Source organism: Triturus cristatus, chromosome 1_2, assembly GCF_964204655.1.
Source record: "Triturus cristatus chromosome 1_2, aTriCri1.1, whole genome shotgun sequence".
Lineage (NCBI taxonomy): Eukaryota > Metazoa > Chordata > Amphibia > Caudata > Salamandridae > Triturus > Triturus cristatus.
Genome location: NC_140580.1, coordinates 796,799,173 through 796,871,261, shown reverse-complemented (window position 1 = coordinate 796,871,261; position 72,089 = coordinate 796,799,173).

Below are 72,089 nucleotides of genomic sequence, written 5' to 3'. Positions count from 1 at the left end.
CTGCAATTGAGGCGGCCAAATAGTTCAAAGTCTGAGCATGCCAGTCCACCATCATACACTGACCAACAGAGCTTGGGTAATGCCAACCTGTGTACCCCAAATTAGATCGAATAATATCCAATCCAAAACAATCTTTCGAGAACCTGAATAGGTAAGGTGATAAAAAATGCAACAGTCAAGTGTGGAGGACCATCTTAGACAAACTATTTTCATATCATTCATACAAGCAACGTATGCCAGAGTTTTATAGCTTGTCTTACAGACAGTAAAGACGCTATAATATTCCCATCGATTAGTCTGCGTTCTATTCGCCCAGATATTTTATAGTGGAATGATCCTAGTGTATATCATCTCTTAATTCTGGAGTTCGCTTGCCTCTCACGGCTGACTGGACCGAGTAGGCTGAGGACTTATTCCAATTCACTCTAGGCCCGATAGGGTGCCACAGACCTCGAGGGTTTCCACTGCCCTGTATGATTTGCAGACATTTCACCACGTGGCAAACACTGAATCACATTGGTTTTTTCCCACAATGACTGTCCTTTTATTTTTAGTTTTTAACGAGGGGTATACCACGAAGTACCCCAGCTCCCCTTCCTAACCTGACTGGTATTTCTCCATCTACAACTGCAGCCTATTTAATTGGGCACTGCAGTGCAGGTGGCAAAGGATAATTGCAGTAACATATCATCTGGGTACAGTGAGATATGTAGAGGTCTAGTGAGTCAAATAGTGCAAATGCAAAAGGTTCGACTGCTATGGCAAGCAAGACAGGGGAAAAGTGCACGCAAGTGGTAAATTTGTAAAAATATAAGTGTTGGGGCTCTCGTTAGGAGGCACCAGCCCATTTTTCCTGTAACGCCGCATAAAACAAAGCCAACTACAAACCAGGAAGTAGAGAGAGGATGTGGCGTAATGGCCAGAGCTGCCGACTTTGGAGCTGGGGAACCAGGTTCATGTCTCGGCATTGGCTCAACAGCCTGTGATTCAGGGAAAATCACTTATTCTCCCAGTGCTTCCTAAAAATGAGTGTGTTCTTAACTGGTGCTTAAGAAACTAAAGGGCCCGGTGTTGATCATTAAGTGCCAGAGCTGAGCACTGGAAACCACCGGCTCAAATTAAGCACTGGTGTACCTCTGTCTTTTCCTGATGCCGATAATACATGGTTTAGATATCAAACCAGTAATCATAATTTGAGCCGTTGGAGTAGAGAAGAATATTTTGCTCTTGCTCGAAAAAACGGGAACCCAACCCATTTTTGTCACATTGGCATACAAAAAGTCCCATTTAAGGGAATCAAAAGCTTTTTCTATGTCACTTGATAACACCAGGGCCTTGGAATAATTCTGAAGGGATTGATCTAAAACATGTATTAACCTCCTAATACTTGGTATCATGATATATTTGGGGATAAACCCATTTTGAGCTCCCTATTTTAGAGAAATACCTGTTTGTCGGTATTTTACTTAGTATTTTGCAATCAACGTTGAGAGTTGATAGCGGTCTATAGGAGGGGAGACAAATCTTTATCCTTCTTGGCAATGAATTTGATAAGAGACTCTCTCACTGTGCCCGTAATGAGCTGAGGGCCCCACTTATGTGTTTTTTTCTGTAGGGCAGCACAGCAGGCCTTGCTGCTGTGCTGCCCTACGACAAAATTAGAGGGCAGGAATGCTACATATCTATAAGATACAGCGCATGCCTGTCCTTTTCCCCGGAACACAATGAGCTGCCATGCTCCAATGCATGCACCTATGTACCATGGTGCAAGGGTGCCTGCCTTGCGGGGATGATTATTTTTGTGCGGGAAGGGAAACTTCCTGCACAAAAACAATCACAAGAGGCATTTTCCTCTTTTTATGTGTGCTGCAGAAAGAGGAACAACAAGGAGAAATTAAGATATTTCTCCTTGTTGTGCCTCCCTTACGCCACCCCTGTGGAGGGATACGTTTTTGGCGCTGTCTCAGACTTATAATTTCTCGTAACTCTGGGGCAATGAATGTTGCTGGGAACGCCCCCAGCAAAACCAATGGAACGCCCCTTTCATACAGTTTTCTGTGTTAAAGGGGCACATATTTATAAGGCCATGAAAAGCCACGTAACAGTGTCACATTGCCCCAGCGTAACGTCCAAAAAGTGACATACCGGCGTGCATAATTGCCAGCAAGGCCTCATATAGGAGGCTCTGAGTTTTTTTATTTCAAATGTAAGTTTATTGTAGAATTCAAGATAAATGTACATAATATAGTAAGACAGTGAACAATCACATGAATTAAATTAAGACGTAAAAACAAAATAGTTGGGTGTACATATCAGATTAACATGGTTTGAAGAGGGGAAGAAAAAAAACGGAAAATTTAATTGGTGAATACAAAGCGATAATATATTTCATACAGAGAATACATTAATGATATTAATATGAACAAATTGATATATATCTAACATGAGGAAAGTCATGAAGGTTGAGAAACGTCTTGTTGAATACGGGTTAAGGAAAAGAAGCGTCTGGCACTAGTATCTATGAACGATGTGACAGGTGACCATAAATTTAAGCGTTTTGAAGCCATATGAATAGGGTGTACAAAGGATGTATCCAGTCTGTGCTTATGGCAAATGGCGTACCACTAAGCCTGGTAAGATAATTTGGTGAAATCCTTCCAATTTCTGGTTATTTGCTGGAAAGCAACTGCTAATAGTAGATCTATAATCTTTGTATTAGAATTACAATTAATCCAAACTGGAGAGGAACTCCCTAAAAATAAATGTATGCTGGAGAAGGGGATTATGGAATCAAAGATTAAGTTAATCTGAGACCAAACCCTCTTCTAGAATTTATGAACATTTGGGCACGTAAAAAGTAAGTGATTTAAATCAGCAAGTTGGGAGGAGCACGTCCAGCAAATATCAGGAAGGCCAATGTGTCTTTTATGTGGGCACGTAAAAAGTAAGTGATTTAAATCAGCAAGTTGGGAGGAGCACGTCCAGCAAGTATCAGGAAGGCCAATGTGACTTTTGCTTAAAGTTGCCGGGCATAACCGGAGTCTATTATAAATAAAAAAAAGTGTGGTTGTGTGGTGTTTGCTGCTCTAGAAGATTTTCTCATTTTAGTCCATATCTTGTTCCATAGGGAGGTTGACCAGCGCACTTCTAAATTCTGTTCCCAGGAAAGCTCCACTTTAGTTATTTCCCTAGCGTTGAATGAGGTGCGTAGATAGTTGTAAATAATAGAAGACTTGGGATATGTGCAGAGAAGAGTATGTAACCTGTTCACAGAGGAAGAGGTATGGGCGTTAGGGGTTAGAAATTGAGCATAAGCAGTTTAAAGAGTTTCCTTCAAAAGGTTATATTTAGGGTGAAAGCAAGTAGGAAGGTCGAGGAGTTGTAGAAAAGGCATGACCTCATCTTGTATAAAAAGATTATATACCCAAATTAAACCTTTCTGTCTCCAGGATTTCCAATACAAAGGTTTACCACATATCAGTATCAGATTGTTGTGCCATATTGTGGATCCAAGAAAAGAGTCTAAATCTGTCGGGAGTGTTGATGAGTTAGGTTCTAAACTTTTGCATGTGTATTTAAGTATAGGAGTAGATATAGATTGAGGTTTGCTGGTGAAGGATAAATATCCTTGAAATGAGTGGGGGGTAAGAAAAGAACGCTCAAGTTTAACCCACAAAGGACAATCCAAGAAAGACTCAGCAAGCCATCTCGAAGATTGTCGGAGTAAAAACAATTTTTGGTAGGACAGGAAATCTTGAAAGTTGACACCACCCTCTGATTTTCGCCTTGTCAATTTTAGGAATGACATGCAAGATCTCTTGTTATTCCACAGAAATGACGATAACACAGAGTTTATCTCCTTAAAATAATTTGAGAGAATGGGCACAGGAATATTTGAAATTAAGTAAAGTATTATGGGGGTTATCATCATCTTTATAGTATCTAAATCGCCCCACCAAGATAAATATAAGGGGCGCCATTTAGCAGTCAATGTGGAGATTCTTTGTAAACATTCATCCATACATAAAGAAAGTGTCGCTGGGACAGAAGGGGAAAAATATAAACCTAAGTATTTTATGTGGTGTGGGTTCCATGTAAAGTTTGAGGCAGCAAAATCATCTATGAAAATATAGTTAAAGGCAATATTACGCATTTGTCTCTGTTCAGTTTACACCTGGATACAGAGGCAAAGGATTCAACTTCCTATAAGAAAGCAGGGATAGAGCATTGGGGTTGTGAGATAAAAAATAATACATCATCAGCGTATGCTTTCAATTTAATTTGTTGTCCTTTAAAATCAAACCCATGTATATCTTGGTTTTGACGTATTTAAGCCAAGAAAGGCTCTAAGGCTAGATTTAAGTGAAACAGGGATAATGGGCAACCATGGCGAAAACCTCTGCTTAGATCAAAGTACGAAGATGTGTTGCCATTTGCACACACTGCCTCCCATGGATGCGGATAAAGGATCAAAATTAAAGAATAATTGTTGGACCAAAACTAAACCATTTTAGTGTTTGAAAAAGATAAGACCATTCAACTCGATCAAACACTTTATCCGCGTCTAAGGCTCCAGCTGCCAAGGATTGGGGTAGGTGGGAAGACTTTGATAATATGTTTAAAAAAAGCGAGTGTTGTCTGTGATAAGAGGGCCTTTCACAAATCCAGATTGTTCCGTGCCTAGTAACTGGGGGGGGGGGGGTAAGTGGGATTTTAAACGTGTGGACAGAGCCTTAGCATAAGTTTTATAATAAATAATGACTGATGAATCGGGTCTATAATTCTGGCATTATCGTTAGTCCTTTCCTTTCTTAGGAAGAAGGCAAATTAAAGCATCTGAAAAACAACCAGAGGATCCACCTGAATTAAAAGAAGTCTAGGAGATTGTGTAGTTTGGGAAGGAGCAGGTGTGAGAAGTGCAGGGAAAACTCGACAGTGAAGCCATCTAGACCTGGAGCTTTATCTTTTTTGAGTTTCTGTAAATCAGCTAGGAGTTCCTTTTGTGACATATCGGATTCTAAGGAGGTGAGATCAAGCCTAGTATCAGTATCAGTGCTGAATGTCAGAAAAAAAACGGAGAGATGTGAAGTTCTGAGGGAGAGTTCTCTGACGTATATAGTGTCTTGTAAAAAATAAGAAATTCAGTCAAAATTTCAGAATCTTTAAACTTCAATGTTTGTTGTTCATCCATAGTTGACTCTATATTAAGCTTATTGTGTTTAACTTTCAAATAAGTAGCTAATATTTTCCCAGCCTTGTTCTGGCCACCATAAAACTTTGCACTAGATTTTATTAAGTATGTTGAGGCATTGTCTGTCGATTGCTTGTTAAATTGAAACTTGTCAATCATAAGCTCAGATAAACAATCCTTTGATTTGGAGGAGTAGTAGGAACGCTCGAATCTCTTTATCTTAGTTAAGAGGTCTTTGGTTAGTTTACACGAAGTTTTGCGATTTTTAGAGACAAAACTTATAATAAAATCTCAAGCAGGTGCTTTAAAAGCATCCCAAACAACAGAAAAACGACAGGTATCAGTTTGATTAAACAAAAAGTATTCATTGAAAAAGGAAACAAAAGCGGAGGTAAATTTTGGATCTAAGAGAAGAGGATTATTAAAACGCCATTTCCTGGGTACATTAGGTTTTTGTAAAATATCCAATTGAATAGAGGTTTTGGCATGATCGGATATTAGAATAGAGCCAATATCCGCAGCTTGTAGGGATTGAGAAATATTGTGGGCTATAAATAAATAATCTGTTTGTGATTGGGTTCGATGGGCCGGACAATAGTAATTGTATTCTCTTGTGGCGGGGTTACAAAGTCTCCAGGCATCAATAAGCTTGCAGTGTTGAATAGTTTGGACAAAATGTTTATGTGCCCTATGTGGGACAAAGGAGACCATTGAGTTACAATCAATGAAGGGATCAACAACTTGGTTATAATCATCAGCAAGGATAAAATGATCCTCAATGCAATTTGAGATATGTTGAGCAAGGAATGTCCACAAAAAGGAATCCCCAGCTGCAGGGGCATAAATGTTGAGTAAAGAAACTGGAGCAATCTCGACCAACAACTTTGTATACAACCATCTGCCATCATTATCAGAACTCTGGAAGAGCAATTTAAGAGAAAGCGTTTTATGACAGTGAGTTAAAAACCCCCTTCCGTTTACCATCCCCCGGTGTGAAAAAGGCCTCCCCCACCCAACCCTGCCTCAACTTTAAGGATTAATTTGCTGTGAGATGAGATTTCTGTATAAGAGCTATATCAGCCTCTAATTTAGCCACATGTGTTAAAACCTGTTGTCTTTTAATGGGAGAGTTCAAACCCCTGACATTCCAAGAGACAATTTTCAAAGACATGGAGGTGACACAAGAAAAAGTTGAAGACAACAATCTAGACAAACCATCAAGCAACTAAAGACAAACCATGTATATTAATCCAACTGTACAATCAATTACCCAAACAATGCAAGAAAAAATAAAGGAATTAATAAAAATACAAATGTGAAACAATGGGTAGCTGAAGGAAAAGAAGATTGCGTATAAAAAAGGAAGAGAAGTAGGACAAAGATGAAAGAAGAAAGAGAGAAAGGACAAGAGAAAAAGAGAGGGAGAAAAGGTACAAGGGTAAGAGAGGTGAAACGTACCTTGAAACATCATACAAGGGTGGGGGGGTGAAACCACATGGACCAGATGACACACCCAAATTCAACCAAATGAAGGGCGAGGAAGGACCGCATCACATATGACAAAATGACAAGGCGTACACAGACATCAACAATCCTGCAGAGAAGGAAGAAAGGCAAATATTATAACAAGGAATCGCAATAAAATGCGATTCCAATCGATTTTAAACAAGTCACTCGTATAATATATTAGCATAGTAATAAAGGAAAAGGAAAAAAAGTGACAGTAAGAGCTAATTAACATTAAATGGTTTGAGATGTCGAGGCACCAGAGAAGTCCATAGATTCTGTTTTACAGGAGGTAGTAAAGCTCTGCAACATGACTGGATCCTCATATGTTGTGGTTTTGTTCTTATAGGTGACCTTGAAGAGGCATGGATGAAAAAGTCCATATCGGGCTCCCAAAGAATGTAAATCAGCTCTCATGTTGAGGAATTCCTTGCATGAATTTGCAGTAGCTTTAGGGTAGTCCTGAGAGAAAAATCAAGTTGAACCTGACTACACTATGTGTTGAATTAATTTGACAGCTGTAAGAACTTTTATCAGATCTATGTATGTGTATTCGGTCTCTGTGAACTGGACACACCAGTAAAATAACGGCCTAACCTATGAGCTTGTTGGGTATTAAGGACCGTTCCCTCTGGTAGATGCAGTAGCTTAGGGAGAAAGGATTTGAAGAAAACAAGGGGTTCAGAGCCCTCCGTACCTTCCGGCAAACCATAAATGTGAAGATTATTTCTTCTATTACGATTTTCAAGGTCTTTGACCTGTCTTTGAAAGTAAGGAAACTTGTGATTGAAGTACGGTAACTTTAGCATCAGTGAATCCAAGAGAAGATACATTCTGCTCTACTGCTCTAAGTCGTCCATCCATCTCAAACCATTTCTCTCTGAGAAATTGCAGCTTGGCACTTGTGTCCTCCATGAAAGGTTGGAGAGCGCATATCTCTTCCAACAGCAATTCCAAAGAGACAGGATAGGAGGATTTTGGTGGAGAAGGAGGATCCTTTTTTAAGCATTTTGTATCTACTTTCCCTGTTGCTATAGGAATGGGGCTCAAAGAAAATGACCCTTTAAATATAGACACCAAAGGATCCTCCATTTTAGAGAATTCTGTAAAATTCTTAGAGTTTTTAATGAAGGATTGCGTAGAGCGTTATGCAGGTGGACCCAATTTTTTCAATCTTCCCATAGGAGACATTGGAATAAAGAAGGTTAGCGGTCAGTTGCATGAAGAAATGCGGATATGGACTGGCAAAAAAGGAGACCACAAAGGAGGTGAAGAAGAAATCCGCATTTCCTGTGGAACTCTACTCTTTTCCCCTCAAACAGAAAGGAGTACATACAAAAGAAATTAAGAAAGGACAAAAAACCTCATTGGCATATCTATGAAATCACCCTGCTAGCAAGATGCGGTGTTAGAATGTGTCGCACCATAAAAATATCAGTACAACGAAGTGGCTGCCTTCATTTTTCCTGCAAATATGCAAAGCACCAATTAATTGTCTTTAATCAAAATGGTGGCCGCTAATAGCATCATCTGAGGGACGAATTATTACCCTATAAAAGCAGGGTGCAGTATCTGGATGATAACCACACTTGTAGCTTTTATAGCGTAGGAATTAAGATGTCTGCTTCAAATTAGCACTGGGTAGCCTTTTTGAGACCTCCAATGAGATAGCATCGTATCAGGGAAACACCGCGTTTAATAATCAAAATGGCAGCCACAAACAGCATCGCTCTGAGGCAGGAGTTTCCCACATTTAAAATCAGGTCCTGGGGCCAACAAAATGACTACAAATGGTGTTTCCCCCATCAAGACGACATCCACAGTTGAGGACGCCTTACTGAACTTACAGAAATGGCATTTGACTGCGGTACGTCCGCACCGTCGAGGAGCCTTACACATGCGCTGCCATCCCCTGCGGGCTCCAAGCCACACCCTGAGGCCATGAGTTTTTAAGCCTCATTATAGGCCACGGTCAACTTGGGTGCAAGTGTATCTATGTACGCCAGAAATAATTCAGCAGTTTGTCCTTCCGAGCTGTGCACTTTATTCCTTGCTAACTTTCTAAGGCAGTATGTATCAATTGTACTGTTATATCTGAACCCAGAAGTAACATATCTTTTCTAGGGAGCATGAGGGGGTGGATCTCTCCACATATTCATGTATTTCATATCCCTGCACCATCCACCTCACTGCTTAGAGTCCCATATAATAGATTTTAATTGTTTCACATATCTCTGCCTGAGAGTATACCAATTGGCATTCCTGCTAACTGATGTGTTGAATTGGCTACCCATGCTAATAATCTCCCAACCATGTCCCTTTCAACATGTGTCTTTGATAGATATCATTTATTATCATATCCTTTCTTCCACTCTATCAGTGTCAATTGTTTTTTTCTTCTTCTCCCTCAGGTGAGCTCTTAGCGCTGCTGACCTCTCAAGTGTGTCCAAAGGCTGTTCCTGCTTAATGAATTCAACTAGTGTCTGTGCTCTGAGCCCCCACTTTGCTGGCATTACAGTGGCCTCTGATCACTGTTTTAAACACCTTCCACTCCACTAATATCATTGATGCTGACCCCCTATTATCAGTAAAATAATAATGTATATCTTCAGTCCAGCTTGTCCCTGAAAGCAGGTTCCTCCAAGAGTTCTGTGCTGGGTTTCCATAATGGTATGGCCAACCTAGGTGCACCCCATCTGATTGATGTGAGTAAGGCGTTATAATTAATTAGATTTCAGCCAATTATTCAACATGCATAACCCTGGAGTGTAGCTGGTTGGTGAATAGAAACATACAGGTTTTGCACACCACAGTAGTAAGCATATTAAAGGCGTTGTGGGTAAATCACCCTCTAGGAGTCTGTCACGACCCACTGTTGCATCAATGCCCCAGGGGCTTTAGCTGTGGTATGTATCCCTAAAATGGGTAGTGGGGATTGTTATCTGTCTAGTTCTGGGTTAGTAATACATTTACAATTGACCCTTGATTTTCTGGACTGAAAATGGCCGCACTGTAACTGAGCTCCGCCAACCGCCGCTGCTATCCAACAGGATTTAGCTGCTAAAAGTACATTGTTTTCGTGACCCACCACCCGCTGATCCTGACTCTATGCACAGAAGCCGAGTCACTGCCATCCTGACGGAGCTCTGGCCCATGGAGCGTGAGCCGAGGTGCGGCCTATCGGCATCGCTGCTGCTGTGGTTCGCCCTGAGGCGCCGCGATCCTGATGGGCCCGGTGTGTGGTGGTGTCGTTAGCCCAAACCGGACGGTTTCGAGTGCCTTCTAAAGGTGCTGCGATGGGGAAACCTGACAAGTCTCAGCCTAAGATCACCTTTGACCAGCAAAAATCAAGCGCTGTGAGGATGCTGTGGAGTCCGCGATGTCTGAGCCTGATAACTCTATGGACGATCCTGCTGGAGATATTAAACAAATAATAGCGTCCATGCAACAAGGATTGTCAGCCATCGGTGCCAAAATCAACACCTACCGAATGGACAGAATGGCGGAGAGAGTCGACAAACACTCAGAGTGCCTGGATATGGCGGAACGCCGTATCACGGAGACAGAGGAGGCCCATTCTGACTCTAGCACTGCCCAGAAGAACATGGAGAGGGCCCTGGCTGCCCTGCAGGACAGAGCTGAAGATTTGGAGGCCCGCTCGCGGCGCAGTAATCTTCGCATAATGGGCCTGGCTGAATCCAGTGTGACGGGCAATATGGAGTCCTTTGTAGAAAAATTACTCACAACGCTGTTGGCTGCTGACACATTTTCTCCTATGTTTGTTGTGGAGAGGGCACATTGCTCGTTGGACCCCAGGCCCAGCCTGGCGCTCCCACGCGGCCCATTATCGCCAAACTCTTGAACTACTGGGACAGGGACGCTGCTCTGCGTGAGGCATCAGAACTGGGCAGCTTGCAATATGAAGGTGCATCCATCTCCTTATTCTCTGACTTTACTATTAAAGTTCAAGAGGCCAGAAGACAATTCACTTCTTTGAAACGTAAACTACGTGACCAGAAGATAGATTATGCCATGCTATACCCTGCACGTCTTAAGGTGGTTTTTGATGGCAAGACTAGGATATTCGCAGACCCTCAGTCTCTACAGTAGGCTTTTAGGGACTGGGAGAAGGCTGGCAAGCGTGGAAAGGGTCTGCATAATAATCCTGGCGCAGATGGGGGTAATAGCAGCCTCGATGACACTGACTGAAATGCTAATGTTGGGCAGAGTTTTTCCTCTTTTTGCTTTGTATAATCTTTTATCTGCAGATCACATGTTATTTATCAGCCGAAGGTGTGCATGCTCCACTATCTTGCTTCATGGACTGGCGATATTACTGGCGTTCACTCCCTATATGTCGGACTAGTATTCTAGAATGAGCTATGTTAAGCGTCTACATATACTGACATGGAATGTCAGGGGCTTATAAATGATCACAAAAAAGTGTGTGAAATTATAGCTTACTTAAAGCGTAAGGAGGTTGATATTGCTTTGCTGCAGGAGACACACCTTCCCCCTACTTGCGCATCACTCACGGGTGGTAGGCTCCCAGGACTCGTTCATGCTGCTTACTTCACATCTCACTTAAGGGGAGTGCTGACATGGGTCAATCCTCAATCGAATCTCCAATTGGAGCACTGTGAGACTGACCTGGCTTTCAGGTATGTCATATCCAGATGCTATAATATGGAGGTGCATTTCCTTATTAATTCCTATGGCTCGAATTATGACGATCCACAGTCTTATCAGTCCATTTTCACCCTTCTCAAGGATCGTCATCCTCTTCCGCTGTTTTGGGGAGTGATTTCAACAACTGTGTCATTGATCTGGCTTTGGACCGCTCTAAGGGCCCTACTCGACTCCCCCCTGCTTCTGCTAAGGCCATTACTGATATAACCCTGCAGCTGCAATTGATAGATGTATGGCACGCTAGAACTTGTGAGCGTGGCAGATTCACCCATTATTCTGCATTCCATGACACTCATACACGCACTGAATACTGGTTTATCTCGCAGACGATGTTGCCCAAAGTTCAGGATGCTCGGTTGTGGCCCGCACTTTCTCAGAGCACTCGCCCATTCTGCTGGCTATTTCAGTCCCGTCGCCTCCCTCCTTTTTTGTGGAGGTTCCCCCCATGTTCACTATTGGACACAGTCTTCAAATCTGAGCTACACGATGCAATCTCTGAGTTTTTTACTATTAATATTGGCTCTGTTGACTCCTTTGCTACGGTCTGGGAGTCGTTTAAGGTCTACATGTGAGGTGTTGCCATTAATAAACAAGCAGGGGTCCTTCTCTCTAACAGAGGAAGGCTCGCACTGTTAGAATCTCGAATGGCTAAACTGGAAGCTGAGCTGTCCCTCGGAAATGACCCTGACTTGCGGGAACAGCGAAAAGCCACGATTGAGGAATATCACGCGGAGGTGGATAGCGAGGTCAAGCATGTGGGCAAATATGCTATAGCTAGGTCTTATGGAGAGACGGATTGACCGGGTTCGGTACTTTCAGCACTTGCTCGTCGCCAACTGGGCAATGGTGGTCCGGTGGAACTAGTAAACGGGGAGGGCGCTATTCTCACTGAGCCGGCAGACATCAACAGCGAATTTCGTAGCTACTATCAAGAGTTATACAATACTAAGGTCACCCCTAGCGATGATGACATATTGCAGTATCTTTAATATATTGAACTTCCCTGGCTACAGAACTGGCACTGAGAATTCTTATTGCGTCCTATTGAAACAGCGCAGATATGTATTGCTTTAAACTCTATGAGGGAAGGTAGCGCCCCTGGACAGGGTGGCCTAATGGTGTCCTTCTACAAAGGTTTTAGTGATTTGTTGATTCCTCATCTGTCCACTTTGTTCCCCGAAGCGGGAGCGACTGGGATAATGCCCCTTCCATGCGTGAGGCCCTCATAATTACATTATTGAAACCTGATAAAGACCCCCATGAATGCTCTTCTTATTGCCCACTATCTTTACTTAATGTAGACACAAAAAATTCGCTAAGATACTGGCTAATCGTTTATCTCCGTTACTGCCCCAACTGCTAGGCGCCGAGCAGGCAGGATTCATCCCTAGTCGTACACTGTCGTACAATCTTCGGATGGTGTTCGGTGCCCTTCAACATGTCCGCCCGGATGTCAAGGCGGCGGCGGTCTTTTTAGATGCCGAAAAGGCCTTCTTGCAATTAGTCTCAGTACTGTATAATTCGCCTGTTGCCCGGGTTCAGACTGGGGATACAGTCTCCGCCCCAAATCAAATCTCTCTGGGCAACCGCCAAGGGTGTCCCCTATCTCCACTACTATATGCCATAGGGGCTGAACCCCTATTGAGGGCGTTGCGGGAATACCACGGGCACAGGGGGCTTCGCTTCCCTAAATACAACTTAATTGTTACGGCATACGCGGATGATATGCTTTTATATATTCGCAACACTGAGACCCATCTTGCCCCTGTGATTCGAGAGGTACTGCGGTATGGAGGCCTTTCAGGACTGAAAATTAACTGGGATAAGTTTATGATTTTTCCCCTAACGCCAGCTACACTGTCGACCCCTTTTGACTTCCCACTCCAAAGGACGTCTGACCCGGTCCGCTACCTGGATATCCAAATTCACTCTGATGCAGACCGAGTAATCAAGGCAAACCACGGTAAAGCTATTAGCCGACTAGACGACGATATAGATAGGTGGATTCGTCTTCTGCTCTCGCTGGTGGTTAGGGTGTCCTTAATGAAAATGGTGGTTCTCCCTCGCTTTCTCTTTCTCTTTGTTAATATACCGATAGTGGTGCCACAGCACTTGTTTAGAGAGCTTCTCACATTGATGAACAAACTGGCGTGGGCAGGCAAGACTCCACGGGTGGCTTTGGATACTCTCATGTTGCCATATGCGGCGGGTGGGCTGGGTGCACCAGATTTAGAGCTTTACTACAAGATTGCGCAGGCCTCGCATGCCCATAGTTGGGTTCATGGTCCGCCTAACCTACCACACCTTCACATTGTAAATGTTGCTGCTGCCCCAGACCCCTTGCTGCATTTCTTGACTTCTGCACCACTGAGACGCTGTGGAGTGCTAGACTCGGTGAACTCCACAGTCCATACTTGCGCTTCTTAGGTTGCATGATGGCGCCCAGTTGTATCGCCCCATCTGCGAGTGGAGTGGTGTCAATGGTTCGCTCTTAGTTCTGAGCGGGGCATTGTTCGCTCGCTTCATAGTTTACACATTCAGGAGATTCAAAGACGGTCAGATGCGTACGTGGGAGGATGTGTCAGTTGGTGGGGGTGTGCCCTCTGTACTAAAACAATTCCATTTCTTTCGAACCCGCATGCTATGCGCGCCACCCGGGGTGACGAGCTCTTAGAACCTATGGAGATTCCTTCCCTCTCAATACTGCTGTGCTCGGAATCACCAGCTAAGTTAGTGTCTCGACTTTACTCCTCAACAATTCTCACTAAAATTACTCCCCACACGAAGGCGCGGCTAGCCTAGCAGATGGACATTGCCACTTCCCTCTCTGATGCTATCTGGTTTTACTGCTGCGAAGTTACACGCACAATCTCTCTAAATGGTCGCCACAGATTGGTCCATTTTATGTTTTTAAAGAGAGTGCATCACACTCCACAACGCCTCCATAGGTTTGGACTGCGCGTGACAGACAACTGTGAATGGTGTAATGTCCTGGGTGCCGGGTTTTTTCAGCTAGCGTGGAAATGTCCCCGAGTGGAGCGCTTTTGGTCTGACATTTTTAGTGTGTTGACTGATATAGTGGGCGTCCCTCTCACCCCAGACCCCCTAATGGCACTGCTAGGTTACACAAAGCCCCTCCAGAAGAAGGTCCGCAAATTGGTGGCCATGGGTTTGCTCCTAGCGAAACGTAGACTTGCTATGCGATGGATGCGGGGTCCTGTGCCTACTATCGTAGAATGGGAACGTTATATGGTCTATTGTAACACCCGGTCAGATGTTTTTAAATCTACTACTTCTGCCTCGAAACCGCCAAAAAGGTTTCTGGGGTCTCTTCACACAATACGAGCAGGCAGGGCAGGAACCCCCTGTTGATTAGGCTTGATGCTCAATTTACTGCCGCTGTTGTTTGCGAGGGATTCTGCCTCGGCCGCATATCGATGGGATGACACTGCCTGATGCTGTGCAAGGTGTGCCTTTCGTACGGCTTCTCTGCATAGTCTGCGAGTTGTACACTTACTGCACATTTACCTATGTCTACGCACTATACTGTATGCAATTGTACATTTATATGCATTGTGTCTATGGTGATTATGAAGCTGGTGGTCTGATTTCTCTTTTTTGCTTTCCTTTTTTTTTATTACTGTCATGACTGTTTATTGTTCGCATAATTAATAAAAAACAATTTTTTTTATATGAGGCTAGACTATGCAGGAATGAATTTTGCTCCAAGTTTGAGGCACAGATATAAGCACTAACTCCTTTCCTTCTAGCTGCCTTCCTCTACGATGGACCTCCCCTCCATGTCAACTATGTTAATGAGCAGTTGGAAGCTTGTACTCGGCTTCATCCAAATCAGGCCCCCAAGCAGAAACACAGAGTAGGTCTTATAGTATACCATGCCTCCCCACCTTTTCTGCAAGCGTCTTCCCATCAGCCTTACTCAGGTGGGTTTCCTGGAGGAATATGATCTAGGCTTTTGCCTGTTAATATACGATTGCACCATATATCACTTGTTAGAACAGTTAAGAAAGTGTACATTCCATGTTAATATCTTAGCCTGATCCTCCACTTGAGCCATTGTAAATTTGTAAGCATACTGTATATGGCATGTGTTCCATCCCTGCCAACCCATCCAAGGATGCCTGCATTACCACACTCTTGTGAATCTAATATACATTCCCTAACTTTTCCTCACCCAGAGTGGCACCGCAAAAGCTTGCTGGCCAAACTGTAATAACACATATCTAAATTGCTCCACCAACATGCTCCTTTGAGGAGGCATGCCAGAAAGCAATGTTGGGGGGAAAAGGCCAACAATTTGTTACCCGATACTCACAGCCTCCCTCCACATTTATACTTCCGCTCTAAAAACAGCATGGGGGTCAAAGGATTTAGGTCTGAAAGGTCTGCAGCCCACAGTCACAGCCCCTAGCACCATCTCCATCATCTTAATACATATTTTTTAATATTTCGTCTACTCTGCCAAAACATATTGTGACTTCACTGTCATTTGTTCCTGCTATGATCACTGCCTCAGAGCCTCTGACGTGTGTTTGTGAGACCCCAAGCCTCTCTGGTTACTTTCCAGGGCTGCCCAGGTAAGCCACCAAAGCCACCGTCTGGTCTATTTCTATTAATTTATGGATTGTGCAGCCTCCTTCCATCATATGGCTTTTATACTTTTAAGGCTTAGTTGGATGCCTCCTTTCATGAACGCTTCATTCCACATCATATTTGTCCAATCAGTCCCAAGCCTCTGTGGGGTTCATAAAGAACAGATTGCTCCCATCCATCAACACCCTCTATGGGCTCCAGATTTTCACCAGCCTACGCCAATCTCTTCATGGGCTGGCTAGAGGAGGTGATCATCTGGGGCCCATCGGGGAGTCGCTGGAATAGACATATTCTTTATTGGGGAAGGTTCATTGACGACTGCCTCATGATACGAAATGGAACTGAATTATTACTACAGGAATTTTTTGATTACCTGAACGGCAATGAGATGAATATTAGATTTACTACTCACTTCAGTACCACTAGTGTAATATTTCTAGATGTGAAACTGTACATTAGCAATAATTGTATTCAGAGTGACCTATATCGGAAACCTACCTCCTGTAATGCCATCTTACACGCTAAAAGTGCTCATCCCAGACATCAATTGAAAGTAATTCCCTTCGGAGAAATGGTAAGGGCAAGACGGAATTGCAGTGATGAATTACACTTTAGATCATGCATATATGATATGGAGAAAAGATTCCTCCAGAGGGGTTACAATCAACATGATATACATATGGCCAAAAAAAGGGTTTTAAAGATGAAACGCATGTCCACGCTGAAATCTGTGAAGGATATTACACCTAAAGCACAACCTATTAGGTTAATAACGGACTTCACCCCTATTAGTGCTTCACTTACGAAAAGTATGTACAAACATTGGCATATCTTGAAATTGGATAAAACTTTAGCAGATTGTCTAAGTGAACAACCACAAATCACTTATCGAAGAGGTAAAAGTCTTGGTTCTTTATTGAGCCCTAGTTATCCTATGGACAAACAATCGGAGTGCTGGCTAACACAATATTCTAAGGGCTTTTATAAGTGCGGTCATTGCGGAATGTGCAGATGTGCTAAGGACAAGACACGTGATTTTCAGATTAATGACAGTAGAACATTTACCATAACAACGAATATCACTTGCAGCACTAAGTATGTTGTATATATTATTGAGTGTAAATATGCCAAGATATATGTGGGAAGTACCATTAGAGCATTGAAAGAACGTGTTGCTGAACATTTACGAGCCATTAAAAATAATGATCCTCGGTATCCAATAGCTGAACATATACACAGTTGTAAGGCACAGGGTTCAAACAAAACCTTTGTATTTTTTGGTATTGAACATGTGAAACTGGACCCACGGGGTGGTAATAGGGAATTGAAATTACGTAGGACAGAGGCAAAATGGATCATGCGTTTGAGGGCCGTAGAGGACGGTCTTAATTTTGACCAGGAATTACAATATTTTTTTGGGGATTAAGAGTTGGATTAATAAATTCATATTTTTTCTGGTGGCCTTTGAACTACATACTGGATTTCCGTTCTCTTGCTGTAACTCTCAATTTGTAGGATGATGTTGGTACAATAATATTTTTGGGCGTGGCCTTATTTTGGTGTCTTTTATATTCTTATTTACTTTATCATTTATATGATGATAATCTTTTCGTTGTTTCGGAAAGTGGCCTTGAGAAATTTAATACAAGTTTTAAGTAATAGACTTTATTACTAACCTTAATGGTAATTCAAATAAGGCATGGAGAAAGATTTGTAACGCATACGGTTTGATTTCCCACTTTGAAATGGGGCGATTCCTAGTAGTAATTGCTATTTACACATCGATAATAAACCTTTATTTAAATTAACGTTAATTCATTTTTTGTGATAAAGGATAAACTTGAATAATGATATGCTTGTAATAGTTGATTAAACTTATATAACAACATCTATTAACAATATAAATAGCATTGCTATTGGTAAGGGGTGAGGCTCCTTAAATGTATGACTTGGACTTCCCATCTTAAGATGGAGCGGATTTTGCCATAACACCGGATAGTTCTTCTTTTGTGTTTTGATGAGGTTATTTGAAGGAGGAACCAGGAAGTGGTGGTGGTAGCCTGTAATCGGGAGTTGCTCACATAATTGAAGGTACGTGTTACGATTGCTGCTGTTCCAAACATGAATGGAACGTTGGGGGTATGCTGTGTATACTTAAAATATACTTTTTGACACTATAGGTGCGGAACCTCGTGAACCTTATCGGGTCACGAACACACGACTGTAATGGACGCAGTGATTTGTTGAAAGTGGGAAGACTACGGAGGTACGATAATTGGGTATTTTGGTGCAACTAAAACTAAGTTTTTGAATAAATAGATTATTTAGTTTTATCTCCATGTTAGGCGATTACTATAAACTCACGTTTGGTTACTCAATGTTATAGTAATACGAAGTGGCCACTTTACCGTTTTCATCATTATATAACGCAGCATAATGCAATTTGGTGGGAAAGGATTATTGTGTTTCACTTTTATATCCTGGGTAGTATAAGCATGCAATACCCTAGGATATGGTACTGTCGAGTTGCGTATTTATTGCTGTCAGGCTAATTTCTGACTTTTGACTTTCTGATATGTGATACTGTGGAATTTTGGTTAATATATGTTAGTATGAAACATGCTTTAAATGGAATTTCTTACCGGTGGCTAACAAAGATTTGTGTATTTCCGTATTCTGTATTCACAAAAAAGGGGGGGTGACCAGGAGCTAGTTAATGGTCCAGTGCCTATGCTCCAAGAAGTCAATAGGGTAATTACTAGAAGGCACTGTTCCAGGGTCGGTATGGTTGAAGGTCAACCAAGACCAGGCCTCAACAAGAGGCAAACAAAGAAAGAGAGATAGATCTATGGGTTAGAGGTCTAGGGTGGGGTACTCAGGATGGGGGGAGACAACACAGGTGTCTCTTGTTGCCCTCACACACCCCGAGGGATGTCATGCTTCATCATCGGGCGGTGCTCCTCGTCGGGCCGGCAGTGCAATGCCCTACGGGTCCCCCGAAGGGTCTCTTTAGCGGAGATCTTTTAGAGAGCTGCCGATGGGTGCATGCGGGTATGCGGAGGGGGAGTACCGGGGTCAGTGGTGAGGGTAGTGTGTGCAAGGATAAAAATACCTAAGGGTTACCTGTGAAGCTATTTTAATAAGAAGGTACCCCTGGTACAATAAAAATCGTGAAAAGAATGTTACTTGTCAAGACGTAATGTGTCTGTAGTAACTGGAAATACAGGTCAAATGGTCGACATGTTTCGCGCCTTTTAGTGGTCAGAATGATCCATGGCGTTTCATCAGGACCAGTAGAAGTGAAAAGTGTGGGGAGAGGTGCCCAGACTATGTGTAGTGGGGGGGGTTTAAATTATCACCCTCTCACTCGGCAACAGGGGGGGAGTGCAGTGTCTCCTAAACAGGTAGTGTGTGAAAAAAGGAGTCTGTTGTGCCCCCTTTGCAATGGACCTATAACAAGAGTTGAAATTACTCCATGAGTTAAAAAGCGGCGTAGGAGGCCCACACCATCTAGGGGGGTTGCTCAGGTGACGGCACTGGAAACCTGCCCGGTCCAGACGCCTGCTCGGAGGCAAGAGAACAAGAGACACCTGTGTTGTCTCCCCCCATCCTGAGTACCCCACCCTAGACCTCTAACCCATAGATCTATCTCTCTTTCTTTGTTTGCCTCTTGTTGAGGCCTGGTCTTGGTTGACCTTCAACCATACCGACCCTGGAACAGTGCCTTCTAGTAATTACCCTATTTCCGTATTCTTACAGATTTGACGGAGCACTATTGGGAATGCTAAAATATAACTACTTTAACTTGGGAATACTTAATTTTTATCCTGTGGAGTACCATTATGAATTTCAATTACCTTTATTAAGGTAAGAATCAAGATGATAATGTGTGTATTTCCTGATCAAAAAAGACACCATGATTAAGACCATTGCCTTATCTTAAGTAATTTCCTTCTTTGACATTTACAGATCCAATTACATATAGGAATTAATCAGGTACCTTATATCTTGAATACTGATTGTTATTGACACAATGGGTTTTATACACATAATACTCACCATCGGACTCTTGGGATTATTTTTGAATTGTCACGCTTTCACTAGATGCAATTAGACTATATATATAATAAGGGTTGTGACGTGATGGATTGCATAGGAATTATGATAATGATTTGTCTATGACATTATCTTGCTGATTCATTAATATCATACTTCTACCTTAGTTTTGTATACGTTGTATTGTCACCAATGAACTGCCTTGATTAGCCCTTTGCACTGGGTGTAAGTGTTTTGGGTTTTCTCGATTTGTATGTATATATGCTTTAATTTAAAATATAATTCTCATGTTATTTTTAGCCTTGAAAAAGTCATAGGCTTAATGCCATTATCGACGAAACGCGTTGGCTCAGGCATGGCTCAGACATAAGGCTCAGAAAACTAAAGAATGAGAAGACCTATGAATATTAAATGAAGAAGAATAAGAAATCAATTTCTTTCATGTGTACTATTGTGTAACAATTTGTTTTGATAAATTTACGTGTGCTCCGAAAAAACTGTAATTGTTATACTAATCTTAGGATTTAACTTGGGAGGTTAGGGTGTTTCCTCTCTTTTTGGATGCACCGTACTAAATATGCTTTTTGTTTTACTTTAGTGTGAATACTTTGGTGCCGATTACGATCCGGCAAAAACCGGGTACGAACCGTCGGTCGGAACGTTTTCTCCGTCCGACTCGTACCCGGTCGTAAAACTTCACAAACATGGAATTACGATTCGCACGGAAACACCATTTCCGTACGAATCGTAAAAAACACCGACCGACGAAAATATACATACGAATGTGCTCCGGGAATGCTGCGACGTGACGTCGGGACCCTGTCAGGCAGCGTTTCACGACCCAGGAACCACGATTGGAACTGACAGCAGTCCGGACGGCAATATTTTCACGGCACCAAAAAAGTGCCGGAAAAGCGAAGTACGTCGCGAAACGACCAGAGTAGGTGGCCCGGTACGCGCCGTACCCCCCCCAGCCCCCGTACGTACGCGCCGACCCCCCCAGCCCCCGTATGTACGCGTCGACCCCCCCCAGCCCCCCCAGCCCCTGTACGTACGCGCCGACCCCCCCCAGCCCCCGTATGTTTGAGTCGTACCCCCACCCGTGTATGTACACCCGTGTACGTGTCGAACCCCCCGTGTATGTACACCCGTGTACGTGTCGAACCCCCCCGTGTATGTACACCCGTGTACGTGTCGTACCCCCCGTGTATGTACACCCGTGTACGTGTCAAACCCCCGTGTATGTACACCCGTGTACGTTCGAGTCGTACCCCCACCCGTGTATGTACGGTGCGTACCCCCAGCGCGTGGGAGTTCGGTGCGGACGGTGTTTTTTCCATACGGTTGTAACATCAGACGCACGGGATGGATCGTAATTCCTCGGTCGGACTTCACTTTTCACATTTGTACGGTAAATCGTCCGTGGACGTGTCGGACACATTTTTCGACCCGAGGACGTGTGGGGGATACTTCCCAATGCGATTCGTATGGACTTTTTACCATGCGAATCGTAATTGGCAGTTTGTACGGGTGTACATACACGGGGGGTACGACACGTACACGGGTGTACATACACGGGTGGGGGTACGACTCGAACGTACACGGGTGTACATACATGGGGGGGTTTGACACGTACAAGGGTGTACATACACGGGGGGGTCGACACGTACACGGGTGTACATACACGGGGGGTTCGACACGTACAAGGGTGTACATACACGGGGGGTTCGACACGTACACGGGTGTACATACACGGGGGTACGACACGTACACGGGTGTACATACACGGGGGGGTTCGACACGTACACGGGTGTACATACACGGGGGGGTTCGACACGTACACGGGTGTACATACATGGGGGGTTCGACACGTACAAGGGTGTACATACACGGGGGTTCGACACGTACACGGGTGTACATACACGGGGGTACGACACGTACACGGGTGTACATAAACGGGGGGTTCAACACGTACACGGGTGTACATACATGGGGGTACGACATGTACACGGGTGTACATACACGGGTGGGGGTACGACTCGAACGTACACGGGTGTACAGACACGGGGGGGTTCGACACATACAAGGGTGTACATACACGGGGGGTACGACACGTACACGGGTGTACATACACGGGGGGTTCGACACGTACACGGGTGTACATACACGGGGGGTTCGACACGTACACGGGTGTACATACATGGGGGTATGACACGTACAAGGGTGTACATACACGGAGGGGTACGACTCGAACGTACGGGGCTGGGGGGGTCGGCACGTACGTACGGGGGCTGGGGGGGGTCGGCACGTACGTACGGGGGCTGGGGGGGCGGCGCATATGCGGGCACATGTCTCCATGGTTGCTATGGGAGTTCGGTGCGGACGGTGTTTTTTCCATACGGTTATAACATCGGACGCACGGGATGGATCGTAATTCCTCGGTCGGACTTCACTTTTCACATTTGTACGGTAAATCGTCCGTGGACGTGTCGGACACATTTTACGACCCGAGGACATGTGGGGAATACTTCCCAATGCGATTCGTATGGACTTTTTACCATGCGAATCGTAATTGGCAGTTTGTACGGCACTTGTGCGATTCGTACGGTAAAAAGACTGGATACGAGTCGTACGGGGAATTTTTTTACCGGATCGTGATCGGCACCGTAATGTGCTCTTCTAGAAACCCTTTACACCCAATTTTCCTTTTAACACCCTCAACCTGACTGGGATCAGTAGTACCTATGAAAGTCCAAGTTCCTGCATCCTCTTTTTTGCTGTCAGGAAGGATGCCTTTTGCTTCTGCACTAATGCACTAAAATCCAGGAAGTTCGAAACTCCACCATAAAAAGGCTGATGGTGCATGCCTGGCATACAATGAAGTCCCGGTCTTTGAAGTGCAACAGTCACACAACCACTGGCCTTGTGGGTGCCTGGCAAGACATGCAGGGACCCCAAATGCCCTTTCCGAAGTGTAAAATTGTGACAGTCCTTCAGGCACTGCCATCCCCTGCATTCAGTCATCCGGGTAAGCAATCATGGAGTTTCCCTCTAATTTGTTTCTGGCAGACAACAATTTGTATATTCTTGCTTCTGGCCTGCTCCATCAGCTCTACTTTCCAGCAAACATTATTGATTGGAGATTGCTATAACTGCAATCTACATTTATCCGACTCAGGGATGAGTTCAGCTATAGCTGTCTCCACCTTGTGAATGCACCATTTTTCTATGGTCATTTCTCACCAGGCCGAAGTCCACTACTAATGAGTCAATCTTGCACCCCAAAGTGTCTCTAGTGGAGCCACTCACTGCCAATAAAGCACCCAGTGTATCCCAGGCCTCTGGTTTCTGTGTCTCACTTAAGTTCCTAGAAGCCGCAGCATGTTTTCTGACTTTGAGTGAGGTCTCAATCAGTGCATCATCTTTATGGCGTTGTGTTCTCCCCATTTTGTATCTATGCCCAGACTCAGTTCAGTGTAGTACTCAGGTCACACCCCACAGAGAGGCAAGAGCAGTCATAACGGTTTAGAGCAGGCTGAAGAAATTTCAGAGTCTTGTCCTCTCCGCAAGAATAGCTGTACTGGCTCCATGTATGCCTTCAGAGAGACATGCAAGTATATGTTTTTGCCTTCATATGTTGGGGCACACTTTTCTTAGTGTGAATCTGTTGCTTTTTTATCTTTCTACATGGCCCAACTTTTAGTTACCCTTTTATTATGGTTTGCATCATGGTTCATCCACATTTGCACCCCATTCAACTCACCTGGTAGAGCAGTTCTCCCAATCAAAACTCCACTCTGTGTTCGGTGTCGAGGGGATCATATCCACACCCTCCCAGTCCATGAAGCCACTTTTCCTCCAAGCTCCAGTATGCTACTAGTCCTCTGCAACCATTAAGGATCCATTCCCATCACCTCTCTCGATGACTGACCAGGGTGCTCATCCAGCAGTCTGGGTTTTACACATCTTCCTTTAGCCAGGCCATATGTCCATTCTCTATGCATGGTAGAACCGATTCAGCTTCCAGTCCCCACGCTTCCCACTTGACCAGTCAACAGCGATAAGTACAGCACCAATGTGGACTTGTGGATGCTCAGACCACCCACTACAGCTCACCGGTTTACCAGTGTGTCCTCCGGGCCTTGCCCAGTACCCTCAGTCTTCTTTCAGTGTCAATGCCATTACAAGAGCCTCCCAGCTGCTGCCACCATCCTGCAACTGTGCCTTTTTCTACTACTCGCCAGGGTATTTATCCAGGGAGAAAGGGCCCTCACACCATTTTCCAGGCTATTTTGGGCTATGATGACCCTGCTTGTATCAAGGTCAGGCTGACACCCTGTACCAGCTCTCCTCTCTCGACCACCAATTGTGGCTGTCGCACCACCAGTATGATCATATGCCATCCAGATTATCCCCTCCAATTCACTGGGTCACTAGCTTGTCTACGACACCCTCAAGTTGCCATCCAGAAAGCTCAGGTAGGTCTCCTAGGCAGACTATGTCATCCCCTGTAGGCTCCGGGCGGCCTCGTCTGACACCCCATTCCTTGTTCTCCAGGAGTTTCAGGGGTTGGTTTCCCACTCCACCTGTCCTCTTTCGTAGCAGTTGCCTGGGTCATTCTTTCGGGCTTCCTTGGCTCGCCTCCTGGACAGCCATTGACAGTGTGGTCACACAGACCTACTCAGATAACCCCAACATTTCCAGGTGTGATCTGAGATTCACTTTCAAGTTTCAAGTTTATTTATTCAAGTGTTCGGTCTTTGGAAAAACCATTACACCAAGCAACGTGTTTTGTGGCACATAGACATTCTCATAAAAAATCATTAATACAATTTTAAAACAATTAGTCCTTGTTTCACATTCATCTGACCAGAAATAAAATTACTGTTAAAACCGTAACATATTAAAAACCGTTTGTAAGACAGTTCATTTTCTTTACAAGTTTCTTTTTGTTATTTTCCAATAATTCTAAGAATCTATTTGGGTTTCCACAGGATTTTGACTCATTTCTTTGAAATACAGATTTAAAAATGTTACCCCCTTACAGACTAGGGGGATTGAGGTCCCACCTAGCCAGGTGATTACTGCTTCCCTACTTGTACGAATGTTCATGTTGTTAACTATTTTTTTTAATAATAACTTCCTTTCTTTTAATAACTTTGGGCATGTGCAGAACATATGCTGGAGAGATTCATATTTATAGTCACACAGTCTGAAGTCTCGGTTATGCCTTTGATCTTTCCATAAAGAGATGAGATCCTTTGTTTCCCACATGCTAAAACGTTATCTCATAAATTGATGTTTTAAAGCCAATGAGAAATAAGCTGATAAATATTCCTGATGCTTCATTGTACCATATGAGCTGATCACCGTCCAGGCGTGACGTCTTTGTAATAAAATGTTCTCATCTGTTGAATGCAACAGAAGCTTTATTGTTGAATTGAATAATTTCTTCACAGCCTTTTTCCCAATGCTGGAGTTCCAGATGTCTTGAGCACCCAGGTCCTCTATCACCTGGTTTAGATAGCAGCCCCAGGATCCTTGAATTTTACTTAATTTTTGCCTGTCTATCTCTTTCCAGCTCAAATAGTTGTGGGAACCGGTTTCAGATGCACGCAGCCTCCCACATAATTTGATGAATGCACCTTTACTCCGGGAATATTTGGTTAGGCTGAACAAACTTAAGTCGGACTTGGGGCGATGATGCACTTTGCTGAATGTGAAAAATGTTTTTATAAACTTTTGTTTGTATCTTGTTCAAAGATGGGATTTCACGACACCTCATTATTTCTGTTCCATAGGTCACTGTTTGCATTAGCTGTGCGAGCATAACAGATAGTAGATTGCCATGGGATGGACAGCTTAATTTATTTTCTAGTAGTTTGAAGCCACATATACATTTTTGAGTTTTGGCCTGCATTGCTATTGGCTGTGATTTGTAACTCATTTTTGTTTCGACCTTGAATCCAAGCTATTTATATGAAGCAACTGCCTCTACTTTATTTCCATCCAAGTGCCATGTGTATTTCTTGTATTTAGTCTCCACTAGCCGTACTCCCTTTGTTTTTGATACATTTTATTCTAGCCCTTGCTCTTCCATGTACTTGGCTAATTCGCTCATTCCACATTGCAATCCAATTGGAATTTGACTTAATAGCAAAATATCGTCGGCATACTGGAGGCACCCAATTTCTTCATTGTCTAATGATGGTGATGGCTATTGGCTTCCCAGAGAGCATCTTCGAGGTCAGATAAATATAAGTTGAAAAGGCTGGGGGCTAGCACACACCCCTGTTTTAATCCGTGTAGGTGTCTATTTTCTTTATTTTATTTGAGCCGTCCCCTATCTTTACCCGCGTCAAGGTACCTGTATATAGTTCTCCGATGGCGTTCAGTAACTTTGTTGGGACACCCCAACTGTCCAGTTTTCCCCATAGCCGTCCACAGGGCACACTGTTGAAAGCGGACTTGAGGTCCACAAATCAGGTGAACAAACTTATTGTATATGACCTGTTCTGAGGACACCAGATGATAACTTACCGAAGTCATGCTGGCTCCTGTATCAGTCAAAGCCTCCACCCTCTGTCCATTTATGGTGACCCGCTGCCTATACTTGGAAGTATTGGAAGGCATGTTGGCTTTAGGCATCATCTCCTTTTCACCCAGGGGCACTTAGGTAACCTCAGCTGCCCCCCCCCCCCCTCCGGATATTAGCCAGGGCCATCTCCTTCTTAAGCGCTACACTGGCCAACCCTTAGGTGTGCCCGCCAGTAGAAGGCTGTGCCCTACTGTGGCACTTGGAATGTCCCTTGGTGTGCCCATACTGATAGCATTCGTAGCACTTAGGGATAAACATAACAGTATTCCTGTTCACAGACCCATTTTTCTTGGGACCATATTGGGGTTGGGTCAGTTTCCCCTGTGAACTGTTTTGGGGGCCCTATAGAAACACCAACAATTATTTAATTAATTTAACCAATTTTTGCCTGCCCCTCCAGCTCATATAGTGTGCTCACTTCCCATGGGCCTTGAAAGGGCACCAAGTTAGCTTTTCCAAAGTGATATGTAGGAAAATATATTTTAAGTATGGATACAATATCGTTAAGGGTTGATTAAGATAATGATTAGGCACGGGCGGATTTTCAAGTATGCTGGAGTAATCGGAGTAATTTCGGCAATTCTGCATTGCTCTTTGATACAGGATTGTTGGTAATAACGCAATTGCTCCTACTCTCGTAATGGAGCGTAAACTTGTAAAAAAATGCACAAGTTAATGCATACTTGTGAGTGCGAGGCACAGCTCGCTATTCATGTTCCGGTGCATTTAGCACAGTTTCTTAGTGCAAACTCTATCCTCGTATCTATTATGGATGCAAGGGTTCTCTTTTGTGCTAACAAATAGTGAAAAATGCAAAATTACTCTTCTCGTGTAATTATGCTTACTCTCAATGAATTCTTAGTTAATTCTACATGATTACACTACACTGAATTATGCAAGTTAAGCCTACCACCATCAATGATGACTTGCATTACATTGGCTAGATTGCCCAAGTATCACTGACTTTTTACTTAATTTTTACTGCCTTCAGGTGCACGAGATGTCACTTCACACACAATAGCGAGATGGAGAGAAATTTGTGAATTAGCAATACCAGAGTCGCTGCTAAGTGCTTCTGCTTGTTCTAAGTGTGGCTGCTTACCCATAAAAGAAAATAGCCCAAAAGAAGGAGGTTCCAATCTAGAGAGTGGCCATTCAGGAGAAGGTAAAGTATTTTGCGAAGGCAACTGGTAGTTCGCGAAGTAGCACTTCGCGAAGCTATGCAAAGTGAAGTTCGCACTACGTGAGCTATGCGTAGCACTTCGCAAACTGCATAGTACCTTTTTCGCACTGTGCCAGATGTCGTTTTCAATGATTGCACAGTGCGGACAAGCAACCGGCACTGTGCAATCATTGAAAAATGGCATCTTGCACAGTGCGATCTGTAGTTTTCTGCTTCTCGAGTAGATTTTTACTCGAGCTTCAGCTTTCTCAACGCGAACTGGTAGTTTCTCATCGCGAGCGGTCGCGAGCATACGCGACCGCTCGCAATGAGAAACCTGACCTCCTCGCGTTGGGAATCTCGCCGGGAGGTTTATTTTCCATGCTCGCGATCGTCAACTTGAAGTTGCTGATCGCGAACAAGGAAAAAGTCTCGCCGGGATGTCATTTTGCTTGCTCGCGGTCGCCAACTTGACGTTGAGGACCGCGAGCAAGCAAAAAATGACCGCAGCACTACGCAACACTATGCTACGTGTGTTCGCACTGTGCTACGTGCAGTTCGCTTAGTGTGAAGTAGCGCGAACTTTGCAAACTACGCGAGCGTAGCGTAGTGCTTCGCCCAGGCTTAATCAAGAGGCCTTAATTTTTACAGCAAACCACATCTTCACAGGAAAGTCAACGGGAACCACATCCTACCAACACATGATCTCCCAGAAGTAGAAGCAGAGAAGGAATTTGAGCCTGCTACAGAGGCAGAATTTTGTTGTGACAGCTCTTCTAGTGGACACCACAGCAACATGATCTCTGGCAAGTAAAGGAAAGAGCATACCTTCATTTTTTTCAAGACCCCCTTCTGGTGATCTGGATATATATTGGAACCTGAAGAACCAGAAACCTTATGGGCCTGGCGGCGCAGGGTACGCCTTAATCTCCTGGGTTCACCTGCTGCAGCTAACAGAGACACGGGGACACTCTGTCGGCGTAAAAGATCAGATTTTATTAGCTGCAGCTAGTACAGTTGTACACACGGTATGTTCTCAGGAGACTGCCACTTCAGTCCGTGGCGCACAATCTTTTATAGTACATAGGTGACATATACATTAACCAAGAACACTCCCAATGTATATAAAAAGAACCAATAAGAAAAGTACAAAAACAAAGCTTTACCAATGAAAAGAACTTGTGAAATAAGGTATCGAGAAACTCGAAGAAGCCTCTCCTCCAACTGTGTTTGCCATCCCTCCCACAGGTTAAGGTATTAACGTGTTCGCAACTGACTTGCAGGTGGCGAGATACGTTTGTGTGTTTGGAGGACAGTTGTGAAACGAGAGAATACGAGCAGAGGACAGCGAAGGCCAGAAGATAGGATAAAGTGAGAAGAGAATAGTGTGAACCAACAGATAGTTAAGACAGGGATTAGAAAAACCAGACAGGGATTAGTGTACTCGGCCAGTCTCCAACACCAGCTTCGTAAACAGAGGCACAAGGCTATTTTGACACGATATTGCAGGAAAAGCAGAAAAGACTTCGTTCGCCGTGCTGCCTGAGTGAGGGCAACACAAAATGGCGGAGGAGCACAAAATGGAGGCTCAATACGATCGTGATTGAATTTCCTCAGACCCTCCTTTTGCCAGAACTCAGGCAAGATACACAGACTCACGTTAATCTGAAGCGATGTCGATAGCCATGAGGTCATCGAGCTGTTGCTGTAACATCATTCTAATATTCTCTGTTCTTTGTGTCTTGGGTTTTGGGATGCACACAGTAGCACAAAGGTTGCATATGGTGGGACCACAGTGCATACAAAGACAACAAGAGAAAATGATGGCTAAAACCATACCAAGGAATGTTAGCACTTTCCAACCCCATTTGGACAGTAGTCCCCAAAACCATCCCAATAACGACCAATCTCCTTCGTCCTGATGAATCGATTCGGAGATTATATGTAATTTAGAGATGGCCTGGTATACTGTTGGAGCATCATCAGGTATATAAATACAGCAACTTGATTTGATCAATTTACAGACTCCACCACGATCTGCAAGAATAACATCTAAGGCAACTCGGTTCTGCAAAGTCATAAGACGATCCGCCTGTAGTTCCGTTGTAATATTACTCAAAGCTCCTACAGTGATTTCTATGGTAATCTCTACAACACAAACCAGTTGTCTCATATTCCTGCTGTTTGCCATAGGACCCCAACAAGGAAGAAATCCTTTAAGGAAGTCTGCTGTGTCTTTTGAATCAATAATTCCTCTGCCATATCTGTTTCTATGAAAATTTGAAGAAGCAGTGTATGTAGGGGGAAGAAGAAAAGCTATATAGCAAGTTCCAGAAAAATCAGTTGGCAACCACGTATAGGCTCTATCGTGACAGATAAAATACGTGCCCTGAGATGAAACTAACAGCGGCGAATTCTGAGATGAGTGGATGTACGTATGGGAACAAAAACTTTTTCTCTGTTTGATGTCAGTAGTCTGGCCATTTATTTGCAAACAGAAATTGCCTTGATGAGGTACAGTCCAAATTGGTGGAGATTTTCCCTGTTTAACCTTATCACTAAGGCTAGTGATATAATGAGTGACGTTCCAATTAGTATATGCTTTTCTCTCATCAACAGAAATTTTACTGTTTTCCATGATTTTAGCCATAGCTACCATTCCCTTTATCAATGAACTATGACTGAAATCTGGTCCACCAATATAAGAACTGACAGGTCGTTTAAATCGGCTTTGATAAGCGTTAGAGAAAATAACAAAATAAGCCCAAGCAGAACCTTCATAAGAGAACGGAAGGACTAAATATGGTATCCCTTTTTTTGTGGTATGAGGCATTAGTCCACATACCCAACAATCGGTTGTATTAATTACTAATTGGTGTTGGTGTAATAACTGGATAAATGAATTGTTGTAATATTCAATTCTTCTAACGAGTTCATGTTGAGGAAGTGTACGAAATAGATGCGGACCGATAGTAGAATAAGAAGGCACAGTAATGGAAGAAGGGACAAATTTTTGCTGCATAGCATGAACAATCCAACCTATACACGCCAACAAAATACACAATAATATAAAAACACATAAAGTTATACCACAACGACTGTATATTATTTTACAATAATTGTCTTTCATTTTGTTCTTTCTCTCTCTTTCGCCTAATTTTGCATCTTCTAAATGGATGCTCACGGCAATCTTCCTTAATCACTTGGTCACGATTGTCTGCCGTCCTATGAGACTGCAAGTCCTGCAGGCCTATTGCCACTACTCAGGTCACAACCAAGACTCCTACCGTGACCCTGCAACCGGGATAGAAACTACATGGAAGAGAGAATCTCAAGTTTTCTTCTTCAATCTAGGTCTTAAATTGTAATGAGCCTTATCAGGTACCGTCTGATCTTGAAACAATGTTCGTGGTTTTTTGGTATTCAGACGAAAATGTGGTGGTACAGCTTCTTGGAGAATGTTGTCGTTTTCTTTTTCTGACAGTGTTCCATTCAAGCGTGCATCACTAAAAGGTATAAATCGGGGAACCTTCTCGCTTTCAGAGTCACTTATACCCTTACGGACCCACTGATCAAAGGGCAAAGGCAAAGGAACCTTCTTGCAGTGCACGCCGTGGATCCAGTTCTTCTTTCCTTCAACCTTTACTGCTGTACGAGTAGTTAAGAGAACCTGACGGGGTTCTCTCCAGCGAGGCTCCAAATTCTTCGTCCTTTGGAAATTCTTCACACAAACCCAGTCACCTGGTTGGATGGAATGACCTGAGTCTGTGGAGGCCTCTGGCAAAGCGCTCTGAACCTGTTGATGGAGAACACATAATTTAGTTGTGAGGTCGTGTAAATAAGCTATCAACATCGGGTATGGTATATCAGAGTACTTTTTAGGGCGAGGGACTCCCCATACATTAGCTGGGCGTCCGAAAACTATCTCATAAGGGCTAAGTCCCAAACGAGAATGCACAGCCGTTCTGGTGGGTAGAAGAGCCAAAGGTAGGGCATCGGGCCAACTAAGGCCTGTACTAGCCTGCACTTTCGCAAGCTTAAGCTTTAAAGTACCATTGTAGCATTCCACTAGACACGCTGACTGTGGATGGTTTGCCGCATGGAACTTCTGTTTTATACCAAGACCTGCACAAACTTTTTGCATGACTTGGCCCACAAATTCGCTCCCATTGTCACTCCAGACAATGCGCGGCAAACCAAATCTAGGGAAAAACTCTTTTAGAAGTACTTTGGCTGTAGAAAAAGCGGTATTGTCTTTCAGGGGTAAGTCTCTATCCATCTGGAAAAGGCACATACCACCACTAGAACGTATTTGAGATTGTTGCATTGTTCCATGTGAATGTAATCGATTTGCAACACCTCAAATGGATAGGTCGGAGGAGCAAAATGACCTGCTGGAGTTGGGGTTCCCTTTCCCGGATTGTACATTAAGCAAATAATGCAATGTTTCACTACATTTTCTCCACACTTTGGGATTCCTTCGTTTTGCCACACTGGAGCCAGAAGCTTGCATATTCCTTTTGCACTTAGGTGGGCTGGACCATGCGCCATAGTAACTACAGGTAGTACATAAGCGTCTGGTAACAGCCAACGTTGGTGCTCGGACAATTCCACCCAACATCCCATCTCGTCTAACATTCCTGTACTTTCTTTCCACTTTCTCAATTCTTTCTCTGTAGCCTCTTCTTGAATTGATTTCACACTTTCTACTGTGTCCTCATACATTCCTTTTTCTCTGACCCAATTTGCAGGGCCTGCAACATACATGCGACTTGTAGCATCTCTGGCTGTCTTTTTTGCAACCTCATCCGCAAATGCATTCCCGCGACCAACATCGTCAGAAATCTTCTTATGTGCGCTACACTTCACAATTGCTATCTGGGTAGGCAAAGCAAGTGACTCAAGAAGGTCAGTCACCAACTGACCATGTTGTATCTGAGTGCCGTGGGAAGTAAGGAATCCCCTTTCTTTCCACAAACGTCCAAAATTGAATGTCTCACCAAAAGTGTACTGGCTATTGGTATACACGTTCACTCTTTTTCCTTTGGATAACACACACGCTCTGGTTAAGGCTATCAGTTCAGATGCCTGAGCTGAATTATGTCTGATGTGTGCTGTTTCCACGACTATATGCAAGGTAGTAACAGCATAGGCTGAAGTTGTCTCTCCATTAGGAAGCTTAAAACAAGAACCATCCAACCATAGCGTTCCATCCGGATTCACTAATGGCGTATCTGTTAAGTCAATTCTACCTTTTGTCTCTTCCTCAGTACGGAAGAAACAATCATGTTGTTCTTGAACACCTTTCTCTTCTGGAAGAGGCAACAAAGTAGCTGGATTTAAAGTATTACATCGTTTGATATGCACGTGACTAGCAAAGAGCGTCAGCTCATATCCAGACAAACGAGCACTCGTAAGATGCTGTGTTTTTGTTCGGTTTAGCAAAGTATCCACTGCATGTGGCACCATAACAATAAGAGTATTATCTAGTACCATACCAGCAGACTGTCGAATAGAAATTGCTGCTGCTGCTGTCGCTTTAAGACAACTAGGCAATGCTTTAGCTACTGGATCTAACGTAGCCGAAAAATAGGCACATGGTCGTTGTTTATCTCCAAATCGCTGTGTTAAGACTGACAACGCACAACCTTCTCTTTAATGAACATAGAGCGTAAAAGGCTTACTGTAATCAGGAGTACCTAGCACAGGAGCGGAACACAGAGCAGCACGTAAATCAGTAAAACTCCTCTGACATTCGTTAGTCCATGGAAGGGGCTGAGGCGTATCTTTCAAAGTGAGTGCCAACAAAGGTTTGGCCAACAGAGAGAAGTTAGGGATCCACTGCCTGCAATAGGAAGTAATGCCCAGAAAGGCACATACCTCTCTTTGTGTGGATGGCACAGACATTTGCACAATTGCTTGGATACGTTCTGGGGTTAATCGTCTTCCCTCCTTTGATAAGAGATGACCCAAGTAGGTAACCTCTCGGCGAACATATTGTAGCTTAGAAGGTGAAACCTTATGATTAAGATTGGATAAGTGTCGCAACAATGCAACCGTCACATTCTTACATATATCCTCTGAATCAGCAGTGATTAACAAGTCGTCCATGTACTGAATGAGAGCAGCACCAGACGGCAAGGAAAAAGCATCAAGATGACATTTCAGAGCTTGACTATAAAAAGAGGGACTTTCACAATAGCCTTGAGGTGCGCATTTGAACCGGAAGCTTCGGCCTCCAAGAGAGAAGTCAAAAATGTCCCTACTCTCTTCGGCAATGGGAATACTAAAGAAAGCATTTTTCAGATCGATAACAGAAAACCAAACCGCTGTAGAAAGTATCATCGTCAACAACGCAGTGATATCTGGGACAACAGGAAACTGTGGTACAACAATTTTGTTCATCTCCCGAAGATCAATTACAAAGCGATAAACAGGAGGCTGAGAAGGATCAGTGCGTTTAAGAACAGGAAGAATAGGGCTATTACATATGTTACCTCTCGTTTCCTCAACCACATCCTTCTGAATCAAATCATGAATGATTTCCAAAAGCGCTCTTTCACCTTCAGTGAAAATTCTATATTGAGGAACGCGTGGCAATTCAGCATTGAGTTTAAGAGTAACAACATAAGGTGGGATTTCAAGACAACCAACATCATTTGGACCCATGGCCCAAAGCGTTGTAGGAAGAGAGAGCAATTCAGGTGGGAACTGATCTTTTGACAAATACATTGGAGAAGTCAGTTTCTGTCCTAAAGTAAGACATACACCAGAAGGACAGCAATATATCGTTGCATGCAATCTTTTCAATAGATCCAAGCCCAATAGATTCTCGCCGCAACCATTCGTTAAGAGAAGCGGAACTTCTAAATCATAAGGGCCAATTGAAATAGGCAAAGGGCAAGAAACCGGATTACGAACTGGGGCGCCAGAAAAACCTACAGATACATTCGTTAAGCCAGACAAAGGTGCCCCAGGGAGTTTTGAATGAATGATAGAACTTCTCATCGCACCAGTATCTAAAAGAAATGGCTCTGAAACACCCATTGTAGTGACATTAACATAAGGTCCATTCTGATCTACTGGAATCGACACAACTCCCTCACTTTGTCCATGGCTGTCCTAGTTAACATGAAGACTTTCATTCTCGCCTTCAACATAACAGTCCTCATTGTAATACTGTGTAGACCGAGCGTTTTGCTGATCAAAGTAGTTCACGGAATTAGAAGGAGGAAGGGAACGCTGTTCTTGGGTCAACATACCTCGACCTCTACCTCTGTTTGCTGACTGGAGGCCACCACGACCTCGTCACATTGCGCTGTAATAAAACCAGACAACTATTCTTAAAATGGCCTTCCTCTCTACAATAGGCACATTGATTAGGACCTAACAAAGGTCGTTGAGTATATGGCTCAGGCTTTTGATACACCCTCTGAAACTGTGGAGGCTGTTGAAACTGGGGCTGAGCATAACGAGGTGGATGAGCCTGTTGCAAGAGAACCTTAGTTTTCAATTCTTTAGTCTTTTTCTCTTGCTTATCTCTTTCTTCTTTATCTCTATTTTCATAATATTGAGCCGTAGCCAATATCTGGGCTGAAGAGAAAACAGCCCATGAACTTTCGGAGTCTTTCAACCTATGCGATAGCTCAGGTAGCAAATTAAATACAAACTTATCTACAAATAATCGCTGTCTACCCTCTGTAGTCATGTCCTGACCACTGTGATCAATGAATGTCTCCTCGAAACGAGTGAAGAAATCGGAGACACTCTCATCTTTCTTCTGTTTACACGCAGCTAGTTTATCCCAGTTAACTCTCAAGGCAGGCATCATCGTTTTCATTAATGTAATAATCCTACTAGGGAGTTCTGAAATCAAAGCATCAGGCTTCGCACCACCCACTTGGGCTCTATCTCCCTCTTTAATGATATTTTTCTGGAAAAAAAGGGACAACCAACCTCATGGAATGAAGCAACAATAACACTAATCTTAAAACCAGAAAAAAATCCAGCCAAATGTGAATCTTACAGACCTATATCACTTTTAAATTGTGATTATAAAATCTATACACAGATTCTCACAAAGAGGCTGAGTAAATGTGTAGAGAATATCATCCATGAAGATCAAAAAGGCTTCATAAAGGGCAGGCAGCTACAAGACCTCACTCATCAACTCATAGGAGCAATAGACATTTCAGTCCATCAAAAGGCGCCCCTCTCTGTCATAACATTAGACGCGGCCAAAGCTTTCGACAGAGTCAACTGGGTCTTCTTACATGCCGTCTTAGAGAAATTCAAGTTAGGGGTCAATTTCTTGGAGGCCATAAGAAACATCTATAGCTCCCCTTCAGCTAAAATCTTAGTGAATGATAACCTGTCGGAAAAAATAGCTATTAAAAGAGGCACCAGACAAGGCTGTCCGCTCTCTCCCCTACTTTTTAACCTATATATAGAACCCCTTGCTCATTCTATCAGAAATAATCCAAGGATAAAACCATTCTGCCACAAAAACTGGATCAAAAAGGTTGCTTTATACGCCGACGATCTAATGATCTTCACTAACAACTCCGCTGAATCAATCCCTGAAATTGAGCTAATGATACAAGACTTTGGTAACATCTAAGGTTACCAGATGAATCAATCAAAATCAGAAATCCTGGAGTGGAACACTACAAGCAATCTGCAGCTAGTGAAATCAAAGATTAGATACCTTGGGTTGGACATAGTCAAGGATATTGATGTGTTACCACAAATAAATTTTAACAGAGTCCTAACGGAAGTAAGGAAACTTTTGAAAACCTGGAGTGGGCTCCCCTTAACTTTCTTAGGCAGATCTAACATCATCAAGATGGCCATTCTCCCAAAATTCACCTTTATTTTTAGCGCAATTCCCCTGGAATTCAATAAGGCTTCTATACTTAAACTACAGGGAGAACTAAACGGTTTTATATGGAACTCTAAATGTCCGAGAATAGCCTGGAAAAAACTAAGAAGAACAAAGATCCAAGGTGGTATAGCAAGTCCAGACATACTAGAGTATTGTAAGGCCTTTCAATTTAAACACACTAGGATACTCTTGCAAAACTATGAGGTATATCCACCACACCTACAAGCGATGGTAGACACAGGAGGCCATTTCCTATTTAAATTTGGTCATCAAAAATTCTTTAAAAAGATTAAACTGAAAGTTCTTCTGTCGGCAGCTAAGCTATGGTTGCAAATCAGGAAAACTCTAAAGATCCCCTATTATAGTAAATACTCTCCAGTCTGGGATTCCCCCGGAACTCCGGACTGCCTTAAAGATCAACTGGCCTTACCGTTAAGGAGAGCTGGATTCCTGAACTGGGGGGAACTTATTCCAAATAACACATTGATTGGTTGGGATCTGTTAACATCTGCCACAGAAAATCGCCTATCAAAGTTTAAATATTACCAACTTTTGAGCTGGATAAACTCAATAACAGAACCATTTAAGGGCAACCAGCAACTGGAACTCAAGATGCTTGGAGTCGGTCTCCAGAAAAAAGAAGTATCATTGTGGTACTGGTCTCTAATAACAGCTGGAGAAGATCACTTTACGATTCCTGACTCGACCTGGGGGATCTCGCTGCCTACTACAGATCTTCAAGACATATGGCAAGTATCAATGGGGAAATGCTGGGGTATCATTCAGTCTGCCGCACTAAGGAGAAATCACATCTTCACTATTCACAGAGCCTACTGGACTCCAAAAAAACTTTCAAAGTTCCAAAGCCATCAACAAGTGAAAAAATGTCCAAAATGCGGTGAAGATAAGGCAGATGATTTACATATGTTCTGGCAGTGCCCCCATCTCGAAGAATTCTGGCTAAAAGTTGGTAAGACGCTGACGGACCTTCTTGGTCAACAAATAATTGTAAGTATGGAATTGGTAATCTTTGGGATCTTTAAATCATTTGTAAATACAAGTAATTTAGGTTTAAGACAGGAGAACCTACTTTTTGTATTAATTCTTTTAGCACGCAGAGAAATATGTATTAACTGGGTTTGCACCACACCACCTAAACACTTGGATTGGTGGAAATCTATTGGTAGAGTGAACAGATTAGATAGAAGCGGAAAGCCCAGGAAAAAATACAACTTCTGGGAAATTTGGGAGCATTTCTCTAATCCTTGTGACTAAAGTCCAATGATTTAACCCAGGCAATACACTAAATAATTAAGGGTGGATGGCCCCTTCCGTTGTGTCTAGGTGATAATTGGCTTCCAGCTGCAAGGAAAATCTTTCCTTTGAAGGTTTTCGGAGTTGCCCAGGACAGTTGAAATAGCAGCTCTGGTCTCCAAACATCAAAACCTGCACAAGTATTGCAAAATGAGGACTAAAAAAAAAAAAAAAAAAAAAAAAAAACTATTGAGCAGTAGCCAATATCTGGGCTGAAGAGAAAACAGCCCATGAACTTTCGGAGTCTTTCAACCTATGCGATAGCTCAGGTAGCAAATTAAATACAAACTTATCTACAAATAATCGCTGTCTACCCTCTGTAGTCATGTCCTGACCACTGTGATCAATGAATGTCTCCTCGAAACGAGTGAAGAAATCGGAGACACTCTCATCTTTCTTCTGTTTACACGCAGCTAGTTTATCCCAGTTAACTCTCAAGGCAGGCATCATCGTTTTCATTAATGTAATAATCCTACCAGGGAGTTCTGAAATCAAAGCATCAAGCTTCGCACCACCCACTTGGGCTCTATCTGCGGAAATTATAACATCCCAGTCTCCACCTAATTCTTGGGCATGATTCTCCTTACGAATCCTAGCCCATAACGCTTGTGGGACTACATTCCCCATCAACATATCAATATCTGCTAAATTCATAATACAGGCATCAACAGTCTGTGACAATTCTTTATAATAACCTGCAGGGTTTTTACGAGGATCCGGTAGAGACTGTTTAAGAGCCAAAACTTCAGATCTTTTCCAGGGGACATGTACCCATATTCGCTGGAAGTGAGCAGGAATAGCTTGATTAGCACCTGCTGCTGGAACCTCTTCTCTCCATACTGGAGGAACCTCTCTCATTGGGTAATTTTTCAGTGTCAACCTAACTGAGGGATCGGAGTCAAGAAAAGTCTGTGAGGTAAATAAAGTCCTAAAGGTAACAAGTGTCTTTACAGCGTCCTCAACCTTAGAACCCACAATGAGTCCCTTATCAAAATTATCCTGAGGAACAGAACCCAAGTCCATATCCTCCCAACTTTTAACAAGAGTATCACACATAACATTGAAAACATATCTCTGCGTAGGCGCATTCCACTGTGAGAAGGTAGGCATAATGTCGAGTACACTATACTGAGGACCCTTCTCCATCCATTTGCGAGCGAGAGAGTCCAACCGTTCTCGTTCTTTGGAAGCTGGGAACTGACTACGAGACTGTCTTCGAGAAAATGCCGGAGACACATTTAACGCCTCAAAGAAAGGATATAAAAGACCAGAGACCGTATCTGTGAGTCGTTTACGCATAGACGGAGAATTTGACATAAGGATAGGGGACAAGGTATTAGGCGAACTAACTAAAGAAGAATCAGTAATTACCGGGGAAACAGAGGCCAAAGAAGATGAAGGAAAAGGAGTCAAAGGCAAAGCTGGCAGAGGCGGCAATACTTGAGGGGGCAAATGTGGAAGAGCCGGAGCAAGCGGAGGCGCAACTGGCGGCTGAGCAGGCTGTAACAATGGGGGTGCATTAGCACCTTGTACATAGGGCGGAGGCAATCTCAATAGGTTTGACATCAAGGGATCTTCCTCTAAGTCCTTTCTTTTATCAGAAGGGGAAGCTGGCAACATCGGATAGCATTTATCTATCGCCATACGATGCTGTCTCTCTGAAATTTCCATCGCATTGTTAACTTCATCATCTTTAAATTGCTGGGCAGCCTGTACAATTGTCATACCCTGTGCTTTCCTATCTCGTTTTTCTTGCTTAATGTTTCTCTGTTTGGCTTCCTTACGCCAAAGGCGGAAAGAGTCAAACATTGCCGGCCGGGCTTTTCTTTTGAATAAAATAGTTTCCAAATTATCTAGTATGTCAGGCTCAAAACTACCATTTTCTGGCCATTTTAAAACACCATCATTCTTCGTGTATCGAATCCATGTCTCGGTAAAGGCAATGGGGCCAACACCATGTTTAGAATAGAGCTCATAAGTGGGAGTTCCAACCGAAGGAATCGGACAAGAGTCCTCCAGCCGGGAATCCCTATTACAACCAAAGCAACAAAGTTTCTTAAACTTAGTCAGACCAGGCATCGTTATTTCACTGGACTGTTCACAAACATCAAGGGGGTTAACTCAATTAACACAGCACAAATGTACTTACCCCACGGCTTCGGTTATTGCAATACCCGAATCAAAGACCCAAAGAACCTAAGAACCAAAGAACCAAAGAACCAAATGTGGGAGCGACCCACCAATACTTAACTAAGAACCAGAAACCTTATGGGCCTGGCGGCGCAGGGTACGCCTTAATCTCCTGGGTTCACCTGCGTCAGCTAACAGAGACACGGGGAAACTCTGTCGGCGTAAAAGATCAGATTTTATTAGCTGCAGCTAGTACAGTTGTCCTAGAAGTACACACGGTATGTTCTCAGGAGACTGCCACTTCGCTCCGTGGCGCACAATCTTTTATAGTACATAGGTGACATATACATTAACCAAGAACACTCCCAATGTATATAAAAAGAACCAATAAGAAAAGTACAATAAAAAAGCTTTACCAATGAAAATAACTTAAGAAATAAGGTATCGAGTAACTCGAAGAAGCCTCTCCTCCAACTGTGTTTGCCATCCCTCCCACAGGTTAAGGTATTAACGTGTCCGCAACTGACTTGCAGGTGGCGAGATACGTTTGTGTGTTTGGAGGACAGTTGTGAAACGAGAGAATACGAGCAGAGGACAGCGAAGGCCAAAAGATAAGATAAAGTCAGAAGAGAATAGTGTGAACCAACAGATAGTTAAGACAGGGATTAGAAAAACCAGACAGGGATTAGTGTACTCGGCCAGTCTCCAACACCAGCTTCGTAAACAGAGGCACAAGGCTATTTTGACACGATATTGCAGGAAAAGCAGAAAAGACTTCGTTCGCCGTGCTGCCTGAGTGAGGGCAACACAAAATGGCGGTGGAGCACAAAATGGAGGCTCAATACGATCGTGATCGAAAATCGAATTTCCTCAAACCCCACTGAGATCCACCAGGAGAGACGAGGGAAAAGGAAGGTTCCTAAAAGCCTTCGAAGTTAGGAAAGAGATGATGAACTAGGGATTGCCAGTGTGAAGAGTGGCACAGAGGAAGTACAACTCACCATTATTCAACCTGTTCTTAGCCATGTAGTCCCACCAACACCACCTGCTTCCATCTTTTTAAGACCACAAAAAACTGCAACAACCACCACCAGTCATAGCCCACCATAGACTAAGGCCAACACAACTGTTTAGGTCCAGCACAACCAGTTCTTCAGGCTTTGGCACCATAAGAAACCTCTCCTCCCAAGTTCAGAACATCTTTACACTGAGGCCACTTGAAAAGCACATACAAAAATCACAATTTTCAAAGAAATAAGTTATTTGTGGTATGCCAGGTAGACATTGTAGTACTAGGGACCAACTGTCACATATAAAAAATCAATCATGTGGGCATAGCAGTTAAAAAACATAGAATGGACAGAGAGGGAAAAGAACTGCAACTGATTGAAGGGCAGTCCCTACTTACGGCAACCTCATAATGGCATACAGGACAGAGGGATGCAGTCATCCCAAACTACCCAAGCAGCCTACCTGCACCAACTTGTATCACAAAGAAAACAGTAAAAAAACAGGTATCAAGACTATATTCACCTAGGAGTTGCTGTAACACCAAACCCTGAGAAAATCCATTTATACAATGCGAAGTTGGTAAAAATGTTACCACGTGGCCTCTTCCCTTTTTCTTTTGTTGAAGGAGAGAGGTTTCTTCAGTTTGAGAAGACCCTTTGCACAAAATGAAAGGTTCCAAGCCAGATCTATATTTCCAATGTTGATTTGCCAGTGCAGCAACATAAAGTAGTGCGATTGGTTGGTGAAGATATGAAGGAGAGCCCTGTTTAGTCCAGCCTTGTAGACAACTGGTCTACAAGTCCATTCTAGACCAGTTGTCAAGCAACAGATTACACATGCATCACTACACAATGGATCTACTTCAATGGAGTGAAGCAACAGCGTGCTGCTGGTCTGACCACTGATGATGCTTTTCAAAGTATTCAGCAGCATGCAACAGTGGCAATCTTTGTCCTGGAGAAATCACATGCAGATGACACTCTTGTACACATTTAATAATAAACTCTAGAAATGGCTTCAACCCAGAAGTTTCAGCATTGGATTCTTGCCACTGACAATGACATGGCTGATGGATGACACTTCAGAGCCCTGTGGTGAGTGCATTGCATACACCTAATTGTGCATGATTTCCTAAAAAACGAAGACAGTCAGCAACATTTGCACTAATTGTAGTCATACTTTCAAAGTCCAGAGCAGTTGAGGATCATTCATTGTGCTAATAAAGTATCTGTAAAAACCTTCAAACAGGATGGGCCAGAAGGCAGACAACCTACTACAATCTGAAATGCCTGTTAGAGCAGTATAAGTCTATCAATGGGTATATATTTCAAAATACGACTGCCTAATCAATAACAATGGAGGCTACTGGAGTGCTTGATCCAACTGCTACTCCCTTTTGAGATTATGATTAGGGGTGGGCACAACTTGTCTAATTCCAAAGTGGGCATGAGATTGCATTTTGTGCTAGGGAATAGTGCTAACTACAACAGAACACAAATAGCAAGTTCGAGCAGGCGCATGCTAAAGGTGCTCTTGGGGTAGGATTTTTCACCCAATTTACCCCCAGTATTTAGAGCTATTTTCTTATCTCAAATGTACCTTTATGTTCCAAATGGACGTAAGGGTGCATTTTGCATTAAAGAACTAGTGCGAAATGCAGCAGAACAAAAATAGCAAGTGTGAGCCGCCTCTCATGGCCACTAAATGTGCTCTTGCAGTAGGATTGTTTTGCCCAAAATTACTCTTAATTCGTGAGCAGGCCTAATCTCGCTATTACCGGTAATTCCGCATCAAAGAGTAATGCAGTATCATCAAAATGCTCCCAATTTTGCCACGGTAATTAAAATTACACCCGGGTCTTATTATGACAACTGAGGTCAGCAAGGAGGAGAATGCAATGAGCCAAGCAATCCCATTTTTGCTTCTGCTGCTGGAACATTTTCAAAAGTTGCAATGAACATTAAGCAATGACAATTAAGTTGCAGTTTTTATCGTGAACCACTTAATCCTTTGCTTGTAAATTAATTGAAGTTTGCGCAAAGGGATTTTGCCCTCCCAAGAGTACATCAGTGCTGAGACAAATGGAGGATCTTCAACCCTTTCAGGAGAGACTAAAAAGGTGGCTCTTCCCGAGTGCTTAACTGTGGTTACCTGTGCGTCTCTCTTACCATACACTGATAGGTCCAGCGCCAGGATGCCTGTTGGGTGATAGATCGCTTTATAAATTTTATAAATAAAATGTTATAAATAAATCAGTGCCATGATATTGGATTGACAGTACAAAAAATTACTGACCCGTTTCATTTCCTCAAAGACCTACTAGCCCCTTTCCGCACTACACAACTAAGAAATTTGGTAGACAATGTACTGTAGGCCTCCAGCATATATGCCTGATCTCTATCTGTTTTTGCAGTATTCAAGCACATGGTAAAATCACCCATAATTAACAACAGGTCATGATTACTTATCACAAACAGATGAGAGCTATCTTCTCTGAACCATGTAACCTGTTCCTTATTACAACCCAACTCACATAATCATTCACTCCCAACAATAGATTATAATTAAAAGTATTTAGATGCAGACATAACAGCATTGCTTGCAGCCATTCACATTTTGTTTTTACATTTGCAATTTGTATGCAATGTTTGTAGAAATCAATGTCAGTATGCATCATAGGTCTTTAAATTGGGCCTCCCTGCAGTTCTGTAGGAAACCATTAAAAGTATACATGAACCCAGATAGCCAAGTCTCCTGTAGAAAACCTATAGGGCCCGATTCACAGAACTAACTTAAGACAAAATCCTAAACTTACTACCATTTTCGTATTCACAGAAGGCACTTACTCATTTTGGTATTCACAGAAGACACTTACTCACTTCGGTATTCACAGAAGCTAGGAGTCCTAACTTTAGGACTCCTAAATGCCTTCTGTGAATACCGAAAGTCTTAAAATTAGGATTTTGCTCAGTTTAGGAGTCCTAAAGTTAGGACTCCTAACTTTACTACTACTAAACTGAGAAAAATCCTAATTTTAAGGCTTTCGGTATTCACAGAAGGCATTTAGGAGTCCTAAAGTTAGGAGTCCTAACTTTAATACTACTAAATTGAGAAAAATCCTAATTTTAAGACTTTCGGTATTCACAGAAGGCATTTAGGAGTCCTAAAATTAGGAGTTCTAACTATTCTACTACTAAACCGAGAAAAATCCTAATTTTAAGACTTTCGGTATTCATAGAAGGCATTTAGGAGTCCTAAAGTTAGGACTCCTAACATCTGTGAAAACCGAAACGAGTAAGGGCCTTCTGTGAATACCAAAATGAGTAAGTGCCTTCTGTGAAGACCAAAATGGTAGTAAGTTTAGGATTTTGTCTTAAGTTAGTTCTGTGAATCGGGCCCATAGTATTTTCTTATAAAATGTGATCTATCAGTCTTTTTCCATCAACCTCCCTGGACCAAGTATATTCCATGAAATAATCCCTAGGCTATCTAGATTACCATAATCAATAATACTGAGGAATGATACATTTTCCCTGCACTCACTATCAAGTCAGGAGAATCTATTGCTTAAACTTATGTTGTGGTCTAGGCTTTTAATATTTCTTTGAGGAATACTCACTATAATGCTACCTGGGTGAAAACCTACAGTCCTTCGTATGGATACTCTCTGACTACTCACAGGAGATCTAGAGAACTGGGAGATACCTAACCCTGCATGATGGTTGAGAAAGGTATTCCCCATCCAAATTTAATTCCTCCCTTTTTACTATTCGAATCCCCTTCAAATGTAATTCCCTTTTAGTATGTATTATCAAATCTAACTTGCTTCAGGTCCTTTAAAGACCTCCAGAAATTTGAATCTATTATCGGTTTTAGTGTTTTAAGTCCAGCCTAGATTCTGCGCATATGCGCAGCTCTGCAAGGCATGCTGTATTCCCCCTGTGACTTTTGACCACGCCCACCGGTTTTCATTGGGTCCTTACTGTGCCTTTCGAACTGCATTTCTTTTGTATGGTGAATTGGTGCCATTTGTCCTTCCTCTTGATGTGTTTGTCATGCCTGTGGCGACTGTCCCTGTTATATGGGTCATTTCACCTCAGGCCATTTCTCTTATGTGCAGGCACTCTTTTTTAACATATATTTTGGCCGGAACACTAGCGCTTGTGATTTGAGTCGCTGTGCTCTTAACATGCATGATTGCTTTGACATGGCTTGCTATAAGGAGCATTGAAGCTCTCAGGCCGCTCCTTCTTCACCGCCATTGCAAAAGAATCAGCGCGGCATGCCTCGCTTCAATTTTTTTCTTTTTGGCATTTTTTGTGGGCCCAGACAGCCTGAGTTTCTGGTGTGGGGTGAGCCCAATTAGTTGGCCTAATTTTCTGTTTTTGTTGCTCCTCACGCAATTTACTAAAGACAAACTTGCTAATGAAGGCATGGTTGCTATGGCCAAGTGTGTGCCTACGTGCGGTATGACCGGACTTCAATTAGTGCTAAAACAGAGCTCTTCCAGCGTGTGCGCATGTGTAAGATCTGAGGGGATGGCAGGAGACGCCCGGGCAGCATCTCCTAGGAACTGATGACCAAGGTGGCTGCTCTCCACCCAAACCCGCTGGCCCCGCACATTGACAGCACTGTGCACGCGTCCTGATATTTTATGCAAGAATAGGGGCACACAGGTCACCGAAGGTCTAGGGACTAACCCGCAACAGGGGCTAATAAAACCGGTTGTGCGTTACTAGTAGCTGTCTTCACTCTAAAGGCAGCATTGCTCATGGAAGAGGTGCTCTTTCACTTTTTGCTTTGTGAGTTCCCCACTTGCACACCCCTTCTGCTTACCAAACTTACGTCCAGGAACACTAAAAAAATATGTGCTGATGGGACGACTGGGATATGAGTGTAAATCTGAACATGTGACAGTACTCTGTATTTTTGACGATGTGGACTCTAGTCTGTCTCCCTATCCGTGCTTTTACTCGTGATAGTTTTATTTATGTGTCGCTCTTTATACGTTCATATCTGTAAGTTTGCGGTGTGTGTCTATCAGTGTATATGTTTGTCTACCTGTGTACGTGTTGATTTATAGAGTGCCTGCTTTTTTATTCATACATGTTTGCAGAAATGTATGCATCATTTTATATGTCAAAAAACATATACATGTTCTGTAACGTAAAACTTAAGCAAGGCAGGTCACTCTGTGAACAAAAACAGCTCTCTGAGAAAAATATACACGTACTATAAAACACTAGCAAATTAGGTCCAGTCACTCTATTTGCAAAAATATTTATTTTTGAATATGAGAAAAATAGACAAGCACTGTATTCTAAAAACACTAGCAAGGCGGGTCACCTTATTTCTCTTGGGAAAAGGCAAATTATGTGATCTCTGAAGGCGAATATGCAAACAATTCTTACAGAGACATTTGAAGTTATTCTCATGACTGCAGTGCCAGATTCCTTGGCTCAGTGGGTAGGCAGAAGATTCTGCATACAGTGGAATAAAATCTTAAACAAACACAATAACAAACTCCCACTTCAGTACCTTCTTGTGTCCCATTGAAGAGCAGCCAGAGCTGAACAGTCGTATGAGGGTTATCTGATGATTCATGCTTTTCCGCACAATGTGTTTCACAAGTTCATTCAGGGTTTTGGGAACTTTAATGCAACATATGTTTAATAAAGATTCAACATATGTTTAATAAAGATTAAAAATAATATAACATTAAAGCTAGGTTTGTTTTATATCAAATTTTCTGAGATATGATATTTACACCATTGCACAATTATTATGTGTAACTCATTTATTTTTCAAGTGCATTTGGATGCCAGTCTGTTGTGTTTGGTGGCAGTGAAATCCAACATAGGCATAGACAATAGTATAACCAGCTGTAGGGCCAGATATAGGCACATTTTGTAAAGGGCAAGGAAAGAATGGGCCGATAAAATATGTCTAACTCTTCATCAGGCCATGATATCTAAGGATAGCCATACATTTTGGCGTCTGGCCTCCACATGTACCACTGGCATTCAAACTGTGTTGGATCTTTAAATAAAACCTGATGATTGGGAAGATCATTTCAGCAAGTTATATTCTAACATTGGAGCCATAGATGTGGATACCAAATTGAGTGAATGTGTCTTTGTCCAGGAATCTTATAACACTCTTGTCTTCATGTTAATAGAGACACCAAGGTGCCGATCACGATCCGGTAAAAAATGTCCCCGTACGACTCGTATCGGGTCTTTTTACCGTACGAATCGTACAAGTGCCGTACGAACTGGCAATCACGATTCGCATGGTAAAAAGTCCATACGAACCGCACTGGGAATATTTCCCCACACGTCCTCGGGTCGGAAAATGTGTCCGACACGTCCTCGTACGATTCACCGTACAAACGTGAAAGGTGAACTCCGGCCGGGGAATCACGATCCATCCCGGGCGTCCGAATGTACAACCGTATGGTGAAAAGACCGTCCGCACCGAACTCCCATAACAACCATGGAGACGTCCAAACAGGTGCCCGGTACGTGCCGTACCCCCCCCAGCCCCCATAGGTACGCGCCGACCCCCCCCCAGCCCCCGTAGGTACGGGCCGACCACCCCCCAGCCCCCGTAGGTACGCGCCGACCCCCCCTGTGTGTACACCCGTGTACGGTGCGTACCCCCCGTGTACGCTCGAGTCGGACCCCCCGTGTACGCTCGAGTCGGACCCCCCGTGTACGCTCGAGTCGTACCCCCACCCGTGTATGTACGGTGCGTACCCCCCCGTGTACGCTCGAGTCGGACCCCCCCGTGTACGCTCGAGTCGGACCCCCCCGTGTACGCTCGAGTCGAACCCCCCCCGTGTACGCTCGAGTCGAACCCCCCCGTGTACGCACCCCCCCGTGTACGCTCGAGTCGAACCCCCCCATGTACGCTCGAGTCGGACCCCCCCGTGTACGCTCGAGTCGGACCCCCCCGTGTACGCTCGAGTCGTACCCCCACCCGTGTATGTACGGTGCGTACCCCCCCGTGTACGCTCGAGTCGGACCCCCCCGTGTACGCTCGAGTCGAACCCCCCCGTGTACGCTCGAGTCGGACCCCCCCGTGTACGCTCGAGTCGTACCCCCACCCGTGTATGTACGGTGCGTACCCCCCCGTGTACGCTCGAGTCGGACCCCCCGTGTACGCTCGAGTCGAACCCCCCGTGTACGCTCGAGTCGGACCCCCCCGTGTACGCTCGAGTCGGAACCCCCCGTGTACGCTCGAGTCGTACCCCCACCCGTGTATGTACGGTGCGTACCCCCAGCGCGTACACGGGGGGGTCCGACTCGAGCGTACACGGGGGGTACGCACCGTACATACACGGGGGGGTCCGACTCGAGCGTACACGGGGGGGTCCGACTCGAGCGTACACGGGGGGTACGCACCGTACATACACGGGGGGGTTCGACTCGAGCGTACACGGGGGGGTCCGACTCGAGCGTACACGGGGGGGTCCGACTCGAGCGTACACGGGGGGTCCGACTCGAGCGTACACGGGGGGGTCCGACTCGAGCGTACACGGGGGGTACGCACCGTACACGGGTGTACACACGGGGGGTCGGCGCGTACCTACGGGGGCTGGGGGGGGTCGGCGCGTACCTACGGGGGCTGGGGGGGGTCGGCGCGTACCTACGGGGGCTGGGGGGGGGTCGGCGCGTACCTACGGGGGCTGGGGGGGGTCGGCGCGTACCTACGGGGGCTGGGGGGGGGGTCGGCGCGTACCTACGGGGGCTGGGGGGGGGTCGGCGCGTACCGGGCCACCTACTCTGGTCGATTCGCGCCGTACTTCGCTTTTGCGCCACTTTTTGGGTGCCGTGAAAATATTGCCGTCCGGACTGCTGTCGGTTCGAATCGTAATTCCTGGTTCGTGAAACGCTGCCTGAAAGCGTCCCGACGTCACGTCGCAGCATTCCCGGATCACATTCGTATGTATATTTTCGTCGGTCGGTGTTTTTTACTATTCGTACGGAAATGGTGTTTCCGTGCGAATCGTAATTCCATGTTTGTAAAGTTTTACAACCGGGTACGAGTCGGACGGGGAATTCGCTCCGACCGACGGTTCGTACGCGGTTTTTAACGGATCGTAATCGGCACCTAAATGCCATCAATTCATGTAGTCCCACCCGTGCCCCGGGTCTGGACAGGATTCCAAATGATTTATTTGAAGCCAGAATGGAGGTGTGGGGACAGTACATAAATATTCCGATGAATGTTATACTGTTGGGCCTTGCGATTCCAATCTTGTGGAAGATTGCAGAGATCCTGCCCATCTATAAGAAGGGGGATAGTGCAAGCCTGGCGAGTCATCGCCCCTTTAGTTTGATGGACTGTTTTACCTGTAGAACTGGATTGCTGAGGAGGGTATTCTATCTGGCTTTTAGTGGAGCTTTTGTACAAGTATCAGTACTCTGGACCAGGTCTTTAGGTCCTTGTGTCTATATTGGTGCGAGGTGTCACTCCACAGGGGAAAGCTATATGTCTCTTTTGTGAATCTGCACACAGCATTAGCACTTGTTCCTGCAAGCCTGTGGAGAGTACTGGCAAACCTGGGTATTCCCCCTCCCTACTGAGTATTTTAGTGAGACTCCATGTGGGAAATATGGCTCAAGTTCAATGGGGTACAGATGGACAGCTTACTGATCCCTTTAGGGTGGTTCAAGGAGTCAGACAGGGCTGTGTTTAAGCGCCTACCCTTTTTTACGTGTATACTAATGGGGTGATGGACCATCTTAGTTAAGAGGGATGTGATGCACCATGCCTCGGGGTAGAAGGGTTTTGTTCCTCCTTTGTGCCAATGGTACTTTATTAATCTCTAAAAAAACGCAGGGCCTACATCTACTCTTGGACCATTTTTCTTCATTCTGTGCTGAGAGGAGCCTCAAGCTAAATGGTACCAAAACAAAACGCATGTTTTTCTCAAGGGCCAGACATTTTCGTTGCAGTAGACATAGTTTGTTGGGATCCATGCCTATCGATCTTGTGTACTCCTTCGAAAATTTTGGCATACAGTTGACACCCTACCTGAGATTGGCCCTGCAGATTGGAAAGGCCCAATCAACACTTTCCCAACAATCCGTAAATCTGGTGATGGCTCACCACAGAACTTCTTCCAGGCAGGTGGCTCCTGTCCTGGCGATTAATAGCGTTAAAGTAATTGGGTCTGTGTTGTATGGTGCTGAATTGTGGGGCTCATCAAACCATAATAGCCCTGCTTTGTCTGAGCATAGGTTTATGTGGTCTATCCTCCCACTCCCAATGAGTACGCCTCTTGTCCCTCTGTACCTAGACCTTGCCCAGAGAAAGCTATTGCATAAAACTGAATGCCGAATGTTATTGTTTTGGTATCGTTCGTGGTCTATGCCGATCTTGATCCCTATTGTGAAGGTGTCAGAGATCTGATGACTCATCAGGGTGTAGTTAAAATCATGCTATTAAAACTCTGTTACAGAGGTTGAGTCTAGATTATTATGAGTTTTTCCCAGGAACAATTTTGCCAGTTATCTAGAGAAAAGATTAAATATATTTATTGGGGAGCAGAAGTTATGGATATAGTGGGCAATAGCACAGGCAGCCTCACATTGTCTTTTATTGATCTTAAATAATTTCTGAGTTTTGAGTTATCAATCGAGGATATCGACCCTTCGCTTGCACACAAACTAAATCTGCAGTTTAGATATGGTATCCGTTCGGTCAAATCATTCGTTTCTTACTGGTCTGCAGCGAGAGAGGGTGGTGATGACCAATGTATGGCATGTGGGAGGGATAAACTGGAACATTTATTGTTATTTTGTCCCCAGTACAGTAGTTTGTAAGCAAAGTGGATTGTCCCCCTGTGTATGAATTTTGGTACTAAGCGATACCAGGTTTCTTTTAGAATTTTAAGGACCGGTACATTCAGGCCTCATGTCTTTGAAAAGGCATAATTTTTCATAGCAACCTGGATAAGGCGCTCCAAGTGCCTATAAGATGTGGTATCCACCTGCCAAGCATCTATCAGTGGAGTGTTCTGCAAATAGTTAATGTACTCAGCCTATGAATTGCTCTACTTTGTCTTAATAATTTCATCTGTTTCTGTTTTATGACAACAGATGGACGGTTTTTTATCTATTTTGCATTTTGAAAATTGTGTTATATTTTTCTACTTTGTTGATCTGTGTTACCGAAATAAAGTACTTTGACTGACCTGCTTACCAGAGCATTTAGTCCAGAAAATCACAAAGATTTTTAAGTACTGTAACAAATAGACTTAGTGTAATTTGTAGCTTAGCAACATGAATTCCTTTGAAGGCTGAACGTGGCAGTGTATTCTTGTATTCCCCTTAAAAGCTCTTCATTTTTTGATCTGGGTTTTAAAAGCTCGGCCTTTTCTATTTGCTCCTACTGGCTCCCTGTCTAGTATATCCTGGTATTCCCCGACCTATTGACTTTGCCAAAGTTTGTTTCAGGTCTGTTTCCTGGGTCGCGTGCAGAAGGTGACTCGGCAACAGGAGAACAATTTGGATGTGCAGATCTATTAAAAGGTCACCATTATTCTTGAGGAATTTTAGATAGGAGGTAGCTTAACTTTACATGTGTGCCCCACCCTCCCAAAAAAAAATATTCACTTTTTTCATATGCCACTGCTTTAACACTGATATGCATGGGCATTACCATGTCTCATCTTCTAGAGGCCTTAGGTTTCAAGGGTGGTGGATACTTATCATAAATTGGAGGTCAAATCACGCCTTGCATTGTTCCAGTATTCCATTGTGGATTGGTCCTGGTATAAAACCTTCAAGGGCATCCTTAAACTCTTAAAATATTTCCACTACTACTCTTTTCAGGGTTGTTTTTGATTGCTCTGTCCTAACACTTACCACACTGCAATGGGCGTGCCTCATGGCTACACACTTATAAGGTCCAAAAGGCGAGACCTTTTGGCTATGCCTACGCTTGTTTCCTCCCTTGCTACTTCGTAAATATCAAAGTAAATCACACAATCATAACTATGAGTTGTATTTTTCATCAAAATGACACGTTTAAATCTGAGGATCTTTCTTATGGAAGCTCCCTGTGCTACAACATTCCTCTCACCCAACACTAATTGAGCCCTATTTTGTTTCCCGGCTGCTAAAGTAACAGACCCCACATTTGCCACTGCAGCCTGTTGTCCAGTTGTAAACTGCTGTTTTAACCTGCCACAATAAACCTTTTGCCACAACTGCAGCCTGTAGTGCAGATGTAAACTGCTATTTCGATCTGGCAAAATAAACCTTTTGCAGGCCTGAACCTTCTTTTTTAATACTTATAAGTCACCTTAAGGTAAGCCTTACAATCTTATAGTGCAGGGTGCATTCTATTTAAAGAGGAGGACATGTTTACTTAAATATTACATGTCCTGGCAGTGAAAAACTCCTTAAGCCGTTTTTCACTGTTGTAAGGCCTAGCTCCCATTGACTAACACTGGGTTACCTTATTACATTTATTATGTGCTATCGTTATATTGGGAGCAGAAAAAGAAATGCTGTTTACACTAACATTAAGAGTATTTTAAAATCCCCTTTAATGATCAAGTCAGGTTTTAAGTCACAATGTTGAAAGTGCCACTTTTAGAAAGTTGACCCTTCCTATTCCAAACCATCTGTGCCTTCTGACAGTCTCCTGGTCACCTGCCTGTGAATTGCTCTTCTGTTGGGGTTTGTGTATTGCTTCCAGGAAGTACCACAATGGGGGCTTAGGTGTGGGCAGGATTGGCCACCCTGGCATGATGACTGGGACGGGGCAGTACTCAGCCCCACTTACACTTCAAAGAGTTGTGTCTCCTGCACATACAAATTAACCTTACACCAGGCATGCCTTCCCTATTGTTACCCCTAGACAGTTTGGAGCATTAACAAGGGAAGAACTTTCCAGAACCAGATGTGGAAGTAGGACAAGGTGTCCCCCCCGCACAAAAGCTGTCACCTGGTATCGATATTGGACCACAAGAGGCGCTCATCAGAATTCTACTGTATCCAAGGAAGTTACATAAGGACTGCCTTGCTGCCAGAGGGCTGCCCTTCTGTGTGAAAGACTGCCTTTCTGTCTAAGAAGGAATATTGTTACTGCTTGCCTTCATCCCAGGCTACTCAGACCGACTACAGGTGTCAGTTGGCTTACCTTCAGTGTGACACAACAAGGTTCAGAGGCCTCCCTGCAACTGCCTGGTAACCTGCTGCTACTTAACCTGCCTAAGCCCTGCTTCTGGCCTCTGATGGCATGAGTACTGATCCCCAAGAGGTACCCCTTAGATCCGGTACCCTTGACTGGCATCAGTGGTAGCTCCTACTGAAGGAAAAGGTGAAAATTCTTAAGTTTTGGCTCTTCACAGCCGGAAACAGACCCGTTCATGCCAGGACTTTTCGGTCCATGACAACCGCCAAAGTCGAGCTCTGGTGAAACCTGCACTTCACACCGTGGATTGTCATCGGTGAATGCCAATGCAAGACCTACACTTTGTGCTACACAACAACAGCCCGCGACAACCGCCAATGCCAAGTGTCTGTGATGCTCCACCGGCTCTTCGTTCTACAATTAGGAACATCCTCAATGCGCAACCTGCTCTTCGACCTACAGCAATGACTATCCGTGATGCTCAACCTGCTCCTAGTGGCCTTCTCCAACGTGGACATAACTACTCATGTAGGACTGAGAAGGTAACTAAAAATCTGGACTAACATGGTCCCTGTATCCGACCCACACTCCATAACAGTCAGCTTGAACGTGTTCCTTTTCCCCGGTCTAGCGTGACTAGATCATCACAAGTTGCGCTTTGTGCTTTTAGGTGCTATTTTCATTGAAAACTTTAAAATTGACTATCTCCACATCTACTTATGGGACTTTTGCCATTCAGGCAGCATTTTATGTATTAAAACCTATTCTGTTCTACTAAATTGGTTTGAGATTTTTCTTGTGTTACAGTTTCACTTTATTAGTCTGTGTGCTCCATAAATACTTTACACATTGCCTCTAAGTTAAGCCTGGCTGCTTTTATGCCAAGCATTTCATATTACAGATCTTGGTGACCGAGGTTTGTGTGCCTGAAGTCAGAGTTTTATTGATCGTGATTTTAGTCTGGGGTGGTGGCATCTGAGTAGAGAAAGATGTCCTAGGAGGCTCTTGCAGGCCATTGCCTGGTGTGGACCACATATTGGCATTTATTTCTACAGTAGACAGTGAACATGAGGTTCAGATTATTATTCAATAGCCCAGACTAATCGATCTAGAGACCAGTCATTTTTCAGAATCATCGGGACAGCAAACATTCGTCCCTCTGTAATAGCAAGTAGACGGGGTGGTAATCTTTCTCTTGCTGCGATGTATGAAAAGGATAATGAGGTTAGCTTTAAAGTTTAGCGACCTAATGATTATGGATTGTAGTTATGGGAGTTAGTCTTGTACAGCACTGTGCCACCCTTGTCTTGGGACTATACATATCAACATGCACACATAAATTGTTCAATATTATATATGAATCATGATACCATATCAAAAATCAGTGCCTGAAAGTTTCTTTATTTGCAGTGTCAAATTCTTTCTAGCCCCTACACCTCTTTTCCAACCGATGCTCTTCAACTACTGATTTTTATATTACGCTGTAAAATTACAATTTCTTGAAATAATTATTTAATAGTTGTAATCAGGGGCGTAACAAACACCCCCGCAGCCCCCGCGGTGCGGGGGGGCCCCCACTCTTCAGTAAATGAAGGGGGCCCCCTCAGCTCTTCGGTAGAGAGCTGTGAGAGAGAGGCTTGCTTTAAATCAAGCCTCTCTCTCTAACGAAAGCAGCCTGCACGGAGCTCCTGCGCTGACCCAGGACTGAAGAGAAACAATGTAACAAGTTACATTGTTTCTCTTCAGTCAGAGCCACGAGCCAGGCCCGGAAAAAGGATGGGGGTGGGGGCCCCAGAGAGAGCAGGAGGCAGCACAGCATTTCCCACAGGGCACTGCCTTTGAGAAGGGAGAGGACAAGGATGGGGGTGGGGGTGGGGGCCCCAGAGACAGCAGGCAGGAGGCAGCACAGAGGAGAGCTGACAGGGGAATGGATGGGGGTGGGGGCCCCAGAGACAGCATTCACCACAGGGCACTGCTCCTCTGAGGGAGCACAGAGCTGACTTCAGCCAGCAAGTTTGCAGCTCCAGAAACAGGATCTGCTGGGACACATCAGAAGGTGAGAGTTAGAACTATTGATGTTGTAATGGACAATGTATTTTACCTATGCGTTTTCTGTTTGGAGTGGAGGGAATGTGTGTGGTGTCAATTGGACATATATGGTTTGGATTGGAATTGTTGGTTGTGGAATTGTGTTGCATGGATTGGATATGTGTAGTGAAATAATGTGGCATGGTGTGCAGTGCAATTATGTGGTATTGAGTGGAGTGGGATTGTGTGTCTTGGAGTGGGATTATCTGGAATGGTATTTTGTGTTGTGGAGTGGTATGTAGTGGAGTTTCCTTATGTGGTGTGCTGTTAAATATTATAGCATGATGTGGAATTTGTGGTGTAGATTGGATGTATGTGGTGTGTTGTGTATTTGTAGTGTTAGTCTGAATTATGTAGTTTGTTGTGAATTATGTGGTGTGGAATGGAAATGTGTAGAGTTGAATTTTGTGACGTGGAAGTTGCGGTGTTGAGTGAAATTATGTTGAGTGGTATTATGAGGCATGGTGTGAAGTGTAGCTATGTGGAGTGTTGCTACGTGGCATAGACTGGATTTATGTGGAGTGTATGTATGCAGTATGGAGTAGAGCATAATTATGTGGAGGTTAATTATGTGGAGCTGAGTGGTATTATGTGGAGTGTTATTATGCTGTGTGATAAATTGTGTGGGGATGAATTGTGGAATTGTTTGACGTGTGGAATTATGTGGCATGGTGTGGTGTATAATTATGCGCAGTGGAATTATGCAACATGTTGCAGAGTTGTATTTTGTGGAGGGTAATTATGTGTTTTAGAGTTGAGTGTAAATATGTTGTGTGGAGTGTAATTATGTGGTTGGGAGTGGTATTAAATTGTGTGGAATGTGATTCTGTGAAGTGGAATTATGTGGTATGGAGTGAAGTGGAAATATGTGTATTTTTTGGATTGTAATTATGTGGTATGGAATGTTGTAGGGTTAAATTATTTATAGTTGAATTGTGCAGTGTGGATTTATAAGCAGGGGCGTAACACAGGCCCCAGGGGCGTAACACAGGCCCCCACAGCTCCCGTGTTGCGGGGGGGCCCCAGTGCTCCAGAGGCCCCCTCAGCGGTGCCAGCAAGCACCACAAATCCGTGACTGTCTAGGATAGGTAATTAATTAATATAGGTAGGTTATGTAACTTACGCTTGCTCTAGACTTCTCTTTATAAATTAAATGGTAACATTTAAAAAATGGTAATGGTACACACTGCGCAGCGTGCAGATGTCTCCGTCGCCGCGTCTGCGTGGTCTTACTCTTCACCCTTAGGGTGGGGCTGGTGACCAATTGGCATGCGCATTGCTGACTGGTGAAGCGAGGAGGCATCCCAGAGGCCAGAGTGGAGACAATTGAGAGGTAACGTGCGGCGGCGACTACCTGCCATAATTTAATTATTTCTCTGGCTAGCCTTGTTTGCCCTGTCTTCTGCGGCTCGCGCAGGTGAGTCTGTCTGTTCGCCCAGTCTATGCCACCCCCCCCGCAGACAAGTGCACCCCACCCAAAATTAATTGCGACGACCACTTGTGTGCGTAAGGTCACCAGTTTAGTGTGAAGGCATTTAGTAAAAGGCGCCTTTGGTACATGAAGGTTGTTTGGAAAATATGGGCGGGGGTTATGTTACACATTAAAGATTAAAAGTGTGTGCAGTTTCACCTGCAATTTATATTGATTTGCGGATTTTACAGAAAACACAAAAATCGTCACTGAAGTTTGTGGGCGCAAGAAAATATACCCTTCACCTATGAATTTACACCTTAGTCTGTGACTTTGGGAGAAGTTTCCCGGTTTCGCCCGACTTTGTCAAGGCAAAGTGATACCCACTTCCCCCCAAAACTGACCCGATTTCTTGTCGCTGATTTCTAGTTGTCAAGTGATGTCGGTTCTGAAGGGGCAGGTCCAGCTGAACTGGACATCTGGGTGTGAGTGGGGCAGAGAGGGGGAGGATTGGGGCTGTGGTGGCAGTGGTGCTACATAAATTGCAGCTTGCAGATAAAATGGTTTCTAGCTGAAACAGTTAAAAGTTACTAAAATACAGCAACATGCATTGCTGCACAGTCGAATGCCCTTCGCTAAAATTGACAGGCCATCTTTCAGTTACTCTTTGTTGCTTGGTTGTTAAACTGAGACTGAGGTGAAACATTTACCAAAACAGTCTTAAAAGGTGCAAACATTACAAAAAATTAAGTATAAGTATCACAAACTGTGCGGCATTAGACCGCATAATTTGCCTTTTCCTGCTGCATAATTGAGTACCTGCAGCATAATTCTCATGGCACTGCATACCATGTACTTCCCCTCTGTTTACTGCTGTCACAAAGAGCTACCAATCCTACCCCATTGATATGAAAGGAAAAAAATAACATTTACAGCCTTTCTATGTTACGAAGCATGTTCTACCAGAGGTTGCACGTGACTTTCGTGGAAACAGGCACCAGCGTGTGTAACTCTCTTCTCTTTCTGGACTTTTTTTTTAACACCAGCACAACCAACCTCACTTGCGACCTTTGAACTGTGGGGCGCTCCATGCACTTTCCCGCCCTGAAGCCGTCGTACTCCATTCAGTAGCAGTAAAAGGATCAATGTTTCTGGTCCATAAATGGCTCCAAATCCCTGACTCTGTGGGTGTGACAAGATCTCCCAGCATCCTGCCCCAAACACCTGCCAGCCCCACAGAGCTCTCCAGGCAGAGAAACCTGCCAGCCCCACAGACCTCTCCGGCTACAGAAACCTGCCAGCCCCACAGACCTCTCCGGGCACAGAAACCTGCCAGCCCCACAGACCTCTCCGGGCACAGAAACCTGCCAGACTCACAGACCTCCCCAAGCAGAGCAACCAGCCAGCCCCACAGACCTCCCCAGGCACAGAGATCTGCCAGTCCCACAGACCTCTCAGGGCACAGAAACCTGCCAGCCCCACTGACCTCTCCAGGCACAGAATCTGTCATCCCCACAGACCACTCCAGGCAGAGAAACCTGCCAGCCCCACAGACCTCCCCAAACACAGAAACCTGCCAGCTTCACAGACCTCCCCAAGCACAGAAACCTGCCAGTCCCACAGAACTAAAGCAGAGAAACATGCCAGTCCCACAGACCTCCCCAGGCAGAGAATCCTGTCAGTCCCACATACCTCTACAGGCATAGAATCCTGCCAGACCCACAAATCTCACCGGGCAGAGAAACCTGCCAGCCCCACTGACCTCTCCAGGCACAGAATCTGCCATCCCCACAGACCACTCCAGGCAGAGAAACCTGCCAGCACCAAAGACCTCCCAGGAGACAGAATCCAGCCAGTCCCACAGATCTCCCCAGGCACAGAAACCTGCCAGTCTCACAGACCTCACCGGGCATAGAAACCTGCCAGCCCCACAGACCTCCCCAAGCACAGAAACCAGCCAGTCCCACAGACCTAAACAGGCACAGAAACCTGCCATCCCCACAGACCTCCCCAGATAGAGAAACCTGCCAGCCCCACAGACCTCTCCAGGCAGAGAATCCTGCCAGTCCCACAGACCTTCCCAGGCAGAGAAACCTGCCAGTCCCACAGACCTCTCTGGGCACAGAAACCTGCCAGTCCAACAGACCTCCCCAGGCACAGAAACCAGCCCGTCCCACTGACCTCCCCAAGCACAGAATCCTGCCAGTCCCACTGAGCTCTCCAGGCAGAGAAACCTGTTAGCCCCACAGACCTCCCAGGGCACAGAAACCTGCCAGTCCCACTGACCTCCCCAGGCACAGAAACCTGTTAGCCCCACAGACCTCCCAGGGCACAGAAACCTGCCAGTCCCACAGACCTCCCCGGGCGCAGAAACCTACCAGCCCACACAGACCTCACCAAGCAGAAAAACCTGCCAGCCCCACAGACATCCCCAAGCACAGACACCTGCCAGTCCCACAGACCTCCACAGGCACAGAATCTGCCAGCCCCACAGACCTCCCCCAGCACAGAAACCTGGCAGTCCCACAGACCTCCACAGGCACAGAATCTGCCAGCCCCACAGACCTCACCAAGCATAGAAACCTGCCAGACCCACAGATCTCCTCAGGCACAGAAACCTGCAGCCCCACAGACCTCACCTAGCACAGAAACCTGCCAGCCCCACAGACCTCCCCAAGCACAGAATCCTGCCAGCCCACAGACCTCCCCAGGCAGAGAAACCTGCCAGTCCCACAGACCTCCCCAGGCAGAGAAACCTGCCAGTGCCATGACCTCCCCATGCACAAAAACCAGCCAGTCCCACAGACCTCCCCAGGCACAGAAACCTGCCAGTCCCACAAACCTCCCCGGGCACAGAAACCTGCCATCCCCAGAGACCTCCCCCAGCACAGAAACATGCCAGTCCCACAGACCTCCACAGGCACAGAATCTGCCATCTCCACAGACCACTCCAGGCAGAGAAACCTGCCAGCCCCACAGACCTCCACAGGCAGAGAAACCTGCCAGCCACACAGACCTCCCCAGGCACAGAATCCTGCCAGTACCACAGACCTCCCCAAGCACAGAAACCTGCCAGCCCCACAGACCTCCCCAGGCACAGAAACCTGCCAGCCCCACAGACCTCCCCAAGCACAGAAACCTGCCAGTCCCACAGACCTCCCCAGGCAGAGAAACCTACCAGCCCCACAGACCTCCCCAGGCAGAGAAACCTGCTAGACCCACAGACCTCCCCAGGCAGAGAAACCTGCCAGTCCCACAAACCTCCCCGGGCACAGAAACATGCCAGTCTCACAGACCTCTCTGGGCACAGAAACCTGCCAGTCCCAAAGACCTCCCCAGGCAGAGAAACCTGCCAGCCCCACAGACCTCCCCAAGCACAGAAACCTGCCAGTCCTACAGACCTCCCCAGGCAGAGAAACCTGCCAGTCCTACAGACCTCCCCAGGCAGAGAAACCTGCCAGCCCCACAGACCTCCCCAGGCAGAGAAACCTGTCAGCCCCACAGACCTCCCCAAGCACAGAATCCTTCCAGCCCCACAGACCTCCCCAGGCAGAGAAACCTGCCAGTCCCACAGACCTCCCCAGGCAGAGAAACCTGCCAGTGCCTTAGACCTCCCCATGCACAAAAACCAGCCAGTCCCACAGACCTCCCCAGGCACAGAAACCTGTTAGCCCCACAGACCTCCCAGGGTACAGAAACCTGCCTGTCCCTCAGACCTCCCCGGGCTCAGAAACCTGCCAGCCCCAGAGACCTCCCCGAGCACAGAAACCTGCCAGTCCCACAGACCTCCAGAGGCACAGAATCTGCCATCTCCACAGACCACTCCAGGCAGAGAAACCTGCCAGCCCCACAGACCTCCCCAAGCACAGAATCTTGCCAGCCCCACAGACCTCCCCAGGCAGAGAAACCTGTCAGTCCCACAGACCTCCACAGGCAGAGAAACCTGCCAGCCACACAGACCTCCCCAGGCACAGAATCCTGCCAGTCCCACAGACCTCCCCAAGCACAGAAACCTGCCAGCCCCACAGACCTCCCCAAGCACAGAAACCTGCCAGCCCCACAGACCTCCCCGGGCACAGAAACCTGCCAGCCCCACAGACCTCCCCAAGCACAGAAACCTGCCAGTCCCACAGACCTCCCCAGGCAGAGAAACCTGCCAGCCCCACAGACCTCCCCAGGCAGAGAAACCTGCTAGACCCACAGACCTCCCCAGGCAGAGAAACCTGCCAGTCCGACAGACCTCTCCGGGCACAGATAACTGCCAGTCCCACAGACCTCTCTGGGCACAGATACCTGCCAGTCCCACAAACCTCCCCGGGCACAGAAACATGCCAGTCTCACAGACCTCTCTGGGCACAGAAACCTGCCAGTCCCAAAGACCTCCCCAGGCAGAGAAACCTGCCAGTCCCCACAGACCTCCCCGGGCACAGAAACCTGCTAGTCCCACAGACCTCACTGCCGGGGCATATGAGAACGTTTTTCTATTTTTGGGCTGTGGCCAAAATAGAATAATCTTACTATGGGCTAATTATTGTTGCTATGTCAGTGCAAAATGAATTTGTTCTGTTTTTTACCTGGTGTTAAAGTGGATGTCTTATGGCCCGAAGTTGTAGGTCTGTTGTTTTTCTAATGAGATAGGTCCATAACTGAAATAAGAGGCATTTCTGGCATCTTCACAGTGGCGTAAGATAAGCCCCCACAGTCCCCTCGGTGCAGGATGGGTCCTCAAGCTCCAAGGGGCCTCTTCTGCAAAAATGGTGGGTGGTGGCCTGGGGAGGGGGCCCCCTCCGTGTACTTTGCAGGGGGGCCCCCTCAACTTTCGTTACGCCACTGGTTGTAATTTATAAGCAATTCCTAAATCACGCGCAATATCGTTTGTGCCAAAGAATATCTCCATTTTTTCTACTGTTTTTGAGCGATTGAATTCTCTTATTTGAAATAGAATCTGCAATTGTGATGTTAAAAGTCGTGCTTCGGTTGTGACATATTCACCAGCGCCTGTGTAGACTGACAGGGGCTGACATATCTCCGAGCTGCTACGAAGGAGCAGCTGGTTTGCTTCGCATGCATAATGTGGATCTAATCAGCTAGGCACCCCCGGATGCCAATTTCTGGATTGCATTTGAGTGAAAAATCAGGAATCTGCGTGTGATCATTAAGAAATATTAGCTGGTAACAGAAGTGTATTTGCTCTGGCCAAAAAAACGAGAAATTGGTGTGGGGTCTATATGTCTGGAGTTTAATATTCAGGTGCGCAAACACAGAGCCCTAATGACTTTATCAGTTAGGCAGATAGCGTCTAATGTGAAATGTTACCCTACGGGACTGCCAGCGTACTTTTCAAGCCCTTCAGAGATATGTTCAAGGGCATTACAGCAACTACAATTAACACGGGAATAAAGTGAATAAAGCATGCGAGTCTGAACTACTTTCAGAGGGTTTGCTGCCTGGTTTTACCTGGCGAGGACGGCCAGTCAAAACTGTCTGTAGACGTTGCTTCCAAGGTTCGAATCAGCCTGCTATGAATCAATGTTCTGTAATTGAAATCCATTGCAAAACATTGAGGGGCATATTTACAAGCCCCTTACACCACTTTTGCGTCACTTTTCCCATATTAAGGGGCACATTTACAAGCCCCTTGCATCACTTTTGCACCGTCGTTGCATCACTTTTGTGACGCAGTGGCAGCGTAAAAGTTGCGGCCCATTTACAACATGACACATCTAGGGAGATGCGTCACGTTGTGAAGCCCTGCACCACATTAAACCTGCGTCAGGTTTAATGTATGCAGGGTGGGCGTTCCGTCGCAGGAAGCCCCATAAAAGTGACGCAGTGAAATCTACAAGATTTCACTGAGTCACTTTTACGTCCATGCTGCGTCAAAACCCTGCGCCTGCTTGAAGCAGGCGTAAGGAGTGACGCAGCATGTTAGGCATAGGGTGCCCCTGAGCATTGCTGGAGTGGCGTTGTGCTTGCGACATGACTTCAGCAGTGCGTGACTTTTCCATCAACAGATGCGTCAGAATTTCTGATGCATCTGTCAATCCTTGCGGCATGATGCGCCGTATTGTAAATACGGCGGGGCAGATTTATGAGGTTTTGCCGTAGGGAAGCACAGCAGGACTTCCTGCTGCGCTTCCCTACGGCAATAGAAAAGGGCAGGGATGCGCCGTATCTATAAAATGCGGCGCATTCCTGTCCTTTTCCCCTGCGCCGGCGCACAATGGGCTGCCTGCGCCAACGCAGGCACCTCTGCACCATGGTGCAAGGGTGCCTGCGTTGCGGAGATGAATATTTTTGTACAGGAAGGGGAACCTTTCTGTACAAAAATAACCACAAGAGATTTTTCCTCTTTGTATGGGTGCTGCAGAATGCAGCACCCATGGAAAAAGGAAAAACGAGGAGAAATAAAGATATTTCTCCCCGTTGCGCCTCCCTTACGCCTCCCCTGGGGAGGCGGAAGCTTTTGGCGCTGCCTCAGATTTACGATTTTTCGTAAATCTGGGGCAGTGTCAAAAGGCCATGGGTGTTGCTGGGAACGCTCCCAGCAACACCCATTGCATGCCCCTTTAACGCAGAACACTGCATTAAAGGGACTGATATTTATGAGGCAGCATTAAGCCAAAAAAAGTGGCTCAGTGCTGCCTGATAAATATCACGCAGGCTTCTGCGCCACGGAACGTCACGAAAAGTGACGTTCCGATGGCGCAACGGGCCTCATAAATCTGCCCCGGCGTATCCATGGTGACGCAAGGGTTTTGCATTTTGGCGCAGGGAAAGTGACGCATCTCTACAGATGCGTCACTTTCTTGTAAATCTGCCCCTAAAAGTGATGCAAAAGTGGCGCAAGGGGCATGTAAATCTGCCCCTTATATTTTATCAACACCTTAAAAGGCATGGCAACCCATTCACAAAGGGGACGTGCCCCCTTAGGACCCCATCCCCTTTGAGAAGATAAATAAAGAAAAAACACTACCTCTTCGTAATAAACTTTTCTCTTGCAAAATGCAGTCCTGTTTCCTTTGAGGAAAACGGGCTTTATTTAGACAAAAAAGTTGTCTTTATTAAATAGCAGTCACATTCAAGGTGGTCTGCTAGCTCTAGCAGCCCACCATTTCTGTGATGACAGCGAGTTGTAGTGAGTCGCAATTTGCAACCTACCTCATTAGTACTCATGAACCAGGTCGAATTGTGACTGAATACAATTCATTGCTTTGTGAACTGGCCTATTAATACATAGGTCCGTTTGCATAATAATGCACTGGTTGCAAAAATACTAGCTGCAAATTGCGCCCTGTATTTTTGGACCAGTGATTATTGCCTCTGGCCTATTGTTCTCTTGGAGCCTACTTCGAACTCTGGCAATCATTTAAATGTTGTCTACAGTAAAGTAAACTGACAGTTTATTGAAGGTTGCATGCTGTATTTCATGGATTTGTTACTGAAAGTTAGATGAGAGAGGTAACTTTGTAGCTATGCTTGTTAGAATGGAAGGTGGACTAGATTGAATCACCTGTCTGTCCACTGGGTAGTGTTGCCATAAATAATCAACTGCAAAACATGTTATATTATGCCATCAGCATTTCCTCATTGACCATTGTTGTTGCTGTGATGTCATAATTCGTCTGTCAAGTGAAAATCAATCTTTTCTCTGCACTGTTTTGTATATGCATGTGAGTTTATGTGCCATGTGACTGTGACATTAAATACAGACAATAAGAAGCATAGGTTGTTAATTCTATTGAGACAATAGTGTTTTGCTCTTATTATGACTTTGGCGGTCCGTCCGCAGGCTGCCACACCAGTGCCGGCGGGAGGACCACCAACGGGAGGACCGCCAAAGATGTGCCTACACCACCTGCTGGATTGGGATTGTAATCCATTGCGGGTGGTGGCAAGATGGTGCTGCAATGGCAGCGGTCTGCAAGGCTCATTGGAGCGGCTTACATGCAGATTGTCACAGTGAAAGAGCTGTCTGCAAGTTCCTGCACGGTGCGGCATGCACTATGTGGTGCATAATGCACTGCGCGGGAAGTAGGGTGCATAAATACAAGGGAGCAAAACATGTGCCCCCCTGATTGCACCCCCAGGCCCAGAGCTTCAGGGGTCCCTGTTAGGGCCCCCTTTGTTACTTCTACACCACCTTTTTCATGGCGATCACACTGTCATGAAAAGGGTGGCGGTGAGCCAACTCAAAATATGCTTGGCGGTGCCAGCTTTAGCACCACCAGCATGTTTTTCCCAGGGATAGACCGCCGACCCAGCAGGATCCTTGATCCCAGCAGTGCCGCCTGTCTCGTGTCAGTGTGACCTCCGCAGTTATAACACTGCGGGCAGTCCCGCAGCGCGGTGGTCATTGGACCTCAGAGAGAAAGTAAGAAAGCAGAAAAAAGGAATAAGCAGAAGAAAGAGAAAAAAATGTGTAAAAGATGTACATTCCTTAACCCCACTATATTAAAGAGTTGCACAAAGTCTCTGGCATCAGGAAGAGCCAGGTCTTTAAAGTGTTCTTGAAACTGGCTTCTTTCTCAAGTAACTGAAATGTATCCATAAGGGTGAACGACCAAAATATAGAATCCAAAATATAGAAAGGACAGAATATCGACCCTAAAATATAGATAGGACAGAATATCGAATTATCAAAATATAGATAGGACAGAATATCAAAATGTGGGTATGAAATGTCGATTTCCATACTATAGAATTTAAAAATATAGATTTCCATAATATCGAAATTAAAAATATAGATTTCCATAATATCGATTTTTTTTTAGTGTTATGTATGGTAGTATATGTGTTAAAATTATGTATTATTTTAGTAATGTATGTTTAATTTTTTTAAACTATCGAATGTTATGTAATTTCATTTTTGCGTAATTTAATTCTGTAGCGGGTTGTGGGTTTATAGGGGAATAAGGTGGGAAGTAATTTAATTATGGTAAATTAAATATTAATTGTATTTAAATGTTTTGATAATTAATCGATTGATAATTAATTATTAATTGGTAATTAATTTTTATTAATTGGTAAATAATAATATTAATTTATTAATTGATAATTATGTTAAATGTATTTTGTATTATTAGGAGCGGGTTGTGGGTTTATAGGGGAATTGGGTGGGAAGTAATCTAATTGTAATAAAGTAAATATTAATTTTTTTATTTATGTGTATTGATAATTGATAATTAATTATTAATTGGTAATTAATTTGTATTAATTGGTAATTAATTTATATGAATTTCTAATTAATTTTTATTAATTGCTAATTAATTTTTATTAATTGATTAATTGATAACGTTAATTGTATTTTTATTATTGGGAGTGGGTTGAGGGTTTATAGGGGAATTGGATGGGAAGTAAATTAATTGTAATAAAGTAAATATTAATTTGTATTTATATGTATTGATAATTAATTGATAATTAATTATTAATTGGTAATTAATTTTTATGAATTGGTAATTCATTTTTTTCAATGGGTATTAACTTTTTATTAATTGGTAAATATTTTTAATTAACTTTTTATTGGTATTGATAATTAATGTAATCTTATTTTAATATTAAATAATTACTTTCCCTACTGTTGCACTCTCAGGAGTGGGAATAGTATTTTTTACCCTCCTGCTATCCAAATCTTTCCTTACTGTTGCACTCTCAGGAGTGGGAATAGTATTTTTTACCCTCCTGCTATCCAACTCTTTCCCTACTGTTGCATTCACTGGAGTGAGAATAGTAATTTTTACCTTCCCGCTATCCAGTGCTTTCCCTACTGTTGCACTCTCTGGAGTGGGAATAGTAACTTTTACCCTCCCGCTATCCAACGCTTTCCCTACTGTTGCACTCACTGGAGTGGGAATAGTAATTTTTACCCTCCCGCTATCCAACGCTTTCCCTACTGTTACACTCTTTGGAGTGGGAATAGTAATTTTTACCCCTACACTATCCAACGTGTTCCCTACTGTTGCACTCACTGGAGTGGGAATAGTCATTTTTACCCTCCCACTATCCAATTCTTTCCCTACTGTTGCACTCACTGGAGTGAGAATAGTCATTTTTACCTTCCCGCTATCCAATGCTTTCCCTACTGTTGCACTCTCTGGAGTGGGAATAGTAACTTTTACCCTCCAGCTATCCAACGCTTTCCCTACTGTTGCACTTACTGGAGTGGGAATAGTAATTTTTACCCTCCCGCTATCCAACTCTATCCCTACTGTTGCACTCACTGGAGTGGGAATAGTACTTTTTACCCTCCCGTTATCCAACGCTTTCCGTAATGTTACACTCTTTGGAGTGGGAATAGTAATTTTTACCCCTACACTATCCAATGTTTTCCCTACTGTTGCACTCACTGGAGTGTTAATAGTAATTTTTACCCTTACGCTATCCAACGCTTCCCCTACTGTTGCGCTCACTGGAAAGGGAATAGTAATTTTCCCCTTCCCGCTATCCAACGCTCTCCCTACTGTTGCACTCTCTAGAGTGGGAATAGTAATTTTTACCCTCCCACTATCCAACACTTTCCCTACTGTTGCACTCTTTGGAGTGGGAATAGTAATTTTTACCCCTACGCTATCCAACGTTTTCTCTACTGTTGCACTCACTGGAGTGGGAATAGTAATTTTTACCCCTACGCTATCCAACGCTTTCCCTACTGTTGCACTCATTGGAGTGGGAATAGTAATTTGTCCCTTCCCGCTATCCAACGCTTTCCCTGCTGTTGCACTCTCTGGAGTGGAAATAGTAATTTTTACCTCAATGCTATCCAATGCTTTCCCTACTGTTGGAGTCACTGGAGTGGGAATAGTAATTTTCCCCTTCCCGCTATCCAACTCTTTCCCTACTGTTGCACTCTCTGGAGTGGGAATAGTAACTTTTACTCTCCTGCTATCCAACGCTTTCCCTACTGTTGCACTCTTTGGAGTGGGAATAGTAATTTTTACCCCTACGCTATCCCACGTTTTCCCTACTGTTGCACTCACTGGAGTGGGAATAGTAATTTTTACCCCTACGCTATCCAATGCTTTCCCTACTGTTGCACTCACTGGAGTGGGAATAGTAATGTTTCCCTTCCCGCTATCCAACGCTTTCCCTTCTGTTGCAGTCTCTGGAGTGGGAATAGTAATTTTTACCTTCCCGCTATCCAACGCTTTCCCTACTGTTGCACTCTTTGGAGTGGGAATAGTGATTTTTAGCCCTACGCTTTCCAACGTTTTCCCTACTGTTGCACTCACTGGAGTGGGAATAGTAATTTTTACGCTCTCACTATCCAACAAAATCTCTACTTTTTTTACATTACTTTTATTATTTTTACATTTTAAGCTTTTTTATATTATATTAGGTATGTTTTATTTAATTGTTTTTAATATTTATTTACTTTTATATTATTTTTAATACATTAAAAAAAATCGATATTTTATCTAACTATATTTTAACATTCTATATTTTGGAATCGATATTTTAGTACTTTCCTGTTTGTAGATAGGGAGTCTATATTCTGTTCTTCTATATTTTGGAGTCGATATTTTGGGTATTCTATATTATGTCCCTCGATATTTAGTCACTGAACCACCCATAAGCTGATTCAAAGCTTTAATTTCTAAGACCATGAATGATTTGCCTCCATGAGATTTAAGCTTAAACGAAGGAGGTTTTAACAATTTGGAAAATCTATCAGTTAGATATTTAGGACCTGTAGTGTGAAAAGCTCTGGAAACCAAAACGAGAATCTTAAATAGGACCCTATTATTAATCAGTAGAAAGGGTGGGTGGTAAAGTCCACTTTGCCGGCAGAGTTCATGGAGTTTTGTCACTCCACCCTCTACTTTGAACACGGAGTTCTGCAAAAACTCCGCCATTCAAGTCGGTCAACCCTAGTTCTCACATCACTGCAGCTCTGGAGGTTGGACAGCTCAGTAGGGTGGAAATGACACCTAGTTTAAGAGGTGGTAGGTCAAGCACTTGAGTGTACGTGAGACAGCAACATGGCAGACTCCAAATCAGAAAAGTTTAACAGTGAAGATATGGCTTCCAAGCAGGTCACTCGCATTCCAGCAGGGCCGGGACGGGGCAGCAGTGAATCTGAAGATAGCGACCTAAGCTTTGAGCTGTAGTTCCATTGTCCTGATGCACCCCCTCACAATGCACACTTTTATAACCTCTTGAGATTGCTAGCTGTGCATTAGCCTTCTTCGTGCATCACAACTACTGTCTGCTTGTAGACATCACTCCCTTCACATTGAACTTGCTAGCCGAGTTTTTCTGTAACTCCGCAGAATTCTGCTGACTAAAACTCAGCGAGCTACGCCCAAGCCTAATGGGGAGCCAATCTAATTCTCTCAGTCTTTTAGAAGCAGAGCTGTATCTGGAAGGTTTAAATAACCGTCTGGCAGCTGCATGATGGACCATCTGCAATTTATGAAACAGTTGTTTTGAGTTCCATGCATAAAGGCATTAGTCCAGCCTCGATGTTATAAGGATGAAGGCCACTGTTTTCCTTGCGGATAAGTGGGGGAAGTCAAAATTTAGTTTGAAAGATTCAATCAATGAAAAGCGCATGACACCTACTGATAGTGCTTGTGGTCGAAAAGAGAGTGCTTTCTCGAATGTAACTCCCAAAGTTTCAGCCACTTCTACTGTGGGTAGAGGAGGAGGCACAGAGTCTGGCCACCATGTCATGTTTCTTTGTTTATAATTTATGTGACTTGTAGAGCGCATGGCTTCCGAAGTTCTTCCCAGCGCTACAGAGAGGGTGACGCATCGGTGTGGTGGGGCAATCAAGGAAAGAGCCATGTTTGAAATTTCTTCCTGAACCTATGCAAATCCTTCAAGAGTCACAATTCAATGGTCGAGTTCCAAAGTTTTGGGACCAGATGAGTAAAGGATCTACCTCCCCATCTGGCTCTTTTTATCCTTGTTGTGCTTATTAGGAAATCGTGCGAGGACCTGAGGGACCTGAAGGACTTGTTGGGTGTATAAGGGGAGATGAGAGGCCATAACTGGGCCGGACCCCTGCCATGCTTAGCCTTATGGGCTAGGCAAAGTGCCTTACACCTGATCCTAGCTTGAAATGTGAGTCAGTGTAGTTTGCTCAATGCATCTTTCACTGACTTCTGCTTGGGAATTTTTAGTATCATTCTGGCCCCCGGGTTTTGATCAACGTGCAGCCTGTTGACTGTGTATTTGAGGGCCCCTAGGTACAATGAGTTACCGCAGTCCAATCTGGAGACCACTAGTGACTGAATCACCTTTCTCCGCGCCTTATGTGGGAGAAGGTCTATGATCTTCAAAATTAGGCGAAGAATGCCGAAGCAGGTGGCTGAGAGTTTTTTTCTTGGTTATGGATAGAGAGAGATTCTGGTCATGGGAGAAAACAAAAGATTTTCTGTTTTGTCAGTGTTGGATTTTAAGTGTTTTTGCTATCCACCAAATAATATTTATTAAAACAGTTGTTAAAATTCTATATGGACCCACAAGACCTCTTGTCCAAATGCAGGATCAATTGTGCGTTGTCTGCATAGGAAGTGGTTAAAATGCCATAAGAAGTGATCAAGGATATCAGCGGGCCATATATATGTTGAATAAAGAAGGACTAAGTGATGAGTCCTGCAGGACACCAGAGGCTTTCGATGAATACTGACCCATGGATACTAAGGGGCCGATTCCGATCCTGGAAAAATTTTCCACGTACGAATCGTATCCGGATTTTTTACCGTACGAATCGTACAAGTAGCATACAAACTGCCAAGTACGATTCGCATGGGAAAAAGTCCATACGAATCGCATTGGGAAAAATTCCCCACACGTCCTCGGGTCGGAAAAAGTGTCCGATACATCCCAGCACGATTTACCGTACGAATCGGAAAAATGAAGTCCGACCGCGCAAGTACGATCAGTCCCGTCCTTTCGATTTTACAACCGTATGGAAAAAACACCGTACGGACCGAACTCCTATAGCAACCATGGAGACATGTGCCCGCATACGCGCCGAACACCCCACCCGAGACCCCGTATGTACGCGCAGAACACCCCCCCAGCCCTCGTATGTATGCGCCGAACACCCCCCCCAACCCCCGCATGTACGTGCCAAACGCCCCCGGCCGCAGATGTATGCGCCGAACCCCCACCAGTTTATGTACGGAGCATACCCCCACCCGTGTATGAATGGAGCGTACCCACACCCCACCCGTGTATGTACGGAGCGTACCCCCACCCGTGTATGAATGGAGTGTACCCACACCACACCAGTGCATGTATGGAGCGTACCCACACCCGTGTATGTATGGAGCGTACCAACACCCCACCAGTGTATTACGGAGCGTACCCCCACCTGTGTATGTATGGAGCATACCCACACCCCACCAGTGTATGTACGGAGCGTACCCCCACCCGTGTATGTACAGAGCGTACCCCCACCTGTGTATGTACGGAGCGTACCCCCACCCGTGTATGAATGGAGCATACCCACACCCCACCCGTGTATGTACGGAGCGTACCAACACCCCACCAGTGTATGTACGGAGCGTACCCCCACCCGTGTATGCATGGAGCGTACCAACTCCCAACCCGTGTATGTATGGAGCGTACCCCCACCCGTGTATGTACGGAGCATACACCCAGCCCCCCCTCTATGTACGGTGCGAAACACCACCACCGATGGACGGTGCGGACCAACACCCTGCCCGTGTCTGTACGCACCCTACCCCAGGCCCCTACACCAGCACCCTCACCCAACATCGCGCATGTACGAGTCGTACTAAGCCATAGCAAAGGACAGCACTGTACAACAACATGGCCCATGTACGCACCGTACAGATGCCAAAAACACTCGTACTGAACCAGGACAAACCAAAACAACACAAGGAGAGTCAATTTGATGCACACAACACCACAAAACATGTCCAACAAGCCCAAATACATCCTATACACTGACCTGCAACTGCCAAACAGCTAAACAGAGGCCCAAAACACAACCACTCCTTATAACACACCCACCCAAAGTTCAAACACAGCCACACCCACAAATGGACCAATAAAAAGGCCCTACACACACAAACCATGATCCTTTGCAACAGATCCACTACTGCCAGACCACAGAGACAACGCACTGCAGCATACTACATCCATCAATACACCTTACACTTGCACTCCTTCACACAACCACCATCACAAACACCCCCTCATCACATTCACACACACACACCTTCACAACCACACTCACACACCCACAACCATCCACACCAACACCCCCACAACCATCCACACCCACACCCCACACCATGCCCACTA